This window comes from Neofelis nebulosa, chromosome 4, assembly GCF_028018385.1.
Source record: "Neofelis nebulosa isolate mNeoNeb1 chromosome 4, mNeoNeb1.pri, whole genome shotgun sequence".
Classification (NCBI taxonomy): domain Eukaryota; kingdom Metazoa; phylum Chordata; class Mammalia; order Carnivora; family Felidae; genus Neofelis; species Neofelis nebulosa.
In genome coordinates, this window is record NC_080785.1 from 72377751 (window position 1) to 72449839 (window position 72089).

At 39.0% G+C, this 72089-nt stretch overlaps 1 protein-coding gene and 2 long non-coding RNA genes across 4 annotated transcripts; 2 read left to right on the forward strand and 1 right to left on the reverse strand.

Annotated features, from left to right (window-relative positions):
- Positions 1-6744: 6744 nt before the first annotated feature.
- Positions 6745-10738, forward strand: LOC131509391 (uncharacterized). Its single transcript, XR_009260466.1, has 2 exons — positions 6745-8426; positions 9299-10738. It is a non-coding gene; the product is annotated as an uncharacterized LOC131509391 (long non-coding RNA).
- Positions 10739-11522: 784 nt separating this feature from the next.
- On the forward strand, positions 11523-22818 carry BET1 (Bet1 golgi vesicular membrane trafficking protein). 2 transcript variants are annotated; one of them, XM_058725075.1, is made up of 5 exons: positions 11523-11711; positions 15575-15699; positions 18288-18344; positions 20153-20186; positions 22156-22818. In XM_058725075.1, the coding sequence occupies exons 1-5, from the start codon at positions 11693-11695 to the stop codon at positions 22212-22214; spliced, it is 294 nt and encodes a 97-aa protein (XP_058581058.1). In that variant the 5' UTR covers positions 11523-11692; the 3' UTR covers positions 22215-22818. The 2 variants fall into 2 exon arrangements, with proteins under 2 accessions (XP_058581058.1, XP_058581057.1); XM_058725074.1 differs by lacking the exon at positions 22156-22818 and having other exon boundaries at positions 11527-11711; positions 20153-21318.
- On the reverse strand, positions 20806-36532 carry LOC131509390 (uncharacterized). The gene is made up of 5 exons (XR_009260465.1): positions 36364-36532; positions 26291-26421; positions 25914-26012; positions 23144-23178; positions 20806-21401 (listed from the first exon to the last, which is right to left on the reverse strand). It is a non-coding gene; the product is annotated as an uncharacterized LOC131509390 (long non-coding RNA).
- Between the last annotated feature and the right edge of the window lie 35557 nt (positions 36533-72089).

Consider the following 72089-nt stretch of genomic DNA (forward strand, 5'->3'; position numbering starts at 1 on the left):
GGGAAAAAACAAGTCAGCGAGTGGAGTAATTAAATAACATGTCTGTCAAAGTGTCTGATAGTGTTGTTACACAAATAAAACTACATCGTGGACTTTGTTTTTCCTTTTGTATTTTGGATGTATCAATATGATAATTCAATACAGTTCTTGAGGAATACATGCTATTAATATAAAATGAAACTCAACTTGACTAAATTAGTCTTGAATATAAGTAATGCACAACACCAATATTTTAAAATGTACAACACCAATGTTTTCTAGGCAATGGAAATTAAACCTATCATCTTTAATCTAAAATGATGTTTTAGAAATGTCAAAGATGTCTCTGAAATTGGAATATTAAAAGGGCAGCCTGTGCAAAGTGCCCATTTTGAAATTTAGCTCTGCTGTAGGCCCAAATATTCAGGAAAAAAAAAATTGAAGTTACTGATTAACTGACATTCAGGAAGGAATCATTTCCCAGAATGAGGTCTTAGTAACACAATAGAGTTGCTGGAAGAATGAAACTTCTTGGAGTGAAACGTAAGATAGAGCCTCATCCCTGTGATCACACCTCATCACTCAAGTTTGTTGGGATTGTGCCCAAATTGAGGAAATTTTTTCTACTGTCTGTACACATATGCATGTCACAAGTATTTCACTCATCTGTGGCTCATTAACCACTTACTGGAGATAGAAACCACTTGGTGGGTGGTTGGGCAGAACTACACAACTTACAACCTCTTCCCTTCCTCTTTCCCTTTGTTTCAGGCATTACATGAATTTCACTGCATAGTTATTTCACCTTGATCAATCTCTCACTATGGATATATATTCTATATTCACTCTCTCCCTTTTTCGCTACCACTTATGGCCCCCAATGCCTTGGAAGATTTCTCTCTGAAGACTAGGGTCAGGCATGCAACTTTTGCTGTGGCACAGGACCCATTGCTAGAAAAGCATCACACTTGGCTTAAAGCCCTGTAGGTACTGTCTTGAAATTTTTAATTTTGTCTTCGAACTTGTGTTTTGAAAATGAAGTCTAATGGAACAGTGGGGCATGTATATGAGCAAGAGATGGGTGCAATATACATATTAATTGTTTCTTACCACCCCATTCACATGTAACATTTGCCATGCCCCATGAATGTAGAATTCCAGTGGACCCATAACACATGGGAGTTCAAAAAAACTCAGTGAATATAAGTATGTCAAGTCTGTGACTAAGTGTGGGTACTGAGAGCCACAAAAAGCCACATGTTCTTCTTCAACTAGAACTTCTTCTGTAGAAAGAAAAAAACATCCAAGGAACTCTGTCATATTTTTCCTTATTCATCTTGCTTCTTGTATTAGCCAGTTGTATTGAAAATGATGACATAAATGGAAAGGAAAAGGTAGAGCAACCCACAATTGCTTTTCTTTTCAATCCCTCCTAACTCATCAGTAAGCTGAAGGTAAAGGGTTGGTAGAATACCAAGACACAGTGCATATCAAGACATGGAATAAAACAGTTGAATTAATTTTGTACAGGACTTCGACAAAATACATATTCATGTATTAGCTATGAAATATGAATTATGTAATTTTGGTGATTTCATATATGAGTTAAATGCTCTTATGTTTGAACCTAAAACTGTATCATTGCACAATATAAAGATGAAGGGTAAAAATCATGCCAATAACTTAAAATTTCATTTTTTAATTAGAATGGCATTAAACAACAAAACATGGTGACAACTTGGTGAGTTGTAGAGAAAAAGCTTTATTTTTTAGTACCTTAACTGCACTTTTTTCCTGCTCTTTGAATGAGGGGTATTGCATTTTCATTTGTCACTGGGTCCCACAGATATGCAGCTGGTTCTACTGAAGACTTTTCAGTTGGGAGTCGTGTGCCTCAGTTTTACTAATTGTGGCTGAGAGCATTACAGCAATACTAGCAATATTCCTGAATTATAGAAAGGGAAGATCAAATTTCTTGCTCTTTGAAAACTCCTTGAAAATTTCCTTTGCATTCTCAAGTGGTTTTGAGTAAAACTAATGTCCTCTCAAACAGAATAACCAAGATAATTTTTAAAATTATTTTTTTCTTTAATTATATTGCTTATTTTATCATGAGGATTACAAAATTATTTTTTCTACTGTTTTCGCTGAAAAAGATGTAGCATTTCAGCTGTACTATGGGCTACATGAACTTTGATTGGCCAGCATAGGAACCACAATAACCATATGTTTTCTAGGGCTGGGTTGGGAAACTTACCACCATTTCAGTCTCTGAGAGAAAAGTGTTTTCAGTGCCAAATAAGTAACTTACAAGCCAACTTTCATTCCATAGCCTGTTTGTAAATCAAGCACTATCTCCTTTTGTTTTACATTTTCTTGTGGTTCAAATATGATGCTTGATATATACTGATGCTTAATGATTGGGAAATGTGTTAATGTTTATTTAAGACCTTGGTATGTTATTTTTCTTTGGGCTAGGCCTGGTCAAGAAGAGACAGGACATATGGACAGGAAGCAGACAAACAGGAAAACCGGAGTTTCAAATTTTTACCAAGATTCAGACATTTCCCACTCATTTTCTTCTGTAATGACTACTAGGAATACTTATTTTAAGTCATTTTTAGTCACTCATTTCTTTAGTCATTCAAACCCTCAGAGATTGAATGTTTTCTATGAAATTATCCTATAAGAATATAGAAAAATTTCAAAATGCTATTTATCTCCAAGAATTGTATTTGTCTTTAATCAATAAGAAGAGTGGGAATTCTAACTTGAAGAGAAAAATAAAATAATAAAAATTAAATGATATTCCCTGTAGTCTGTATGTCAGTTGTGGTCACATTTAATAATTATTCTTCTGGGTATTAAACCCATCACTTCCAGTTCATCTTTTGAATGCATAATCTTCTCAACCAGTAACCATCCTAATTTGAGACTGGCAACAGTAGTGATAACCAAGTGCCTATATTTGGATTTTTAGGTCACAAGCTCAACATAAACCAGTTTTGCCTTCCTTGAGTTATATTCTTGCTATATTTCATTCTCCCCCCGCCCTTTAAAAGCTATATTTTATTCTCAGATCTCCCTACCATGTAAGGGAAGTCATTTATAAGAGGACAAGTACATAGGTAATTTAAATAGTCTGTTTAGGTAAACTTAACATTAGATTTTTAAAAATTACATTTATATGAGAAAGCCTTCTTTAAGATGATTTTTCTGACATGTTTTGTTTATAGAACGTGTGTACTTTTTTACAAAAGAAGGGACTATCACAGCTTGTAACTTAAAAAGGGAAGCCTGACCATCGTTTCTCTTACTGAACCTTGGTGGTTATTTGAAATATTTGTCCCTGATGCGACCTTCATTTAATTCCATAGATTTTAAAGAATGGTGGTTTATTTTATTTTTATGAAGACTGTATTTCTGTCATGACACTCTTGGAATGAGTTTATTTCTCAACTTAATTACTTCCATTAAAAATTGTTTTTGTGTGTATTTTACAAAAGTAACCTTAAGACAGAGACTTATCTACTACAGTCAATGTTCGTATTGAGAAACTATGACCAGATTTTGCATTCTCAGAAATCTCTAGTATGGAGATTATTCCACTGTCATACAGCAGCAAACAACAAAACCACAAACACCTGGTGGTTTTTTTTTCCCCAATATATGAAATTTATTCTCAAATTGGTTTCCATACAACACCCAGTGCTCATCCCAACCACCTGGTGGTTTTTTAAGCATCTACTGTGTATCAGATTTTTAAAAAACTTATTTCATTTAATCTTCATGATAATCTTGTGAGATAAAATGAAATTCTAGGACTAACCTGTAGCCTTAAGAAATAACAGCTTTGTTTTAACACTATAGGTTAAGAGATAACAGCCTTATTCTATCGATCAAGGGATGTGATTAGTGTTTGATTGGATTGGGGCAAGGGCCTGTTTGAACGGTTTCCACCTGGGAACTATTGCCTTGTTCTGTTCCCAGGTGATAATAAGACAATGTGGTTGGCTATAAAAACTCTGTACCCCGGCTGTTCGGGATCGCACTCTGGTCAAGAGCATCGGTCCTGATCGATCGGTTTGCCTTGCCTCTCATTGCAGTAAACTTTGTTGTGACTGTCACTGGTGCCCATAGCATCCTGTTTCAGGAATCATGTGGATGCAACATTTGGTGCGTTGGCCGGGAAAGTTAAAGGTCTGAAACAGGGCCCTTTCCTCAGATTGCTCCACCAACCCCTGGAAAGAGGCTCGGGATTGGGAGAGGTAAGGATTGGGGCACGCCATTTGAATGACTCAAGAAGGGTCTGCTGGACGCAGCTATAGACCGAGAGTCAGGGTTCCTACCGGGATGCCGGTGGATCCCATTTGGTTTGGTTTTTGTTAGAAAGGATCCTATTTTCATGTGGCCACCGCAGCCTACTGGCCTCGAGATCTCGAACTTGTGTTCTCTTCATGTCTTAATTATTTTTTCTGTTGATTGTCTTGTGTATCCTACTTGGTTTTGCCTAATTGTTTTCTTTTTGTTGGTTGTGCATCCTTCTTGGTTTTGCCTAACCCATTTCCAGGACTATGGGAAAGCTGCCTCAATTCTCGACTTCCATATCAAGAAGCCAGTCCTTCGAACTCTCTGCGAGGTGGAATGGACCAGCTTTCAGGTTGAATGGCCTCTGCAGGGGTCCTTTGACCTTACTCTGGTACATAAGGTTCATGCTATTGTCTATTCTAGGCACAAAAATCAAATCCCATACATTGAGGCATGGAGAACCCTCATTGAAAACCCTCCAGATTGGCTAAAACCTTCCCTTCCCCCTCACCTCCCTAAAGCACAGGTTTTGCCGCTTAAAGTCCATCCACTTGATAAGAATATTGACAGGACTAAGCAGCGGTCCCCTTTACCATCTGCACCGGAGGAAGAAGAAGAAACTTGTAAATGGCCCTATACTTCCCGCCTGGAGAATACGGCTCAGGATGCTTCAGACCAGGGGACAAGCCTGAGTTGGGACACTCCCCTGAGCCCGTCTCACACCCAGTCAGGAACCTCCTTCCATCCCCCTCCCGCTGCCTTACCCCTTTGGCCAGGGCCACCCCTGCGGGGTGATGTCTGACCCTTTATGATTTATGTACCCTTTTCCACTAGCCACTTTTATAATTGGAAGCCTCAAAACCCCCCGTTCTCAGAAAAACCCAAGCATTAATTTCTCTCCTGAAACTATATTTGTGACCCATCAGCCAACCTGGGATGACTGCCAGCAGCTCTTACAGTTTCTCCTCACTGCTGAGGAACGGGATAAGATCCGTCACAAGGCCCAGAAATTGGTGATGGGGCCAAAGGGCATCCCACCGAGGATCCTGCCTTACTCAAGGAAGTCTTTCTTTTCCTCGTATCCTGAAGATTGGGATCCAAACACTCCTCACGGTAGGTGATCACTGACCCTATTTCGCCAGACTCTACTGGGAGGTCTCTGAGCAGCCGCCTTCCGGCCCACAAACATGTCTAAAGTAACTGAAGTAGTTCAGGGGACCGAGGAGACCCCCTCAGCCTTCTTAGAAAGGCTCATGGAAGTGTACTGTACCTTTACACCTATTGATACTGAGGCACCTGAAAATAGAAGGGCATTAAACCTGGCTTTTATCTCACTTGCAGCCCCAGACATTTGGAAGACATTGCAAAGATTAGATGGGTTCGAAGGGAAAAATTTATCTGAGTTAGTTGAAATAGCCCAAAAAATGTTAACAATAGGGATTCTCAGGAAGAGAGACAGACAAAAAAATTGACTAGGGTCGTAGCGAGGGAAGGGGAACCCAAATGCCCAAAGAATTCTGGTCTGGGAAAAAGAGAAAAGACAGACAAAGGGTTAGACCGCCACTAGGAAAAAACCAATGTGCGTATTGTAAGCAAAAGGGACACTGGACAAAAGATTGCCCCAACTTAGCCGAGCGTAAAACTCGGCCACCCCAGGAGTTGATAATGAAAGCTGATTCCGACCCATGGGGCTGTGGCTTGGTGGCCCCTTCTGAGCCGTTGGTTACTGTTAATATAGGGGGCCAGCCTAAGACTTTCTTGGTCGACACTGGGGCAACATTTTCAGTTCTAAAACAAGATCCTGGCCCCACCAGGCGAGGAACAACCCTGGTGCAAGGAGTGACTGGGTCCCAAACTTGTAAATGGACCACTGAACAAGTAGATTTAGGCCGTAAAACTGTTACACATTCTTTCCTAATCATGCCTGAATGTCCCTACCCTGGATTACTGGGTAGAGACCTATTACATAAACTAACTGCTTCTTTGAGATTCACTGAAGGGGGTATGCGTGTTAAAGTCGGCCAGGATGGCCCAACAATAGTAATGGTGACTGTGCCACTTGGGGAAGAGGGCCTACTTAGCCCGGTGCCCAATGAAAATGTTCACACAGTCGATACCCTCAAAAGTCTCCAGGCGGACTTTCCCCAGGTATGGGCCGAGACCAATCCACCTGGACTAGTGATTCATCAAGCCCCAGTAATTGTGGAACTTAAGGTGTCTGCGCTTCCGGTAAGACTGAAACAATATCCTATGTCCTGGGAGGCTAGGCAGGGAATTGTTGTTCACATCAAGCGTTTGCATGACTCGGGCATTCTGACCCCATGCAAGTCACCATGGAATACTCCACTTCTCCTTGTCCGAAAGTCTAACTCATCCGATTTCCAGCCAATTCAAGAACTGAGAGCAGTAAACGCCAGAGTAATGGATATCCTTCTCAGGTGTATTAATACAGTTCTGGACTTAAAAGATGCCTTCTTTGCCATCCCGCTGGCCCCACAGAGCCAGGCACTGTTTGCATTTGAATGGGCCGATCCTGAAGAGGGAAAAGCTGTACAGCTCACCTGGACACGACTCCCCCATGGATTCAAAAACTCCCTTACTCTTTTTAATGAAGCCCTGCACCAGGATTTAGAACCATTTCGAATCTCCAAACCACAGGGAACTCTGTTGCAGTATGTTGATGATATCTTGCTGGTGGCCCCCTCTTGTTCAGAATGCCCGAGTGCCACCAAGGAACTCTTGAGTCTTCTGCAAAAACTGGGATACCGAGTATCAGCCAAAAAAGCGCAGATCTGTCACACTGCGGTCACTTATTTAGGTTACAACATTAAAAAAGGTAAGCGCTATCTCGGTGAACAAAGAATTCGTGCTATACTCGATATTCCTCAGCCTAAAACTCGCAAACAAGTTCACGAGTTCCTGGGGGCAGCAGGCTACTGCAGACTATGGATACGTGGCTTTGCTGAACTGGCAGCCCCTTTGTATGCCACTCTCAAGGGGTCTCTGGAGTCCTTCACATGGGGGGGAGACTCAAACTAAAGCCTTCCAAGCTTTATGAGAGGCTCTCATGACCCCACCGGCCTTGGCCCTGCCAGGTCCCACTAAGCCATTCCATTTGTTTGTAGCTGAGAAAGGGGGTGTAGCCAAGGGAGTTCTGACTCAGCACCTGGGACCTTGGCGCTGACCAGTGGCCTGTTTATCCAAAAGGCTAGACCCAGTTGCTTCCGGGTGGCCCACATGCGTTCGACAGATCGCTGCCACCACGCTACTAGTCAAAGACCCAGATAAACTAACCCTGGGACAGATGTTGCCTGTTATGGTGCCCCATGAAGGAGGCCTTACTGCGGGCTCCACCAGAACGGTGGCTATCAAATGCTCGGATTACCCAGTATCAGGCATTGCTGCTCGACCAGCCCCAATACGTTTTTGTGCCCCCAAAGCCTTAAACCCAGCTACTTTGCTGCCCAAAGGACTAGGTCCCCCTCTACATTCTTGCCCAGAGACCTTAGCGACAGTTTCGTCCCTCTGCTCCGATCTCACGGACGTGCCCCTACAGGATCCTGATATCAACATGTTTTCAGACAGCAGTTTTGTGTTTCAAGGGCAAAGGCATGCCGGTGCTGCAGTTACGACAGACCGCGAGGTTCTATGGCAATAGACCCTTCCCCCAGGAACATCAGCCCGGTGCACAGAGCTCATTGCACTAACTAAAGCCCTTGAAACTTGGTAAAAACAAGCCAGTTAATATTTATACAGACAGCCGCTATGCCTTTGCAACTGTGCATGTGCACGGGTCCATCTGTCAAGAGCGTGGCCTCCTCACAGCAGAGGGCAAGGACATCAAAAACAAAGCTGAAATTCTAGACCTTCTAACAGCCATCTAACCTGCAAGTCTCGAGATCATTCACTGCCCTGGACATCAAAAAGGCAACTCCCTAGAGGCATTCGGAAACCGCCTGGCTGACACGGGCAGTCTGGGAAAGCTGCCCTAACTGAAAGTAAAAGTGCTTTGGCACTACCGATCTTGATAGACCCCCTGCTTCCACCGGAGCCCAATTACACGCCTAAAGATGTGGAGTGGATTTCAAAAAAAGGAGGAAGTATGATACCGGGACAAAAGTGGTTTCAGGATCCTGAAGGTAAGATACTCTTACCCGAGTCACTTGGGTGACGCATGGTGCATCTCCTCCACCAAGGGACTCATCTGGGAAAAAAAAAGATGGCGGAATTGGTGCAGAAAAAGTTCAGGGCGCAAGTGCTGGGAAAAGAGATTGAGGAGACAGTTGAAAGATGTGTAAGTTGCGCCCAAGTAAATCGCGGTGCAAATAAGTTTTCAGAAGCTAAAAGAGATAGAGGAACTGAGCCAGGCCAGTTTTGGGAAGTAGATTTTATTGAAATTAAACCAGGGAAATACAGATACAAATATCTGCTTGATTTTTTTTTTTTTTTTTTTTTTTTTTTTTTTGGACATCTTCTCCAGGTGGGTTGAGGCATTCCCCACTAAATCAGAAATGGCTCAGGTGACAGTTAAAAAATTATTAAATGAACTAATCCCTAGAGTCGGGCTGCCTTTGAGCATAGGATAGGACAATGGTCCGCCTTCACGGCACAGGTATTGCAGCGTCTAGCCAGAGCATTGGGAATAGATTGGAAATTACATTGCTCATATAGACCCCAGAGCTCGGGTCAAGTAGAAAGGATGAATCTCGGACTCTAAAGGAGACCTTAACCAAATTGTCCCTTGAGACTGGTGAAAATTGGGTTGATGTTCTGCCTTTTGCCCTTTTGCGAGCATGTTGTACTCCATTTATCAAGGGATTGTCCCCTTATGAAATTTTATTTGGCAGACCTCCACCTATCTTGCCGAAGCTAGGGGATGACATAAAGGAACAGCTAGAACAGGACCACTTGTTGGCTTCACTCATGGCCCTACATCTTGTACAAAAGGAAATAACTAATGCCTTGAAAGAGGCCTTTGCCTATCCTGTTCTTCCCCACCCCTTTCAACCAGGAGACTTAGTTTGGGTCAAGAGGCACGAGCCTAAACCCCTGGAGCCACGCTGGAAAGGACCACACACTGTGATCCTGACTACACCAATGGCCATGAAGATAGATGGTGTCCGAACCTGGATTCATCACTCTCAGGTTAAGAAAAACTGCGCGGAGGTGGGAACACCCAGGACTAATACGGGACCAGAGAACGAACAGTGATGGAAGGTTAAAAAGAATAATAATAGTCTGGGTTTGTATAATAAGCTTGGGAGACTGTGCGGAACTGCACCCCTTGTCTTTTTGGCCATACCAGTGGGAACTCAGACACTGTCACAGGGAAGGTGGTAACATCTAACGCCTCTCGTACTATGCCTTGTTTCTTGTTCGACCTGTGTGACCTGGTAGGAGAAGAATGGGGTTGCAAACCTGGGCAAGAGCTCTCGGAAACATTGGGGAGAACAATTGTGGTTGTGGAAATAGGGCACTAGAGCGAAATTTGGCTAAGATGCAGACAGAAAAAATGAATGTGAAGGAGAGGGTCAATACCACTGTGCCAAATGGGGTTGTGGGATGCTAGCCCCCTGGTTAACAGGACGGGACATTGACCCCCTAATTACTCTCCTTAGAACCCCGAACCCCCAATGTGAGGCCCAAGGAAAATGTAACCCAACACCAGCTCATCTATTTTTTCCTCATTCTGAGATACTGGGCACACTGGGGCCTCCGAATGTATGATGTCATTGTGCCCTTGGGGTTCACGACCAATTTTAACCCTAGAGGACCTCCAAGGGCAGGGTTGGTGCATACTGTGTCATGCCAACAATTCCAGATGAATTCGAGACACTCTCAGTTTGGTAAGGAACAATCTTAGAGCCAGGGAACGTGCCAGGGAGGCCAGCAATAATTGGTATCACTCTTGGTCCCCCTGACTCACATCGCTGCTCACCACCATAGCCGGGCCACTACTGTTGTTACTTCTCGGGTTAACTATCGGCCCGTGCATTATCAGTTGGTTAGTACAGTATGTCAAGAGGCGAGTTGGTGAAATAAAAATTATGATTAGGTCCAACTATGTCCCCTTAGTTCCTAATGATGAATCAAGGGATTGATTCATGGACAAGAAAAGGGGGAAATGTAAGGGTTAAATTGTAGTGTAGGGCTAACCTGTAGCCTTAAGAAAGAAGAGTTTTGTTTTAACACTATAGGTTAAGAGGTAACAGCCTTATCCTATCAATCAAGGGATGTGATTAGTGTTTGATTGGATTGGGGCAAGGGCCTGTTTGAACTGTTTCCACCTGGGCACTATTCCTTTGTTCTGTTCCCAGGTGATAAGACGATGTGGTCAGCTATAAAAACCCTGTACCCCGGCTGTTCGGGACCACACTCTGGTCAAGAGTGTATGTCGGGACCGATCAGTTTGCCTTGCCTCTCATTGCAATAAACTTTGTTGTGACTGTCACTGGTTCCCATAGCATTGTTTCAGGAGTCGTGTGGATGCAACATTAACCCAGATTCCAGTACCCCCCTAACCTTGCCAACAGGCTCTTAAGCCCTTACTATTTCACACATGGTAATGTGCAATGTATCTCAATATCCTTTGTGTATGTTAGAAAGATCTAAGTGGGAGAGAGTTTAGGGGCCCTTTGGTCCTCAACAACTAATAGCCAATGTTCTTTCTAGAAATGCAACCAATCCAGTAACAGGCAACTAACTTATTAGTGCCTCCGGAAACCAGGTTCCTTTTATTAACCACTTTATTCCAAGCAAGAGTCCTATTCCAAGTGACCTGATTTTTCTAACTACTGTCTGACCCAGCACAAATTTGTTATCCTCTTCCTTTCCTTTGGTGGGTCTCAGATTACTTATGTATGAGATCATTATCTTGAATCAAGTTTTCCTGGACTTTCCCTGAACTGACTCTAGAGGTCAGAGGAAGTAAGAGGAGGAATCAGGAAAGATGAATCAACCATCCTCTCAAGGTCTGAGAAGGGCAGATCAACGGGGTTCAACTCGGTAGGCAACAAGCTGAGAGTAACGTCCAGGAAGCGCGAGCCCAGCAGCAAAAACCCAGATCTTGAGAACCTGAGTCGGAGCCGCCCCAGCGCTCGCTCCTCTTCCGGAAGCCACGCCCACTCTAGGAGCCCGGTTCACGCCAGGCTCCAGTTTCACTACCTGTGTTGACGGTGAACTACATTTCCCAGAATGCCATTCAAGCCGCCTCGCAGGGCAGTGATAAGTGCCTGGGTGACGCCATCAACCGGCGCGCTGTTTAGCGTCCACTGATGTCGTGGCGCTTTGGAGAAAGAACTTGGTGTTTCTTCAGGCCCTGGTTCTGAAGACGCCGTCCGGGGGGCCCGTGGCTCCTTTCTACCCACCCCTCCTTCTGCTTTTTTTCCTTCCCTACTCTGGCAGGATGAGGCGTGCAGGCCTGGGTAAGAAGAGGGCTGAGGTTCGAAGTTCGGGTCCCTAGAACTGGTCGTACTGGGCGCGGGGATGTGGAAGGAAACCGGACCGGTCTTATGTCACTGGAATCTGGGCCAGAAAACAGGATGTATTGGAAGGGTCTTTGGAGGCGGTGCCGAGTGGAAACACACCATTTGTCCCAGATTCAAAAGCTTTTCTTTAGTTTGGTTCAGTCCTAAGTTTCAATGGTAGGTTTATAGAGTAGTGGAGGAATGGGGGTGGGGTATGTCCAGGTGCCAACTCAATAGTCAAGGTTGTTTTTTTTTAATTGTTAATGACTGTCAGAGAGTGATTATGAAAACTGCTGGGTTTCCCGAATTCCGGCTTCGGTTTCTCATACTGTACTCGTCCTGGATGTTAGTTTTTTCAGAAGCGAAATTTGAAGAATGAATGTTGCACGCGAAGCACACTAACAATCATATTAAACTGGTAACAGTGAGTTACAAAGGTAAACGTACATGTCGTTACTGTTAAAGACTGTAGTGTGTAAGATTGGGGGCAAAGGCCATTTTATCCAGAACATTTCTTATCTGAGTCTTGCTCCACTGTGAAAACTTAGGAAACAGGTTCACCAAGCACAAGGACTTTTAAGGGGGCCATTATAAGGCACAGCTAATAAAACAGCATTTTCTGGTTTTTGAAGCTCTCTAATAAGAGATACTTTTTTTTTTTTAAAAACCTGCTAAATTGGGGTACAGTATACCTGAGAAAATATATGGAATATTTGGAAAAAGGGAATGTTGCTTTTTTTCAGTTGTTACAATTAGACGAAAAAAAAGTTTTTCGAAAGTGCCAGGTATTTAAAATTAGTGAAATTTTCCAGTAACTTTAGACGTATACATTGATTAAAAAATTGTATGAGGAAGAGCTTTTGAAAAATACAGCTTTTATGAATACTTGGATCATAGAAAGTTGGCCAAGTAACTTGTAGGGGAAAAATAACTAATTTTGAACAGTTCAGTTTTATATGCTTAATTTTTTTCTTTTTATCATTATTAATGACACTTATTGTGTACTTGAGTAAGCTCTAAGTGTACAGTTAATTGTGGCCCTGTTTGTGCTCCCAGAGCTTCCAGTCTGTAGGATGGTGAGTAGGAACATGTACAAAGATAAATTATGGTATAAGGTGATAACTATGCATCCAAATACTGAATAAGTTCTACAGCTAGTGTCTCAGAGGTTTCAGAGATAGAGCACTGCATACTTTGTGGAGATATCAGAACTTGGCCCTAGAGCTTGAATAATGGAGGGTGAGACAGGCAAGTTCCAGTTGGAAACCAGACTCCCCCTCTCCTATTCCTACCCCCCCCCCCCCCCCGCAAAGTTGTAGGACTAGAATTATGAATAGTTTAAGGGTTATCATTAAGCCAGTTTGATTGAATTAGGAGACATGGAACCAGAACCACATTGAGAAGATCTTTTGAGTGCCGGCCAAGGAGTTTGGATCTCAGCAATAGGTCCTTTGGGCCCTTTGAATTTTTTTTTTTTTTTTTTTTTTTTTTTCAGCAGTGTGCCATCATTTAAATTGCAGGAAACAAAGTGTTGAGAAGTTGTGGTTCTTAGCCCTGACTGTACATTATAATCACCTGGACAGCTTTTAAGGCATTGATACCTGGACTGCAGCCCAGACTAATTACATTAGAATCTCTAGGATGGATATGGATAGAGCTTTTGTTTTGTTTTGTTTTTGAAGCTCCCTTGTAGTTGAGTGGAAAGACAAGACGTTTACTTAAGTGTCTATTGTTATCATTTACACTGGTGTGCTGTGATTGTAATTTTTTTAAATTCTGTGTGTTGTTTTGTTTTGTATCAGTGTGTATTGGCCTGGAATTTTAAACTTGGGATAAATATTGAAGCTGATAGATATTCATGTGGAACACTTCACATGAATCTCTAAATGATTTGGCTCAGTTATTGATAGAAACTACCAAAAGAAGTAGCATATATCTAAATGGACAAAGGCTAAGGATGATCTTTGGCATTCACTAGCTTTCCTACAACTTTTCATACTATATTTGGAGAGTTTTATGGATAGTGTGTCAGCAGTTGAGGGAAAATTTGGGAAATGCAAATCTTTCTACCCTGGAACACACTTAAACAAGTGTTAAACATTTTGTTGTGGTTTCGGTGGTGGTGGAAATTGTGTGTCTGCTGCATATAAAGTACTCATTAGGTACAGGGGATATAGAAGTATGATACACTGTCTCTGCCCTCAAAGAAGTTTATGATTCCATTCTTGAGAAAGGCAGGCTCATTCAAAGTTGCATAACAGTGAATTCAGATTCTATTTAATTCATTTACAAGTATTTATTGAGTGTGCCTTTGTGTGTGTGCATCTGTGTGTGTGTGTGTACACATTTGTGGGGGATATATAGCCATAAGTGAAACAAATTTAGTTTTTGCCCTTGTAGAACTATCTAGAGTGTGATATTACTGTTATGTACAGCAAGAGCTGTAGGAATTCAGAGGGAGTTTTACCTTTTAGAGAAAGTGAGGTTCCTGCTGTGTCTTGAAAGAGCTTCCATTTTACACTTCAGCCATCCTTCAACTACGAGCACTGACTGCTACTTCCTACCCTTCCATCTTTTACTGTCCCTGTTGCCCCATCTACTCTTTGAGTTTGTAGAGACCTAGTCTCTGTATCATCCCTTCCTCATTTCTCCATTGTAACTACTTCAATTCCTGTCCAGTATAGACCCCATATTCCATATCTTAAACCTCTCTTTTGTCAAGCAGTCTCAGCCTTTTGGAGCTCTGTTCTTCAGCCCCAGTGCTGTAAATCTCTTGATGAAATTCTTGATCAATCCAACGATGCAGGTTCTCACGGGCTAACTCAGGCTGATGAGTCCTTCTTCAGAAAAATCACACATTCAGGAGGATTGAAACCACCACAGTGTGTTGCCTCGGCCAGGATTATTTTCTCACCCTAGGATCCGTGTAGTCCTAGTCACTTTCCCTCATTATTCCCCTTACTGCTTTTTCCAAATGATACCGTTCCTTAAAGACAGCCCTATCTCTTCCTTTACTGAGAAAACTGATTGTATCAACTGTCTTTTGAAAACGTGGTTAAATAAGACCCTCAACTATGCTTTCCTCTTTCAATCCTTTAGCATATTTATATATAGATTCACTCTTCAGGCTCACTCCACCCGTTTGATTGCCTGGTGAATATCAAGCACTTTATTAGATAGTAGCTGGGACTGTGTATTCTGAAGTGCAATTCCACAGACGATAAGCTCCAAAAAGTAGTACCTAGAAAGAACAATGGATCTGACACATGGAAGTTTCTGAAATATTTGTTGAATGAATTCCCCTCTTAATTCTCAGGTAATGTTCTCCATAAGTTATTTTCCATAAGTTCTCTCTTCTATTTAAAAGAAAGAAATGCAAATAAAGGACCCTCCCTCTGCCATGAGCTCTTTCCTGCTACATTTATCCTCTTGCTCCCTTTCCCTTCGTAGCCAAGCTTCTTCAATGGATAGTTGAGACTTACTTTTAGATCCTTTTTAAAAGTTGTAGTTTTATGGAGAGGGAATGTATCCTGAATATCCTTGTAGATCAGTGCCTACTTTAGTGTCTTGTGGGCAATTAATAAGCAATCAATAAATAAGTATAAAACAAATTGAGTATTCTTTGCTTAAAAGAGGGCATTAGAAAAGAATTGTTCTGATCTCCATTTGGTTATTAATTTTTAAAATTCCTTTGAAGTGTGAATGTTATAGACATATGTGGTCTGCAACGCCCTCCAGGGGTCTTTTTTGGTTCTTTTCTATCAAGGCTTCAAAGGTGGCTTGTTTTTGCTACAACTATACTGTGACTCTGATCCTTGCAGGTGAAGGAGTACCTCCAGGCAACTATGGGAACTATGGGTATGCTAACAGTGGGTACAGTGCCTGTGAAGAAGAAAATGAGAGACTCACTGAAAGTCTGAGAAGCAAAGTAACTGCTATAAAATCTGTAAGTACATAACAGATGATATACTTTCCAATTTGTGTATTTATGTATACATATGTACTTATAAACTATTTGTTGGTATCATATGGAGGAATTCAGTTACCCAAGTTGTGTATAGTTCAGTGAGGTCAAAGTACACTCAAAATTTAAACATGATTTGAATAGAAGATTAAAAGTGTGGCCAAATCAAAACATAATGGTACATTTATTTTTTTTAACTTTAGCTGTGTGTGTGTGTGTGTGTGTGTGTGTGTGTGTGTAAATCTACAGTACTATATGTTGTCTGTAGTAATGTCTCAGAACGGTACATCTTCCACCCCCAAGCAGTTCTTCTCCTGACTTTCATTCTTCTAGTATACTAAGCTACACATCTCAGTGTTTCTATCTTTGTACATCACGTTAGTCACTGAGTTTTGTGCTTCCTTCTTTCTGTTTCTACTTTTCTATTTCTGATACTATCCCCTGGTTTTCGTAGGCAAAGTATGGAGAGAGCCTCGTAACCTATTTGTTCCTCATTTTTTGCATGTTCCGCCATCTTTTTGGAGTGTTTGTAAAATTGCATCCTTTGCTCCCAGAAGTCTTCAGTGACTTCCCATGATGTAAGAATAAAATCCATACTCTGTAGCTTGGTTAAATGGGTCCTTTAGAGATTATCCACAGCTTATCAGACCTTATCTCCTACACTTCTGGAATGTGTATATGTTTTCTGCCAGACACATTAGAGAATCTCTCGTCCTGTGCATGGTGTCACTTGCACTCCCACATCTTTGATCATACTCTCCCTTTACTGGGGAGGTGTCCTTTCCCTCCTTACATTGGCCAAAGCCTTTAATAGTAAAGGCTCCACTTCACTGCACTCCTTCCTTCCTGCAAGCTTTACCTAATTAGCACATCAAAAGTAACTCTTTTCCTTGTGAACATAAGACAGTTTGCACCATTTCTACAGCACGTATTGCATAGGAATCTGCATTGGGATTATTTGTATGTAAAAGAAGTTTACCAGAATGTAGGGTTTTCTGTTTTTATTTTTATCTTTAACACAGCACCTAAGCATAATTCGTTATCAGTGGTATTGAGTTTAACATGTGTTAAGTAAAAGAATTACAAAAATATGATTTTAACAGTGTATGTAATTGATTCTGTATTACAGTAAACATGCTATAAACTCATAGAGCCTTCAGTAGAAACTCATGTTGCTAAAACTTAATTGGTATTTCATTAGTCTTTGGAAAATACAATTGTGTTCAGCCTGGATACTAATAACATTCTGAAAAGAGTGTTGTTTTCAAAGTCATATTAGATCAAAAAGAGTTGATCTACGAACTAAGTAATACTGTATAATGTTAACAGTTTAGAAAATCAACATTGATAGAGAATTAAGAATTATTTATTTATTTTTAACTCTGACATTGATAATTTAGCTCCTTATTGGAAGAAAGCTTTACCTCCCCACCCCCCCACCCCCCGGGAAATTTCTTTCCTTGTCATGAATGAAAGTTGTAGAAAGTAGCTAGGTGATTTGGGCTATTGGGCTTTATAGTTGCTTTATTATCTCTGGGTTGTTAAATTTGGGGAAAAAGCTCATGTTCTGATCTATAGAATTCTAGTGTGATTTTGTGTATCACCCCATATACTTTCCACACGAGAAGTTGAGAACAATATTTGCAATGGTTTGCCAAGATTTTCATTTGTTGCTTGTAATTTATCCAAATATCTTGGAAGTGAAGCCTTTAATGAATTTGTCATATAAAGTATTGAATAGGCTTTGGTCTGAATAACAGCAATAATCACTTAAATTGTATTTTTTTAAGGCTCGGCTGAGCCTTAACAATAACTTGTCAATCTTTTTCCAGTTTATTGTCATACTTTAAAGAAAAACTTTTAGAATCTAAATAGGGCACCCCATGACTTAGTTAAGCCTCCTATTCTTGATTTTGGCTCAATTATGATGTCATGGTTCATGAGACCAAGCCCTGCGTTGAGACCGAGCCCTGCATTGGGCTTTATGCTGACAGCGCAGAACCTGCTTAGGATTCTCTTTCTCTCTCTTTCTCTGTCTCTGTCTCTCTGTCTCTCTCTGTCCCTCCCCTGCTCATTCTCTTTCTCTCAAATAAACATTTTTTAAAAAGAATCTGAATAAATAACTAGTTTAGGCATATATTCAAAGTAATGTCCCATGTAGATTTGAATTGATAATATAAGTACTTATATATATCTCTTAAAATGTAAAGAAGAAAATATACATATAAATGCTGTTGTATGAATAATATAAAGAGAGGAAGAAAAAAGCATGCAAGGATAAGAGATCCAGAGAGAAGTGTGTACCAAAATTAAAAGATGGAATTGAATATTAAGATGAAATCAAAATGTAGAGCAGGGAGACAATATCCATAGTTGGGAAACAGTAGAAATTCTAAATTTATTCTCCTTTAATGTCAGTGGAAAAATTATCAGAAAAAACTATATGTAGTTTATAGTTTTAGAAGACAGTTTTGAGAAAATGTGTATGCTTAGAATGGCATTTTACTCTATAACACTTAAATGCCATTATGTGAGTAATAATGCATGTGTCTTTTTTTTTTTTTTAATAGCTTTCCATTGAAATAGGCCATGAGGTTAAACATCAAAATAAATTATTAGCTGAAATGGTAAGTGGTTGTGACTTTAAATTTAAGAAAGTTGATCTAATATTCTCAAATTTAGTCTGTTAATCAGGAATAATATCATTTTAACTCTTATCCATTTTGAACTTAATCTAGAGATCATAAGTTCTGGATTCCGGTCTATTTGTATCTCATTGCTTTGAAATAACTAATAGGTTTGGGGCGCCTGGGTGGCGCAGTCGGTTAAGCGTCCGACTTCAGCCAGGTCACGATCTCGCGGTCTGTGAGTTCGAGCCCCGCGTCAGGCTCTGGGCTGATGGCTCGGAGCCTGGAGCCTGTTTCCGATTCTGTGTCTCCCTCTCTCTCTGCCCCTCCCCCGTTCATGCTCTGTCTCTCTCTGTCCCAAAAGTAAATTAAAAAAAAAAAAAAAAAAAAAAAAGTTGGAAAAAAAAAAGAAAAAAAGAAATAACTAATAGGTTTATTCATTCTTGCATTTTTCATCTTACCTAACACACTGTGAGTAGGAGGAGGAGGTGGAAGCCATTGTATTTTTAATCTTATGTTTAAAACACTGTTAAAGACTCAGGAAAAATGACTGTTTTGAGTGTTCTTGGAGATCTCAATGAATACTGACTACCAAGTAATCAAAAAGCACTTCATATCCATCCAATTGATTGTCTTTCATGTAATGTGAGCCTATTTCTATTTGATCTCCTAAGGATCACTTCTGAACAAATCAATAAGATTTGAACATAGTAACATCCCAGAGCCTTTTATCTCTCCAGTCTAAGGGAGCTCAGCAACATATACCTTTCTTTGTAGAACCTCTTACCATTCTTTAATATTTATTTCGAATGTCAAATTTCTCTAGACCTTCCCTAGTTTCTCCACTTGCTTTTAAAATTGTGTTATTCAGAAAAATGTCATTGAAAGCAATGTTCTTATGGAGGTTGTGCATTCAAATCACTGGGGAACTTTCTGTAAGTGTTTATGCTAGTTCTCAATCTAAATAGAATTTTAGGGGGAGGGACCTACATATATGTATTTTGGAAAAAGAAAAGTGTCCCAGGTGATTGTGATACATAACCCTGGTGAAGAGCTATAGATCTGAAGTGCTTGAACTACATAGAGCCCAAGCTGTGCAAATGCTGTCATTATGCTGGGGCCTTTACATCTTAGGATACTGAGATTTCTGTGAAAGTGCAGTATTTCTAATCTACACCTAGTCCTCTCATTTTTAGGACTTTTCCAGTTTCCAACTATGTTTTAATATGGTAGTTTTCCCCATCCATATTTGGAGTCTTAACCACATTTTACTACCTTTACATGATATTCTCTTAACTTTTAATAAACTCTGCTGTACTTCAAAGTCAGCTATCTGAATTAAAGAATCTTAAAAGTAAAGTACCTTTAACTGCTAACCATATTAAACTTTAGATGAATTATCATACTGAATTACTGAAAGCAACCAACCATTTGCCCTTTGAGAGCAATGCCCCAACAAAAACTGAGAATCAAACACCTGTATGATAGTAGACAAACTACTTACCTTTATTATTAGTGTCTTAATTCACACAATTGGAAAAAGACCTAAATAGTTTGGGATTTTGAATTACTCTGATGCTGAAAGAAATGTTTATTCGATGAAAGAGCTTTTTATTCATTGAGAGAATTACTCTATTTTGCACAGAGTAATCAGGCTTGATTACCCAAGTTATAAACAGGCTCTTGAATTGATTAAACACTAAAAATTTCATTAAAAATGTATTCTAAGAACAGTATATTCAATTACTTAAATGTGCATATGTACAATATTAGAATCTAACTATTTTGTTTTCCTTTTCTCCTCATAGGATTCACAGTTTGATTCTACAACTGGATTTCTAGGTAAAACTATGGGAAAACTGAAGATTTTATCTAGAGGGAGCCAAACAAAGCTGTTGTGCTATATGATGCTGTTTTCATTGTTTGTCTTTTTTGTCATTTATTGGATTATTAAACTGAGGTGATGCAAGTAAGTGTGAGTTTGGGATTTGTTCCAACTTAACTGTTTGGAGTACCATTTTGGTAAAAAATCAGCATCAAAACATTCCTAATTTTCAAATATTATGACTTTTTCCATTGACGATTACTGAATTGTGCTTGTTTTATAAATCACATTAGGTAATACAGTACTCTTTGAATACTGTTTCTTAATGATTAATTTTTTGCCCCTATTTTCAGGGGTACTGAGATGGGCTGAAGTCAGTCTGGCCCTAAGAATTTTCTTTCCTGTTGTTTGCCATCAGATTAAATAGCCGTATAATACTCTGTTATTAGCATAAATGTAGGTTTATGTTCACGTGAAGAAACTTAGTGGGAGAATAACAGAATGCCTGGAGAGCCTGATGTTGAGCTCTTGAGGTAGTGAACAAGTTTGCGATTGAATGCTATATGTCTTTTCCCAAGTTGTCATCAACCCTGATAATGTATTCCCCTTTCTTCCTTCATTTGGTTAAAATTATAGGCTGATTTCCTCTTACCTAAGTTTTCCTCAAAATTTTTGATGATATGACTTCTCGTTCTCCTCTGCCCAAGGACCTCATCTTTTACTAAAGCTTGTTATTTTGGCATATTTCTTGTAGGGCCCAAAACAAATGTATACTAGTCTAGTTGTTTTTTGTTAACTTTATACATACCATTGACTTGGCTTATAATAATTTTATGATTTTAGCTGCTTAGGTAGGCCATTTGGTTATAATTTGTGATAGAATAATGTGAAGCTAAAGTAATTGCTAAGCTCCGAGTGGAAATAAAATTAACTGCCTCTGCTTTATTATGTGTTCAAAATAGATATTGAAAGTACTCAGGCATTGAACTTGGGGTTAAGAGTATTGTTGCTTTAATCCAGTATGTTTGTTTGTGGAAAGGAAGACAAAGATGGATAGAAAGAAATATTAAAATGTTCTTAAATACTCTGTATTGCTACTGTTTGGGATTTGCCCATTGATGGGCTCTAAAAATAAAATTTTTAGTGAAATATATTGTCTTTGTTGCCTCTTTGTTCGAGTGTTTTTGTTTTTTTTGTTGTTGTTGTTTTTACATAGAATCTGAGACATGGTCCTGAAAACAGATTCCAAACAAAATCAGGAAAAGTTAATATATTTGTGTTATTTCAGAATTTGCTTCAAACAAATGACATAAATCATGACTTCAGTTTGAAAAATCTCTTTCTTTGTATTTTCAGTTGTAAGTCTATTATCTTTGATTTTGCTGAGTGCAATCCTTTTTGCTCATCCTTAATTACCTATCAATTCAGGTCCTGTCTTTGGCTGTGTTTATCATCAGGCCTCTACTGGACAGGTGGAAACACCAGAACTGAGAGGGGTTAAGTGACTTTTCATATAAGAGGCCAGAATGGGCGCCTGGGTGGCGCAGTCGGTTAAGCGTCCGACTTCAGCCAGGTCACGATCTCGCGGTCCGTGAGTTCGAGCCCCGCGTCAGGCTCTGGGCTGATGGCTCAGAGCCTGGAGCCAGTTTCCGATTCTGTGTCTCCCTCTCTCTCTGGCCCTCCCCCGTTCATGCTATGTCTCTCTCTGTCCCAAAAATAAAAATAAAAAACGTTGAAAAAAAAAAAAAAAAGAGGCCAGAAGATTTATGATGTGATATAAGGGACTCTGGTTTGAGTTGATATAAGGGACTCTGGTTTGAGTTAGATGACCTGAGTTCAGATCACCATTCCTTAACTTGCTCAGTCCCTTTTGGGACTGTTTCTTCATTCTTCATTCACCTATTTCCTAGGATTGTTGTGAGAGGTAGATAATTTATTGAAAATACATGACACATAATAAATATTAGTTCTCCCTATTGTTAACAGACACATCAGATATTTTACAAGACAACATGCTGGTGTCAGGCTTTGAGATGATGCTGTGACTTCCAAGTGGACATCCCTATCAGAGATTGATTCAGTTTTGAAGAATTATTTAACTGTGTACTCTGTGCCAACTGTGTGACATCAGAGCTCAGGGAAGACTCAAAAATCATTGTCAATAATTAAAATTGCAAAAGGAAGAACAGAAGTCCAAAGAAAAATGACTAGAAGATGGAAACAAGAGAACCAACAATGGGAATAAATGAAATATCAAAGCCTTGGGAAAACCAGTGATGGCAAGTGGGGGATGGATTTCAAGATTAAGGTTTGGCTGTTATATGACAGTCTTTGTAAAGTATTAAAACACTATTTAAATGTTAGATATTATCAAGGAGGTGGGGATTTCAGGAAATGGGGTTTGGGGGCGATGTAAAAGTGATTCTCATCACTGCACTGTCCATTTCTTATTTTACAATTCTTTCTAAAAACTGCCTAAAACAGGTTGGCTGAGATTCCTGGCAGGCAGCAGACTTTTCTGGAAGGGCCTGTCCCTGCCCCATCAGAGATTCTTCTGACAACACCATTTCTTCCTTTTGTTTGGAAACCCCTAGCAAAAAGTACTCCCAGAAATAAAATTGGGGGAACACCTCAAATATGGAAAAGTTTTAGCCCTTCATAATCCTTCACAAGCCCATTGCTAACTCTATAGTACTTTATTGCTATAGGTGTCTGGGAAGTTGATTATAACAATTCAGGCAAAATATTCACACTATAGTTTTTATTCAGACAGTGTAAGACTTGCAGATATTTGGGTGGTGGGTGACACACTATATATTCTATATTTTAAAGGGTGGAGAAAATTGAGGAAGCAATTTATAAAAATCCCAAATGTCCACATTTTTCTGCCAAGTATCTAGTCACTTCATTTCACTATGAGTTGGTCCTTGGAAGTATGCTAACACATTTGCACAGAAAAGAAAGTATTACTTACCTGTACCATCCCTTTTGGATACAAGGTGTAGGTCTCTACAATGAGGAGAGGGAGAATTACACATATTATTGATAGAATTCAAATTGGCATGCAAATTAATTCTTGGATACTACTGGAACAGAGAATAGTCGTTAAATCTAAAGCAAATATGCACCATCTTAAACATCAGAATTCTGGAGCAGAAAACCCAGCACCTGCATCCATAGAAAGCTTGTTCTATAAAATAAACTAGTTGTCCTATTTTTTCAATGCTCTTAAATTTCAAATTATATGTATTGAATTTGCTTCCTTGTAGAGAAAGTGGGAAAAGCGCTTGATAATTTGGGTTCATTCAGTTAGTAAATAACTTCATCAGGCTATACTGATGAATAACCTTTGACTAAATATTTACTGGGAAGCAGAATAGCACCATAGCTAAGACTGAGAGCTATGAGGTCACACTGGCTGAACATAAATCCTGGTTCCCACTCATAAGTTTGGGCGGATGACCTCTCCACCTCAGGTACTCTCTTTGTAAAACAGGAATAAAAATTGTATATAGGTAGTGGTAACACAGCATTACTGTGCTAATTAAGTGATATTACTTGTAAAGAAATTAGAATGGGTTCCTGGGACTCAGTGGTAGATGTTGCCTTTGTGGTTGGACGCTTAGAAATCTAATCGGTCACACTCACCCACATGTTGCTGAAAAAATTTCTCCCCGCTGCCTGGCCTCCCCGCCCCACCATCCTGCTACAGAAGGAAACCGCTGTCTTTCCTCTTCTAGTGAGGGGTCACCACTTTCTGGAAGTTAGTTCAATTAGGTTTCTTTGCAGCCTCAGCAATCTGATGGAATTAAAAAAAAAATTTAACGTTCATTCATTTTTTGATAGAGACAGAGCGTGAGTGGGGGAGGGAAAGAGAGAGAGGGAGACGCATTATCTGAAGAAGCCTCCGGGCTCTGAACTATCAGCACAGAGCCGGACACGGGGCTCGAACCCACGGACCGTGAGATCATGACCTGAGGCAAAGTTGGACGCTTAGCCGACTGAGCCACCCAGACACCCCTAATGGAATTAAAAAAAAAAAAAAAAAATCTATGAAATTTTAGTATATCTATCTTATTTACATTATTAGAATGAGGGCAACAGAGTTCAGCTTTGGAAGCAGAAGTCTGAAGAGAGAAACTTAGAAAGTTGTCTACCTGTAGAGGTTTGATGAAACAGTTGATAAACATTCTATTTCCTTTTACTTTCTCTACAGTTATATTTTTTAATTCCATTTTGAAACTTACTTAACTGTATGAGGTACAGGGCACAAATGATTTTCTTTTTTTTTAATTTATTTTTAAATGTTTATTTATTTTTGAGAGAGACAGAGTGTGAGCAGGGGAGGGGCAGAGAGAGGGAGACACAGAATCCGAAGCCTCAGCAGAGAGCCTGATGTGGGGCTCGAACTCACAAACCTCAAGATCATGACCTGGGCCAAAGTCACTTAACAGACTGAGACCTACAAATGATTTTCTTTTTAACTTACAAAGTGCCAACTAGTTATTCTCACAGTAAATATTGGATAACATTTTCTTGCTCTTACATAGAGGGTCTTTTGCTGGGGTATTTATTTTGTTCTATCCAGTTTTCTATTCTTGCACCAGTAACACACTATTTTAATTATTGGACTTTCGTAGTGTTTTCATAGTTAATAGATACCTATTCATTCTTTCTGATGAACTTCATTATACTTTGATGATATTTTAATAAGGCAGAGTGGATTTTTATGAGAACCACGTTAATCTTTTATAATATTCTCTGAAGAAAATCTCCAAAATGTTTCCCTAACTGGAAAGTTGGATTCTGACTCCAAGCAAATTTCTCATTTCATTTCATTACATATTAATATTTAATGGTATAGCCCCAGAAACCAGCTTTCTGGGGCTGGGAAGGGTAGGACGGTGATTTATAGTAATTTTTTATTTCTTTGGTGTAAATATTCCCACCACACTTGATTTCAATCTACCAATGTGACATCACTGAACACAGTTGTGAAAATATCTGCACAATTGGCTCTCATGAGCTGGTACAAGGTACTGTAGCATACCACTGGCTATACTGATGACAAATATTCTTTTAAAAGATGTATAAGTTACTTGTTTTTTAGATGAGGACATCTCACTTAAATTTTAATAGAAAACAAAATTAGGCAACATGAAGTTAAATTGATAAATTAACTTGAGAATAGTATTTTTCAAAGACAGTGGACTCTTAGAAGATCATTTGTGCATTTTGCATGTCAACCTTTTCTTAATTTGCATGCATAAATTCATGCTACATTTATGGACCTTCCATCCTTTGATAGTTCAAGTTCTGTATATGAATCATATACGAAAAGGGTAGGTGATTATAGTCATTCTCCATGCTTTTCCCTGCAATTGGATGTTCAAACAGAGTGCAAGGGTCACTCTGTATATTTTAAAAAGCTTTTTTCTCTTTAGAAAAGTATTGGCTTCTGGGGCGCCTGGGTGGCTCAGTTGGTTGAGCGACCAACTTCGGCTTAGATCATGATCTTGCAGTTTGTGAGTTTAAGCCCCGTGTCAGGCTCTGTGCTGACAGCTCAGAGACTGGAGCCTACTTCAGATTCTATGTCTCCCCCCCTCTCTACCCCTCCCCTGCTCACACTCTGTGTCTGTCTCTCAATAATAAATAAACGTTAAACAAAATTTTCTTTAAATAAAAAAAAAGTATTGGCTTCTAAAGTTTATCTTAGCTGAAGAGTTCAACTCACTGGGTCTCACCTTTTTAGAAGAATTTTTCACAAGCCTTTGAAGGACGACCATATAAACTGAAGAGACTTGCAAAGTGCCAGGACCAGGTCTTAAAATAATCTTTCCTTACTTTTCAAAATGAACAGAAAGATAGAAAAACACAATATGTTTTAATAAAAACATTATCCACAAACTACATGTGAGATTCTAAAATTCACATTAGCTTAATAATTTATAACTTTAATAGCTACAAATATAACCATATTATCCATTGTAAATGTAAGTATTCTACAAAGTTTTTATGAAGAAAAATAAACGTTTATTGTTTTCTTTTTAGTAATTAAGTCAACTTTGCTAACTTCAACAAGGGTCTAATATTATGTAATTCTATAAAAAATTGTTCCTACCATGCTTTTTCAAAGATCCACAATCATGGTGTGATTCACATTAAAGCAGACAGCTGAATCTGACTTTCTCAGTACTTAATAGCTTCTCTCATGACCACAGTGAATTTGGAAATAAGCAAAAAAACCCATACCTGAAAAAAAAAAAAAAAAGGTCCACATGAAACAGATTTTAATAAACAGTGAAAAACTTTGTTAGGTCATCAATTTATATTTTAAAAGAATATTTATAATTATTCCTTTCTCCTCAACTTTCTTATTAATGAATAGTCCTAAAAACCAATAACTTATTAAGCTTTCTGCATTATTCAATAATGCATTGGGTTTAAACGTATATTCTTTACTTTCAAGGAAACTGGAGCATAAGTGTTATGTAAGATAAACTGTACGCAGAAAAGTTATTGGAATAAAATGCTTTAGTCTGCTTATAGACAGATTTAATGTTTAGCATTTTAAAGCCTCCTTTTAAAGTATTATAATTTCACATTTATGTATATTTATTTAATATATTAAACATTATTTAAACAAAATTAAAGGTAAGTTGGGTTTCTTTTGTTTGTGCATGCGTGCGTGCACGCGCACACACACACACACACACACACACACACACACACACACACACACGTTTTCCAGGGAGAATAAATACGTTCCAGTGATTTTTGTTAAAGATGTCCATACTACCAGATTAAAATTCCTTCAGTGATTAATGGATTATCTTCCAGGTTATTGCTCAAAAGACAAGAAAATTTCTTTTTTTTATCTTTAAGACAAGAAAATTTCTGGGGTTGCTTGGGTGACTTAGTCGGTTAAGCAGCCAACTTTGGTCATAATCTCACGGTTCGTGGGTTCGAACTCCGCCTCGGGTTCTGTGCTGACAGTTCAGAGTCTGTAGCCTGCTTCAGATTCTGTGTCTCCCTCTCTCTCTGCCCCTCCCCTGCTCTCTCTCTCTCTCTCTAATAATTAAACATTAAAAATAATTTTAAAGACAAGAAAATTTCTGAATGGTGTGTGCTAGTCGGCTCCCTTGGATTCTCTTTACTTTTTCTGGATTTACTTCTCACGATTAAATAATTTAATTTTAAGCTATTTCTCAAATAGTTTCTAGAATTCATAGAGAGAGCTATTTAAGTGGGATCAATGCGGATAGAGAACATTCTTATTGATTACACACTGTTTCATCTTCAAAACTTCCACAAAATTACTTTTGAAGGCTCAGCAGAAACAGCATGAGGGCACTGGCATATTTAAACTCTGGCAGAAAACTAGAAAAGCACAAAAATTTTCTTTGCACTCCCAATCAGGGTCACACAGAGCAAGTGGCAACACCAGACTCCTTACTGTGAACTTCTTTGCAGGTAAGATAAGACAACTTGCTTAACACAAAATTGTTTAATGCAAAGTTTAATCTATCTTCTTTCGTACATGTAGTATATCTGCATCTGCCTGTTGGGCTAATGGTTAGCCAACTGCCTTTGAGGGAGTCGCTTAAGTTCTTTGTACTTTCACACATCCAAGATTAACCACTAGGAAATTCTCATGTAATAAGGTTTAATATAAGCTGAATATTTGTAAACAAGTGAGAAGGAAAGAAGAATATATATTTTCTCTCTCTACATAAAATTTATATATATTTATTTATATTATATACATATTTATGCATGACTGTCAATTTTTGTTCTAGTACTTACTTAGAGCTATTGTAAATACATTGCTCTGGTACCACCTAGTATTTAAAACTCATTTCTTCCTTACCAGTGAGAAACTTTTTAACAACTGTTACCTCTTCAAAAACTATCTGTGGCATCTGGTGACTATATATCCCATATACTCAGTTTTACTACATTTTTTAGAGATATGAATTTCTCATAATAAAAGAACATGAAAATTATTCATGGAAAAGGACATTTTTAACTATCAAAACTAAGGTATTTTTGTTGTATTAAGAAATATTTGGTATCTACCAATATAAGAGATCTTATATTAAACACCTGTGCCTTCCCTAGAGCCCATGGCACAAGAGTAAATTCCAAGAAGCATTTGATGAATAAATTAACCAGAGAACATATCTTTTTTATCATCTCTCACTAAAATTCCAGTGCCGATAACCATAGAAAATCCTTAATAAAAATGTGTGACTTGGGACACCTGGGTGGTTCGGTCAGTTGAGCAACCACCTCTTGGCTCTGGCTCATGTCATGATCTCACGGTTTGCGGGATCCAGCTCTGTGATGGGCTGTACGCTGATAGCACGGAGCCTGCTTGGGATTCCGTCTCCCCCCTCTCTCTGCCCCTCCTCTTCTCACACTCTTTCTCTCAAATAAATAAATAAACAAAAAAATTTTGTGGCTTGATTAATACTATGCCAAGTTCAGTTACTAGCTGAGCTTCATTGAATATTGGAGGCACAACAGTATACCCATTAAGTTAATTAGGGGCCAAAAAATGTTGCTAATTTCACATTTTTCTCATGGCTTTCCCTTTTATAAAGTTGAAGGAGCATGAGTTAAAATCAGATGCTCCCCTACAGGGTCAAGAACAGATGCCACTTCATCAGGCACAAGTGGCACAAGAGTGGAGGAAAGCTATTTCATATTCCTCCTCTCCTATAACTACTCATACTTTAAAACATAAGAGGTTTATGAGCATATTGGACCCAAGTTGATCAGGTTAGCAGGGCCTTCCATTCCCAAAAAAACCTAGAGTAATAAAAAATGTTTATTTTGAGAGAGAGAGAGAGAGAGAGAGAGAGAGAGAACAAGCATGCATGGAGGCATGCATGAGTAGGGAAGGGGCAGAGACGGAGAGAGAGAGAGAGAGAGAGAGAGAGAGAGAGAGAGAGAGAGAGAGAGAGAGAGAGAGAGAGAGAGAATCCCAAGCAGCCCTCACGCTGTCAGCTCAGAGCCCAGTGTGGGTCTCAATCCCATGAACCATGAGACCATGACCTGAAATCAAGAGTTGGAGACTTAACTGACTAAGCCACTCAGGCACCCCATAACCTAGACTTTTTTAAAGTTTTCTTTTTTTCCTTCTGTTTCTATTCCTAAGTAATTGGAACTGACTCCTGTCCTTAGTGAAAAAGTCTGCATTTCGTACAAAGTCCTAACAAGATGTGTAACCCATTTAGTCAGCAATGTAAGTGGCAGCTTCTCACTAGGAGTTGTCATTGGCACACAGACCAAGGACTTATTCAGGACAAGGAGTGGGGCAGTACATCACCACTGCAGGCAGATAGGCCCATCCAGTCAGCCTAACATTCCTGGTGGTCCACATTTTGCTGCCATGGATGATACACTGTATAGTCATCACATTTTTTTTAAGTAGGCTTCATGTCCAATGCAGAGCCCAACATGGGGCTCCAACTCATGACCTTGAGATCAATGCCTAAGCTGAGATCAAGAGCTGGACACTTAACCTACTGAGCCACTTAGGCATTCCTAGTCATCACCTTTCTTTACATGTCACCTTGATACCTACTGAAAAGGGGAATCAGAGGAAATACAAGTTTTATTTTATATCTTTCAGATCAGACAGTCCATTCTCATTCATGAAAGGCAAGTGATAAATATTAGCAACTTAGAAACTCAGCTCTTTAGGTCTACCATGGATTTTCAGACCTATAATTTTCTGGCAGGTTCACAGTACTATATAATTTTGAACTGGAAATGAGACACTATCTAATTCCAACACATCATTTCATAAATGCAAGCTTCTGGTCAGCATATTTTCACAGGTAAAACTGAAAGAAAACTGAGGATCGATTGAGACAAGAGTGTACATGTAGATAGAATAACAAAGACAAACAGATTTGTCTTGCTGGTCTGGCTACCTTATTTCTCATTATCAAATTTCTGATCATTAGCTTAGCCAACGAAATAGCAGAATTGGTAAGAAGATTGGTGTTAGGGGAACAGAAGAAAGATAAAATCATTAAATTCACACATCACAGGAGTACCACTGTGGTTCATCACAAACAGCACGATCACCAGCTCTAAAACGTTCTAGGTCCTGGATATATAAGGAGAAAAGAAAAAAAAAGGGAAATCTGCAGATGGCCGAACGTGATTGAACAGACTATTTAGAATGCAGCACAGAAAGACAACAAGTAGAAACTGAAAGTGAAATAAAGATACGCAAAATGAGAACTCCAGCTTGTATCGAATATTCCCAAGGGAAAAAATGGAAGAAAAGGAAATGGGGAAAAGTTTTAAGAGATAATGAATGAAATTCTCTGATATGCCACCCTATGATGCAAGCAGACTCATAAAGGAAAGAGAAGAACAAGAAATCCCACAGCTATGTGTACCACATTAAAAATGCAAAACATGGGGCACCTGGGTGGCTCAATGGGCTGAGCTGCTGCAGACTTTAGCTCAGGTCATGAGGTTGCGGTTCATGAGTTCGAGCCCTGCATCAGGCTCTGTGCTGACAGCTGGGAGCCTGGAGCCTGCTTCGGATTCGGTGTCTTCCTCTCTCTCTGCCCCTCCCCCTCTCGCACTCTGTCTCCAGCTCAAAAATAAATAAAAATATTTTAAAAAAATTAAAATGCAAAACACTAAAGATGAGGAAAAGCCATCCTAAATGTATTTCTTCAATAAGAGGAATAATGAACATAGAAGCAAGGAGATGAACATAAGAGTGACACTTGAAAGGTAACAAGAGTACCCGATTTATTTGGTCATATTCTTTCAAATGTGAACTGTCCCTTGCCTTATTTTCAGGGCTTTGAGACCAATAAAAATGGGGGAACAATGGCTTATGAAATGAAACCACTCTAATCGACAGAACTCCATAATAGAGCCTAAAGTAGCAGCACTCCAGACTTAAAGGTTAGGACTAATGGGAATGAGGGGAGTGGTCAGAGAGGAACTTAAATTTATTCCCCAAACTCATATAATTATGTCACACCTGCTACTGCATGAGGAGATGGTATGGCCTCAAATGTGCTGTTCCTTTTCAAAGCCTTGTGCCCACTGGTATAAGAAAAAGTATCCTTACAGACAGTGATAAACACAGCCGGAGAGTCAAATCTGGGAAAACACATAGGATGATGGTAGTTTAAGAAGACTTATTCCACTCACTTGTAACATCAGATCGTATACCAGCTTCACTAAGACCAAGCGAAGTGGTGAAACCCTCTGGCAACAGAGGGAAAAAGCCACTGCTGTGTAAGCTCTTGGCTCCCATGCCTGAGGTTAAGAGGTCAAAGGAGCACTGGATTAAAACTGGCCATACTTATTGGCAAAGTAAATGATCAGTCCTATCAGAATCGGAGCTGTTTGTTGTCAGCCCTGGCCAATTCCCAGTGTCCGGGTGCTCAATAAATATTTACCGAGTGAATGAATTGAAGTAATCTGAAACACAAAGGAAGGTATAACTTTAATAGGCAACTTAAATCCCTCTGAAATACATCATACTCTCTGAAGGTAAATTTAAAAAATAAACAGAATCTAGCTACTGGTTTTCTGTGCAATCATATTTAAAAGAGGAGAGGGTTATAAAAATTTTAGATAATGGTAAATTGAGTTTACTAATTTATGACCTGACACGTAAGGGAAAATTCTATTTTCAGGCCACACAAACATATTTTTAAATGAAAATATTTATAAAACACTTTTCAGTTGGTTGTATATCCTCGCCATTACACAGAAAAATAACAGAGCAAGGCTTGTGTGGTGGATGTTGGTTGTTTTTACGTATCCAGCTCCCGGGCACCCCTGCCTATTATGGGGCAATCTCTGTATGAGTGTTGCTTCCCACCCCAGAAGCCAAAGGGGCTGGGGACTCTCTTCCTGCTCTCCAGGTAGTCTGGGTGTAGGCTCATTGGGTATTTCCAACCAGGGCTTCCAAAGATGCAGGGACCTGAAAAACCACTAATGACAGAAGCCAGCAGCATCAGCTATTCAGCAGAGCTAGACGCAGAGTCCAGTGGCAGCAGCCTCGAGTGTCCCACGTTGAACAGTTTGGCAGAGACACCGAAACAAGAGCCTTGTTGTCCACTAGCGGCAGTACCAGTGACAACCATCAGGAGTGCTCATCAGTCAAGACTAGCTATGCTTCCTGCTCTTTGGCCAACCTTCGTTTCCCCATGTCAGTTTTCTGTTCTTGATCCCCCCATCTTCCGGAATGATTATGTGGACAACTTGAAAACAGCTTCATTTTCTCTTCAAGTTAGCCAAAACCATTTTCTTGACATAAAACTCTGACTGATACACCTTGCCATTCGTGATACAACTTCATGTGAGATAGTACTGTGTAATATTACTAAGAGAAAACACACAAAATGAGTCCATCGTCCCTTACTTTACACATCTGCACCTGAACTTGGAGAAGAAAAAGTTCTATGAATTGTGGGCTGAATTAATTAATTTAAGAAGTATTTCTAATCTGTCTTGGCATTACATAAATGCTATCTATGCAGACGGCAATGCGGACCATAATAGCCACAGATGACTTTTTATATTTGGCTCAAAATCTGACTATGCTCCATCACACACTTTGTCTTTCAGACAATGCATCCTTATTACAAAGGCATGCTTCATTTTTAACTAGGTAACTTACCTCTCGGGAATGTGATATTGATGATGTTTTTGTCTATACACTGATGTAACTTTCCTATGACTCATAGGTAGCAGCTGATCAGGGACACGTTGATGCTAATTCATCATCTAAACATCCTTCTGGGTCATACATAAACATAAAACAGACTAACTTGTATACACTAAAGTAATTTCAAGGGCTTCATCACATCATCATAGCTTTAGAGGAAGAAAACTAGATGCTATTCCAAATAGTCTCTCTTTTCTGGAGGAGACGAAAAAAGAAAAAGGAATTATATACATAGATGTATGTATTCTACTGCAGAAAATCTAATTCTATCTATATCCACAATTGCACTTAAATTTCCCTTCACTCATTAATTCGGGGATTTTTTCTGTCAAGAGAAATTTAAACTTTAATAATGAAAAAAGAATAAAAAACATTCCCAATCTTAAATGGGAGGAAGATGCAGTAAAATAAATGTAAAAATATTGGTCATGATTCCTAATGGCAACACAATGGGATTCTTATGATAAAGAAGATTTTTTGTACCACAAACTATTAAGTCCAATAGTTTATTTTTGAGGGGAGGGAACATGGGAAAGTGCTATCCCTCAATAGTCTTCTACTAACCGGGATAATGTAAAATGATGACTTCTACTGTTTTTCAAAGGAAGACAGAAAGAGAGAGAGAAAGAGAGGGAGAGAGGGGGAGAGGGAGGGAGGGAGGGAGGGAGGGAGGGAAGGAGGGAGAGAGAGAGAGAGAGAGAGAGAGAGAGAGAGAGAGAGAGAGAAAGGAAGGGAGGGAGGGAGGGAGGGAGGGAGGAAGAAAGAAAGAAAGAAAAGTTTTACTACTTGTGGATTCTCAGTCCATCTTTACAAATTTGTGATTCTGGGTACTAAAAAAGAAGGGGATATGTCATTTTCTTAATTAAGGAAGAATTCATTGTTCACTGGCCCTAATACTCTATCTAAAGAACAAATGGGCTCTTTCCTTTGACTTCTCCCTACGTGCCATTCAGCAGTTACTAAACTTCTACACAATTTCTATTCATGCAACTGCCTTATCTAGTTATTTGGAACTATTTTAAGTTACTTATGTGTAACTATTTTACAATCACAATTTTTATTTTATTTTTATTATGTTTATTTATTTTTGAGAGTGAGAGTGACAGAGAGCAAGCAGGAGGAGGGGCAGAGAGAGAGGGAGACACAGAATCCGAAGCAGGCTCCAGGCTCTGAGCTGTCAGCACAGAGCCCAACTTGGGCTAGAAATCACGGACTGCAAAATCATAACCTGGGGCAAAGTCAGAAGCTTAACCGACTGAACCATCCAGGAACCCCTATAATCACAATTAAAATAAATAATAATTTGCAACCAAAAATAACTAGTACATATCTGTTTAGGAGAGAAGGGGACTATGGCTTGTATCAAAATGTTTTGAATGTGTAGGTGAATGTTTTCAAATTCAATAGTATCCGGTGAAGTTCATTATCTGATAAATGGCTTCTTAAAGTTGAGAGCTATAAAATATATGAGACTGATGTAACTTTTTAACACATATGATAAATATTAACAACTACTTAATAAGTAGAATATCAACATTAAAAATTCATAAGTCTGGGGTGCCTGGGTGGCTCAGTCAGTTAAGCATCTGACTTCGGCTCTGGTCATGATCTTGTGGTTTGTGAGTTGGAGAGCCCCACATAGGGCTCTCTGCTATTAGCCCAGAGCCTGCTTTGGATCCTGTCTCCTCTTTCTGCCCCTCCCCTGTGCATTCTCTCTCTCTCTCTCTCTCTCTCTCTCTCTCTCTCTCAAAAAAAACACAAAAAACAAAACAAAACAAAAAAAACTTTGTAAGTCCATTATAGCCACATAAACTGCATAAAAATATATGACATTAAGAAAAATTAAAGCCATGATAAATTTCTATTCCACAAGAATTAGTTAATTTAAAATTATTATTTCTAATACCTACTTCCTTCTATTATCACAAGAAATAGCAAAATAATACTTTTTAAAAAAAATGTTGTGAAAGAGATTTTAGTGACAATGTGGTCCATTTAAAAATGGAACTTTAAATGTGTACATTTTTATAAAAATGATAAAACTAAGAGATCATCATAAGAATTGAACTGCTTAAGATCACAGTAGTAGGTTGGGGCAAAGTGGAAAGTAGGCCAGGTTCCCTTTAAATCAAGTGTGTTTGCTCACATCACTACCTAGACTCCAACTCAGCCATGTTTGCTTGTCAATCACTTTTGTCATGAGAACGTTACTGAAAAGAAATAGCGTTAACAGCAAGTTTGTTTGTTTGTTTTAAAGTATCTAAAGGGACATGTAGCATTCTGTTCATGTTTCACTGGCAAAGCTCATCTCATGACCACCCAAACCACGGAAGGCAGAAGAGAAATCTTCCTATGTGCCTAGAAGTAAAGGGAAATATTTGGTGAGCAGCATTATATATATATATATTTGGTGAGCAGCATTATATATATATATATATATCTCAGCTATTCCTTTGAGCTTTGCAAGGAAAATATTCACTTCATTACACATTCACTGAATAATGAATATTCATATATCTGTGAAAATGCTACCAGAAGACAGAAGGCTAATGAAATTTGATATCTGATTATACCTATCTGCTTCATGAAACATATTACTAAGCAGATTTTTAAGTGGGTAACATGCAAAAACCTAGAATTTAAAACCAGATTTTAAAACCCCATATTGATTGGAATGTGTAATTTCTTCAAAATACACTTGTTTATTCATTAGGTAATGCTGCTTTTCCCCTCATTCAGGTTTACCCAATTTAGTAATGAAGTCAGTGCAGAAAAACTATGCTATAGGTATTTTTTTCTGTTTGATTGAAAAACCATTGTGGTTTGAAGGAAGTAACTAGAGAAAGGATAAAATACCCTAGCTGTAGAGGGGCCCTAAACGTCTGAATGGGAATATCAAGATTGCCACTAAAAACACTAAATGTTCTTAGGGGGAAAAATGCTAGAAGCCAATTTAATTACACCTTTATTGTTTAGAATATACGTGCTATGTTAGCCCATTTAAGCATTCATTATTTTTCAGGGGCTGTGCAGCTTATATAAAGTTAATATACAAGAACAATTGCCTTCACAAAGACCAACGATATGACACATTTAAGAATGTAATTTACTCAAAGGTCTTAAAAAGCCAACCCGCTGAAGTTTTGATGAGGCAAGAAAAGTTTGAGTCAGAAATACTTAGGTTTACATTTTAGCTTTTCTATTTTTAGCTGTGTGGCTAGTCATGTTTTCTTTGTGGCCCCATTTCCTTTCCTCTGAACTGGGGACACTTTTATCTATATCACAGAACTGTTGCAGGAATCATTCCTTCACTCCTTCTGTGAAATATTTAATAAGCCTCTCCATATGCCATGTGCTTTGCTAGGCATTAAGGTTACAATGAAGCACAAAGCAGGTAAGAGAGAAGCTAAATCCACAGATAAACAAAACAAACATATTTTGATAAAGAAATAAATAAGAATGAGAGTTACCGAGGAGGCCACTTTAGATGGGATGGTTAGAGAGGCTTCTCTGAGACCCTGTGATTGGGAGGATGTGGATGAGCTTGGAGGAAAGACCAGCTGAGCAGAGGAAATATCAAGTGCAATGGTGTAGAGGCCGACTCAATAAAAAGCACGTACAGAAAATACAGCACTTAAGCTTCACCAGCCACACCCGCCCCAGCCTACTCACACTCTTATCACTACTCTGTCCTTCTGCTTTGCAGACTAACACTTCACTGGAACATGTGCTAACAGTTGTAATGAGTTTCAAAGGAAGCAAATATAATAAGTAAAATAGAAACCAATGAGAGCCTTTGGGGAACTTCACTGTTAGTGTGAATACAATCATTTAAGCCTAAGTGCCTGAGACATTTTCCAAGAGGAGGAAAAAAGTAATCTTGAACACAGTTACCTAAGAATATGTAATCTTGGAACAGGTCATCAATTCTACAACATTCGAATAAAAATGAGACTGGCACTTGCCTTTCTACAATTTAATTAGTAGGTTAATTGTCTGTATTGACTTTCCACCAAAATAAATATTCTAATGATATATTCCTTTTAGTCCAAGTAACATTCAAGTTCAGTTACTGGATCTCAGAGAGTAGTAGCCAAGGTTGCTAAATTACCCAGTATGAACCGAACAAATATATTGCTTATATCTTTCAGCCTAGAGGCGCCTGGGGAGCTCAGTGGGTTAAGTGTCTGACTTCAGCTCAGGTTATGATCTCGCAGTTCATGAGTTTGAGTCCAGCGTCTGTGCAGATAGCTCAGAGCCTGGAGCCTGCTTCGGATTCTGTGTCTCCCTCTCTCTCTGCCCCTTACCCACGTGTGCATGCTCTCTCTCTCTCTCTCTCTCTCCCTTTCTATCAAAAATAAATAAACATTTAAAAAATTTAAAAAAAAATAAAAGTTTTCACCTTAATGCCCCTTGAGGGGTTTGTATATTTACACGTCTTATTAACTTTACTGAAAAATTGCTCTGAGGGAAATAGACAATCACAGACCATCCAAATAAAATCATCTTTCAACAATGCAATAACACAGCTCCATCACTAAGTCCATGCAACATTTTGATCAAGTACTCCTGTCAAGGACCAGGCAATAGTCTCCTGATTCAACACACATAAAATTCAAATGTATGAAGACAAACATGTATTGAAGACCAGAAATATCCCAGACACTATCCTACTTTACACATTAAAGCAGATTCTAAGTCATTGTCAAGGAGAAATGCTTTATTGACTTTGATGCCAAAAACTTTGGGAACAGTGGACTTATCCCATGTTGTGACCCTTTAACAAAGATCTGCAGGAAACCAGACTGAAGTATCCAAGTGCCCACTTTTATTAACCACAAACGATTGAAATGAGATAAAACGGGAACAAAAAAAGCATTGCAATGCTAAGCTAATTCCTATTGCTTTAAATACAATAAAAATGAAAATTCTTCTTTTAGAGTTACCCAGAAAACCATAGTTCAGAGATCTTGCCTACACTCAGCTTGACTAGTAAAGAAATAAAGCTGATAGCATCAAAACATTCTTATGTTTGAATTCTCATTCTACCACTTAATGTGAATATTATATATCTTTATATATATATATGTGTGTGTATATATATATACATATATATACATATATATACATATACATATATATATATATGTACATGTACCATGAGTAGATTCCTTTCAAATGTATCCTGCTTAGTAAAGCTCTCAAAATAAGCCTGTCATACCTTCTTTCCTCCAGTTTTGAAAGTGAAGGCTTAACATCCTTTCTTCACAATGTGAAAGATGATCTGGATGGGAGGGGGTAGGAAAGAGCAAGGACAAAAGAGTGATTTGGGTTTTCTATGAAATAATATAAGCCTTCCATTAATCCACTAATTCTCTGCTCAGTTTTTCTGCAGCTCTTCTAAAACTGTATTTTACTTAAACTTTAAACACATTTTTTGAATAGCTTAGAAAATACGATGTAGATTTTTTCACACGGACCCTTCAGGTTCCAAGTACTGATACTAGCAGAAGCCTGTTTCTGCTCATTTCAGCTATTCCTTGGCATTTGTCCAGAAGGAACAGGCTTCCTTTCAGTTCCATCTAGCACAACCACAGAATTATATAATCACATGTCAAAACAATGACTCGCAGGCACTGTGAAATCCTACAGTGACTTCCAAATCATCCAAGAAAGATGTAAGTTGTTTTTTTTTAACAAGTATATTTTGTAGACTCATAATACTTTGAAAATTGAAAATCAATATATGGCGCTATGGTTGAGCATAATATTAAAAGATAGTATCAGGACATTCTTCAACTATTCAAAAGACAATGGCATTTTCCACCCTTGTTCCTTCTATCTGGGATCATTTCAGCTTTCCAGTATGGTAAGAGCCTGCTCATAATCAGAACAAAAAGACGACTGAATGACAATTTAAGTATCTATACAAAGACAGCATTAATTGGCATGTAATCTCTCCTATCGAAAGCTGGGTCACCTTTGCTATTAAAGCTTGCAGATACTTTCTAACACGTGACACAAAAATGCTTGCATTCCTGGGGCGCCTGGGTGGCTCAGTCCATTAAGTGTCCGACTTTGGCCCAGGTCATTATCTCGTAGTTCATGAGTTGGAGCCCCACGTCCAGCTCTGTGCTGACTGCTCAGAATTCTGTGTCTCCCTCTCTCTTTGCCTCTCCTCAATTCATGCTCCATCTCTCTCTCAAAAAAATAAACATTGAAAAATTTTTTAAAAAATGTTTGCATTCCCTTTTTCAAATAAAAATGTTAATTTTTTCACAAAGCCACACATAATTTCCTGACCAAAAATAAAAATGATAACCTGCCTTTTCTGAATATACATGCCCCTGTATAGAGATTTTAGAAAACAGAAAAGTGTGAAGGAAAAAATAAAAATCACCTATATTTTCACCTTCCAAAGACAACTGCTCTTAATATTCTGGGACATTTTGTTTTAGTTTTTTCAAGTTTTTGGTTTGAAAGAGTTTTAGACTTACAGAAAAGTAGCAGAAATAGCACAGAGGGCTACCTTAAATGCTTCACATAGCTTCGCTTCCTGTTAATACCTTGCTCTTAATATGGTTAATAACCATAGTACAATGATCTAAACTAAGAGATCGACATTGGTACAATACTATTCCAATTTTCCTAGTCATGTCCTTTTTCTGTTCCAGGATCCTCTTTAGGATTTCATGTTGCATTTAGTTGTCCTATTTCTATAATCTCCTTTGACTTGTGTCATGTGCAGAAATTGACACTTCTGAAGAGTACTCATCAGTTATTCTGTAGAATGTCTATCAGTTTGGTTTTGTTTGATGTTTTCTTGTGATCAGATTGAGGTTATGTATTTTTGGCAAGAATACAACCGATACGATGTGTCTCTCAGTACATCATATTAGGGAGTATGTGATGTCGACGTATCCCATCATGGATTACGGTAACTTTGATCACTTTGTAAAAGTTGTGCCTGCCAGGTTTCTCCACTCTAAAGATATTATTTTCCACTTCGTAGTTAATACATATTTTGGAAGAGGTACTTTCAAATGCAAATGTTGCCTTTCTCCTCAAACTTTCACCCACTAATTTTAGTAACCATCAGTGGATCCTGCCTGCAATAATTTGCTGGTATTCTAATGGTGATTCTCTGTTTCCTTCATTACTTTCTCATTTATTAATTGGTCTACTTTTCTAAGGAAGAGGTCTCTCTCTCTTTCTCTCTCTCTCTCTCCACACACACACACACACACACACACACACACACACACCCATTTGGGGTTCTTCCCACATCCTGATTGACTTAAAAAAACATTTTACATACTGTATAATCCATTCTTCTGTTTTGTTTTTTATTTTTTTTATTTTTTTTAACGTTTATTTATTTTTGAGACAGAGAGAGACAGAGCATGAACGGGGGAGGTCAGAGAGAGGGAGACACAGAATCTGAAACAGGCTCCAGGCTCTGAGTTGTCAGCACAGAGCCCGACGCGGGGCTCGAACTCACAGACCGTGAAATCATGACCTGAGCCGAAGTTGGCCACTTAACCGACTGAGCCACCCAGGCGCCCCTTCTGTTTTGTTTTCAAGTAGCTTTAATGCATCTTAGAACAAAGATCAAGAATATTTATGGAATACAAATTGTCATTCTTTGTGGTGCAGAACTCTGTGACTTTTGACAAATGCTTAGAGTCTTGTATCTACCACCATAGTCACGATACAGAATACACAGGTACCCTCAACCCTCAGCCTCCAGAAACAATTGAGAAGTTTGTGGCAATCAGCAGAGCAGTCTTGCTGAAAACAAACAAGTAAGCAAACAAATAGCATCTCCCTGTTCACTGCTCTTGCATTTCAGTCTCCCCATCACAGGGCTCAAATGCCAGGTACTGAGGTGTGCCTGGGAAGTCTGAAGACTGCCTTCATCTCTCTGTGTCCTTACTCTTACTGCTGAATTCCTCACAGTCATGTCACCAACTGTTTACAATGGGTGGCTTTATACGCATAGGAAATCACTCTCTTGCTGTGCCCACTTCCCTCACAGGCCAGGTCCAGTAATCAAGACCGAAAATCTATTTTTCTAAAATGGCTTACCCTGAGCTAGTTCTGGTATGATGGGAATGAGGTGTTCCTTTGTAGTTCAGAGAGCTACAGGGTGCTGAAGCCCCCAGAACCTCACTAGAGACAATGGGAAGTTTGAGCTTTAGTCATCAGGAAGTGTTGCAGGGACCATCAGTGGACAGGATCCAAGAAGAACTTGCTCAAGCCTGCTGACCAGCACGGCAGGCCTTCTGAAATGGCAGGCTTTGGGACAGCAGTGAGACTGTGGAGTCTCTAAGAACCCTGGATGCTCTTGTTCCTAGTATGGACAGTCTTTCCGCTCGCATGTGAAGAAGTTTGGAAATCTGTGGCAGCTGTGACTACAAGCAGCCCAGAACTTTTGGGATATCTGTGAACTATACTTCAGGTATCTCCACAACCAAATGGTTCATTGATCCTTGAGAGCTAAATAAAAAGAATCTCCAATTTTCCTGCTCTCCTTTGGATTCCTGGTACTCTTTAATTTCAGAGCCAACTTTTCTGTTTTGAAGTTGAAAAGGCTGAAGAACTTAGCCAGTTTACAGCTTCAAGAAATAAATGAAATGGAGAAGGTAGTAAGGCTGTCTAGAGGCTGTACAATAATACAGAGCCTTCCCACTGAAATGTACAGTTGCCTTTAAAAAATTGTTAAGGGCAGATGGGAGAAGAAAAAAAGATAAGGATGATTCTGTCTGCCCACTTTTTTTTTCTAAGGCAAGGGCTGAAGATTTTTCAAGTAAAATAGGAATATTCAATTTTACCTCCATGTAGGGATTCTTATTTTAGTCTAGTACGAAATGGTTTTCTACCCATCTGAAAACTCTTCTCAGCCAGACATCAGATTGGAGCTGGAGGTGCAAGCAGGGGTGGGACAGAAAAAGCACACAGGCTGAATCAATCAGCCAGGGTTTGAATCAGCCTTTCCTCAATCACCAGCTAAGTGACTTTAAGGAAGTCACTTAATCCCTCTGTCTCTCTATTTTCCTATCTGAAAAGCAACACATACCTCACAGGTTGTTACTACTATCAAACAAAAATTTTGTGCCAAAATGCCTGGCACATAATAGGTTTTCTAGAAATGTTAACTGAACCAGAAAACAACTGGTTATATGTGGTTCAACATACTTTACCTGTAAGGCAACTCCAGTGACAGCATTTCACATGCATAATGGTTTTGTTCCCTGGCTTCCTGGCACTGTGGTGGACATTATAACTCAGGAGAAACAAACCTTGTCGCGGATGGCAGCTTGCACTCTATAGCTGACACTTACCAGTCAATCACATATGAATAGAAAATATGCTAATGTCTATGTCAGAATTATGACCAAAGACTTGATGTAGAGTGTCATTCTCTGGGTAGGAAAGAATACAACAGGAGCCTGATGCCTCAGATGCATGTTCTATTTTAAGAAAACAAAGCCTCCTTCAGGAACTTTCTCAAGATTACTTTTTTTTTTTTTTAATCCCAATTGGACTTTTCTTTTTAATTGCAACTGCTGAAAAGAGCTGCAAAATATAAAAAAGCATTTTTCTGCCCCTTTAAAAGTAAGCTGACTTGTGGGGCACCTGAGTGACTCGGTTGGTTAAGCATCTGACTCTTGGTTTCTGCTCAGGTCACGATCTCAGGGTTGGTGAGATCAAGCCCCGCATCAGGCTCTGTGCTGACAGGGCAGAACCTGCTTGAGATTCTCTCTCTCCCCTCTCTCTGCCTCTCCCAGGCTCTCTCTCTCTTTCTCTCTCTCAAAATATATAAATAAACATTTACAAAAATGTTAGCTGACTTCCTGGAAAGTTACTGTTTAATTAAAACTTTCTCAGTTAAATCTCATTAGCAACAAGCCCACATCATTAATAAAATTTCCTATTTGTTGCCTTAACTGAACTAAGGTAACTATTTAATTTATTATCTAGACTGAAACGCTTTTGGGAATAAAAGTGGAACTATTCTGGGTCCATAAAGCATATTTAGAGATGGTTTTGGGAAAACCTGGACAGAGGGTTACTCTAATTTTCCAGAAAGGTTAACTAGCCTGATCACCAATATCTAAGAGGACTGATGCACACACGTGTGCTGTGGATGGAAGTGATGCTGCTTGGATTCAGCAGAAACATTCTATGATTCTTTCTCTCCTTGAATTGGAAGATTGGCACATAATTTTCATTTTAGCATTAACTGTTATTCTAAGAAAAATGCTCTATATCTAAATTGTCCCCAGATTTCAAAGCAGGAGATTTCTTATATTGATGGCCTGGACTTTGATTTACTGTTAATGCATTAGAGACAGTATGCCAATTTTGTGATTATTAGATTTGAACTTATCATATGGCACCCTCCTCCCATGTGAAGGGACACATTATTTTCAACAGATCTGAGAATAATACATGGTTATAAGACAAATGTGGGCTTTTAAATAATGTGTGAAGGGAAACAGGAGTGCCTATGTATATATTATATTCTTAGATATCTGTTTAAATATTACACTATACACAGTATATACTTGAGTCTATTAGATTTATTAGTTAGGTACAGTGGGAGTTGTCTTGATATTATGCAATATTCTTTCTGCCAAATAATCTGCTTAATAACATAATAACACAAACATCCTCAGTAATTGTTATGATATGTAACTCACTGTTATTTAAAATGTTTTGCTAATGGCATCTCCCCTTTTCCAGGAATCCGACAAGGCCTATTTATTCTATTCTATCTATGTCCTGCCTTTTTCAAGCTTTTTATGTTCACTTTGAAAATTCTCCACTTAGCGCTATCTTCTAGTTAGTATAAAACTGGAGATACCAAAATATTTAAAGAAAAAAAAAAGGAATGATTGCAGTTTAAAACCCTCATTAATACATTTTTTTTGTCAATAGCCAGATACTATATAATATTTAACATGTTTATCCCCAGTTACATTTGTAAATTCCTTTTACTCTTCTTTTTTATAGGATTCATTCATTTCCCAATGCAAGTAGTGTTGTGAGCTCTGCTTTATGTGCTGAGCACTATCATCCTTGGGAAGACGACAAAGTGACTAAGACATGTGCACTCCCTCAAGGGGCTCACTAACCAATTTTTGTTATTTTAGAATAAGGTGACAGGGTAAGGATTATGACTGTGTATTTGTAGTACATGGGCTTAGGGTTCAGAAAAAAATGTGCAAAATATGTAAATTCTAAACTTCTCTCCAAGTCTAGCTATTTAAAAGGTCAAAAAAAGTGTTTTCTTCGCAAGTGCTGATAGAGATGAGGGACATCTGCCAAGCAAAGAGCTTCAACTTGATCATGTGTTCGTTAGCTTCTCCACACGCTGCCATTCAGACAAGAGCAGACCCTTCCTGAACATTCTGGGGGTTGTCAGGCTGAATGAGTGCATTTCCCAAAGGGGAAGTCCCATTTTCCACTGATATTTAATTATGTCCTTTCTTTTTTTCTCTGTTAAACAAAGGTCTTGATAAATGGTCTTTGCAAAAGCTACCTATTTACCCCCTTCGTGAATGCTAGATTATACAAAATTGCATTTCAGAGCAAAACGTCTTTAATGCAAATGCTCTTGTATAACACCAATTTTGTATAAGAGATTGATTATGAATTTAGTTATTTTATTAACAAAGAACCAGTGACTGAGCATGGTTAGTAATTTATACTTTCCTCTATGAACACAAAAAAACTGTCAAAATTCATCAAATTAATAAATATTTGGGTAATGATGACTTATCCAAGGTTGATTTAAAATAAAATATATTAAATTTCCTACAGGTCGATGTTGAACGTCAAAGCTAAATTCAGAGAAGTTGACTAGACATTTAAAATCATCACAAACCAAGTACGAATAGAACCAACTGTCATTTCCAAAATTACAAAGAGTCAAGATCAGAGAGAAGCAATATGAAAAATAAGCATGTAAAGAAGTAAAATAACCACAAAAATAAAATATAGGAAGATATATTGTGTGAGATTCCAGTAACTGATATAAACTGAAGGAAGCAGAAAAATACCTCCATGAAGTTAGCATATCCTCAGGTGATTGTCTTGAATGTCATGGGTTGGGTTTTTTCTGCTTCCCAAAGACAGGTCATAAACACATCTTGATCTAAGGAGCAAAGTAGCCTAGCATCTACGTCTCCTTCCTGGTCACTCCTATCCATCCACATTATAACAGACAAATTCATGAGCTTACTTGTTACATTGACAGTTGGAAAGTCACTACCGAGTTACGGTAATTTACAAGGGAGGGTGCATTTAATGGCAGAGCGAGGACTTCAGGGAAGACAGAGCCTTCCTACAGCCATTCAATGTTGGAGTCCCTTGTTACCAAATAATCACACACTTCTCCTGTCTGAGTTCTGAACAAATTGAGAAGTGGGATCGAGAGTCAGATAGTGATCAAACTATCTACTGAAATTTCATTAAAGCTGGATTAGAGCATTCCCTTGGACCCAAGAACAAAAATATGCCTCTAATTCTTTCTCCTCTGCACTCCTAGCTATTCACCCTGTCAGGGGCAATGAAATTGGACAGAAGGGCAGGCTTTCCTCTCGCCAGGAAAGAGGGACATGTGAGGTTCCTAAGTAGCTGAGGAGAGGAATAGAGGGACAAAATGACAGAAAGATAAGTGCCCCATGAGCTGGGTATTTTGCACCTTAACTTTCCTAACATGAACCACTCATTAGATAAATCACCTTCTTAGAAAAAAGGAGCTATTTCTATCTTATCCTTCACAGAAAGCTGAAGTCACTGGTGAATGGATAAGGAAGAATGTGAGAAGAAAAGATGGCAAACTTTATAGAGGTTGAGAAAAAAAATGCCGATCCTCTAAGCCAAATGCAATAAGAAACAAAAACCTCTTCAATTACATTTGTCTGGGTTGTACTTACTTTCTCTCTCTTTCTCTATATATATACATACTCTGACTACACACACACTCTCTCCCTCTCTCTCTCAACCACTTATTCTGATACAAAATCATATCTGGCTTCTCATTATTACTTAAATGTTTCACATGTATGTCTTCTTTCCCCAACTACAGATTATAAATTCCAAAAGGAAGATAGAGTCATGCAGCAAAAGCACACGGGCCTTAGGTTCCCCAAGAATTGGGTGCAAATTCCAGTTCTGCAATTTGTTTGGTACATGATCTTGGATCAGTTGCTTAACTCTTCAGAGGCAAAATCTTGTCTATTAAATGCACCTAACTCCTAGGACTGCTATGGAGCATACAAACAATAATGCATATAAAACATTGACTGAATGTGCTTTAGTCATGCTGACACTTGTATTTTTCTCCCACAGAAGGCATTTGTTATCTCTTTTGAATTCTGCACATTGTCCAAAGTGGCAAATGATTTAATGGCTATTAAGCTCCCATTGCCCTGCCTTGGGAGCCACTACTGAGCAGATACTGCTTTCGTATGTATGGCTTTAGCATACTTGTAGATTTTTAGTGCTTGAATATTTTAGTCTGGTAAATTAGAAATAATCTGCTTTTCCATTTAGATGTATTTTGTAAAACTATGCCAGCACATTTGCAGTGAATTGTTTCTAAGAACAATTGAAGGCTTGTTACAAAGGGTACAACGTTTCAGTATATAAGATGAATATATTCAAGATGAATACAACGTAGAACATGGTGACTATAGTTAACAATATTGTACTGTATACTTGAAATTTGCTAAGAGGGTAGATCTTAAGTGCTCTCATCACACACACACACACACACACACACACACACACACACACACACACACGGTAACTATGGATACATTAGCTTCTTTGTGGTAAGCATTTCACAACATAAATGTTTATCAAAACATAAAGCAGTACACATTCAGTATATGCAATTTTCATCAGTTGTAACTCAATAAAGCTAAAAAATTATATTTAATTATGTTCACCAATATTTATAGATTTGGTGAACCACCAAGAGAGTTATGCTACATTTAATTTGAAGTGGAGGTGGTGGGAGTTGTATGGAGGAAATAGATTATAACTAAACTGAAATGTATACAAATTGAATGTGTTCAATATTAGGTCAAGAAAACAGGAAGATCAAATGAAATGTCATTTTACTGTCTCATGTAAAGCAAATAACCTTCTATTTATATGCTCTGGTCAGTATGTGTCAAATAAGTTTCTCCCAGGAGTAAATTTGTTTATCCTTCATGGGCCAAGAAATGTTCAATGGGAATGCTCGTTAGCAGTTTTCTTTTCTTCTTCTTTTTTTTAATGTTTACTTATTTTTGAGAGAGAGAGAGAGAGAGAAATGAGCAGGGGAGGGCTGGGGAGAGAGGGAGACACAGAATCTGAAACAGTCTCCAGGCTCTGAGCTTTCAGCACAGAGTCCCCACCATGGGCTCAAACTTTTGAACTGTGAGATCATGATCTGAGCTGAATTCTGACGCTTAACTGAGTGAGCCACCCAGGCACCCCAGTAGTTTGGTTTTTCAAATATTCATGGAATGCTGTGGTAATTTTAGGGAGGTTTCACAAGTAGGACTAGATTCTATTCTTTCTGGTGGTTTATGTGATAAATTCTGTGGAATGAAATATACTAAGCTAAACAATACAGCTCTTAACCATCTATGAATAATAGCATTTTTGGTACTCCAATGCAAAAGAACTCATTAGAGATTGTTAAAGATCTGTAAACAAAACAGAAATTTTGAGTTATGAAAAGACTTTCTAATGCAAAATTCAATTCCGTTTTTAAAAAAAGATGTAAAGTCTAGTTTCAGTTTCTCCTAAATATGATTTAGAAATATAATTTCCAAATAAGAAAAGCTTCCCATGTCATCGCTCCTGCTCCTACCACCATTACCAATACTTTTGCACATGTTTTAAATGTAAGCGAAACCCCATGAAGCTGAAAGCTAATAGTAGATGGAATGGAAAGAGTGACATGAAGGTTCAACTTGCACACCCATGACTGCCCCCTAAATAGCCCTCCTTTTCACTTCTGCATCAGTTGCAAGGTGCAGCACACTTCTGGAGGACCCACTCTGCCTTCCATCACTTCACATCCAGACAGCATACATGAAATCAGGTACCAGTCCACATTTACAACCTATGTAATTTTTCAGAGAAATTTTCTTTACACTTAAGGAAACTTAGAGCATTTTTCTAGGGTGAGTCCTGACTTGATTTGTGAAAGACAGGATTTGTTTTGTTTCAAAATAGAGAAATTGTATGCGTTGAACTACCTAAGGGATGTTAAGATATATTTATTCTTAATTTGGTGGCGCAGATTCATGCCCCCTCCCCCCTTCATTTAGAGGGGCGCAAACCTGGCAGCCATGTCGATATTGAAGAACTGAGTGTCTTAGCTGTTGATGACCAGGACTAAAGTCAACGAGTAACCCCAGTTAAATCAATTGGATTATTTCTCAGTGTGCTACAATGAGGGCAGTCTCTCCTTCCCCCCTCTTCCTCCTCCCTCATCTCTTCCCTACCTTCCTCCCCCCTCCCTTCCCTCCCTTCCTCCCCCCTCCTCCCCTACACACACACACACACACACACACACACACACACACACACACACACTTTTTCTCTAGCTGGAACCATGATCCACAGAATAATTTCCACCCCTCAGATGGAAAAGCAGCAGGGAGGGCGAAAAACAACAAAAAACAGCAGAATGGGGGAAAATGTGAGAGAGACAGTCTGGAGGACATCTTAGCGCTCAGTTTTAGTCCTTATCTGTCTTTGGCATTCTTAGGACATTTCTGTTTAATGATTTTCTTTTTAGCTCAAGCTATTTCAAGTTTCTTTCTCTCACTTGTAATTAAAACAGTCCCAATTAGTACAATCTCCCACTCATACCCACTGGCACAAGATAACATGGACTGGTTGCCAGTATTTTGCTCATACTCAAAGACTGGTATACATAACTGTGGTGTCCCCAGAGAACTCCAGATGATATCTCTGTGAGTAAATGAACAAAACGGAGGCTCTGTCATTTGCCTACTGCTTCAACTTTCTTAGGAGTCTCTGTGGCAGTACTAGGTCCTTTGGGCCTGCTCTGTTCTGCAGTCAGCTCAGGCTTGGCTCATTTATCAAAACTGTCTGGTTTTCTGTTCCCTGCCTGGCCAAAGTTATTCTTGCTACATTGGCTAGAGGAAGGTGGAAAGGACCTAATGGGCAGAAAATTAGGAAAAGTTGAAAAGTGTGGAGGAGATGTAAGGAAAACAAATGATAAAAGAGAAGGAAAGCCAAAACAGCCAGAGACAGGGGGTTTGGTCAGAAATAAGGGAAAATAGGTGGACATGATAAGAAAGGGGAGTGAAATCAACAAAAGGAGAGAATAACGCAAAAGACTGCATTAGTAAATGGTAATGGAATTTTTGTTGTTCTATCTTCTTCCAGTCCCACTTTTTCCTGATTTTCAGTGAAAAGATGTTATTCCTTAATGGTTCTTTAATCTCAGCAGGTGTTCAAACCTCCTGTACCTTCTGTACCTCCTGTAAATACGGCCACCCTAGACTTTCTCTCTAGGTTATGATTCTCAGCCCGGGTTGATCATTGGGAAATATTTAAAAATACTGATGCCTGGGCTCCACATCAGACCACATATATCAGAATCTCTGATAGTATAACTCAGCATTGATATTTTATAATTTATTATTTATTTAATATTTATTTAAAATTTAATATTTATTTATTTTTGAGAGGGGGGCGGCAAAGAAAGAGGGAGACAGAATCCGAAGCAGATTCCAGGTTCTGAGCTGTCAGCACACAGCCTGATGCGGGGCTCAAACTCACAGACTGTGAGATCATGACCTGAGCTGAAGTTGGCCGCTTAATGGACTGAGCCACCCAGGTACCCCCAGCATTGATATTTTAAAGAGCTGCCCAGCAGAGTTGAAGTCCGCTCACTTTCTACTTCCTCTGATCAGAGCTTATGATAAAAGCTCTTTTATTATGCTTCAAATTTCTTCATAGCTGTAGTATGTCACTTCCCTTCTTCTCTAAGATCTTACAGGTAAATTATCACATATCCTTTCCCAGATAACTCCTCTATTTGTACTCCTGATTCCATCATCTGCTCTTTGCTACACTAATTTGCTATTGTTACTTCTCTTTCTCATTTCAACTTCTATCTTTTCTGAACCTAAAAACTGCCTCAAACAACTTTTTGTTAAGGAATCTTCCCTTTCCCCTACTTCCTCTTCTGGTATGAGCTCATTATCTTCACCATCTTTCCAGATTCTTTTTTTTTAAATTTTTTAATGTTTATTTATTTTTGAGACAGAGAGAGAGCATGAACGGGGAGGGTCAGAGAGAGAGGGAGACACAGAATCTGAAACAGGCTCCAGGCTGAGCTGTCAGCACAGAGCAAGACACGGGGCTCAAACTCATGGACCATGAGATCATGACCTGAGCCGAAGTCGGACACTTAACCAACTGAGCCACCCAGGTGCCCCACCATCTTTCCAGATTCTTAAATAGTGTTTTTATGTTTCGTGTTTCAGTTAGGTTTCATGTAACAACTCCAGTGGCACCATTCAAAGGCCACTGGTGACTCCCTGGTGCCCAGATCCTGTGCCTTTTTTCAGTCCTCATTCAGCCCCATCTCCAAGCCCCATTTGAGAGTGCTTGTTCCTCAAGTCCTCCCTATGCTCTGACCTATCTCTCCTGCTTTTGGTTAAGATGTTCCATCTGCCTCCCTATATCAGTCCCCAAAATCTCACTCACCTTTAAATTTTTTAAGTTTATTTATAAATTTTGAGAGAGGGAGAGAGGGAGAGAGCAAGCAGGGGAGGGGCAGAGAGAGAGGGAGAGAGAATCTCAAGCAAGCTCTGCACCATCAGTGTGGAGCCTGATGCAGGGCTTCAACTCATGAAACATGATCTGAGCTGAAACCAAGAGTTGGATGCATTACTGACTGAGCCACCCAGGCACAGTTTTTTTTTCCTAATTTTTCTTAAAGTTTATTATTTTTTTTTAATTTTTTTAACGTTTATTTATTTTTGAGACAGAGAGAGACAGAGCATGAACGGGGGAGGGCCAGAAAGAGAGGGAGACACAGAATCCGAAACAGGCTCCAGGATCTGAGCAGTCAGCCCAGAGCCCGACGCGGGGCTCGAACCCACAGACCGCGAGATCATGACCTGAGCCGAAGTCGGACGCCCAACTAACTGAGCCACCCAGGCGCCCCTTAAAGTTTATTATTTTAAGAGACAGAGAGCGAGACAGAGAGAGCAAGTGGGGGAGGGGCAGAGAGAGAGAGGGAGAGAGTTGCCTTAAACCTTTAAACCTCATTTCAAACTTTCCTCCATCCATAAAGATTTTATGTCATTGAATTCTTACATCATAGAATTATGCTCTACCACTGTTAACAGGAATCCTTCCCATTATAATTAATCATTTTTGGTGTTTTTTTAATCTTTTAATTTTTTAAATTAAAAAAATTGTTAATGTTTATTTACTTTTGAGAGAGAGAGAGGAGAGAACGTGTGCATGAGCCAGGGAGGGGCAGAGAGAGACAGAGACACAGAATCCGAAGAGGCTCCAGGCTCTGAGCTGTCAGCATAGAGCCCTAGATGGGGCTTGAAATCACAGATCAGGAGATCATGACCTGAACCGAAATCAAGAGTCGGATGCTTAACCGAATGAGCCACCCAGGAGCCCCTCATTTTAGGTTTTTAAATGCTACCCTTAACAAAACATATCTATTTTTTGGCAATAAAACTTTAAAATTTTTTCTCAAAGAAGTACCAACAAGTCTAAGGGGGGTGGGGGGTACTATTTGGATGTGCGGAGTAAAGAAGACCTAAGGGCCAAGGTTGGTTTCCAGGTGTCTGACTTGAGCAAATGACCTCTGATAAAGAACATGTTAAAGGAGTGAAGGACAAAAACTATTACATTATAGAGCAGAGCATGCTGTATGCAAGATGTCTGTGGGCTGCTGGTACAGACTCATAAGTAGGACAAAGACACACATTTTTTGTTGGAGCTGGGGCTATGGAAGTAAATCTATTTCTCTATTAAAAGCATTTAGAGTAAGAAGGGGTCAAAGACAGAAGCCTGCAGACACAAATATTTGAGAATCAAACAAAGGAAGAGATTCCAGCTTCCTGTTTAAGTAATACTCATAGAATGGATATAATCAAATACTTTGAAATATTTGATACCAAGTAGGTACATTACAACTTTCAGCATATTTATCTTGTACACAAAACAAGGTACTGCACCATAAAAGGAAAGTAAATCAGTCTAGCAGGAACTGTGTCTCCATGAACTCATTCTAGTTTTTAATCACTCCCCCCCCACCATACACCCTTCCACCCCCACCAAATCTTTGCTTGTGGTTCTGCCTGTGACACTTCAAGTTTTCTGTGTCTTGCAACAGATGCTAGTATTTCCAGAGTATGTGGTCTTGTCTTTTAGAACAGCTCTTGTCCGTAGAAACACCTAGTGATGGCAAGTGCCTGGACCCTAAAGTACCCACTGAAAATGTGGTCACAAGTTTGCTAGATGATTTTTACAAGCTAACAACTACAGCAACTGTTACAGAAAAACATGTAAGAAGAGACCAAGTGAAGCATCAAATAACGCATCTGATCAAGTATGATTGCATCTTCTTAGTTTTAAAGACTTCTTTGATATTTTGTTACCATCATCAGCCTCATCCCTAACATTTTGGAACATCATGTGTGCTAAGTGCCTTTACTCCTTCTAACAACTCAGTTATGATCATCTTAAAAAGCAGAAACTGAGGGTTAGGACAAATTGCCCAAGGTCACATTTTTTTAAAAGAATTGTGGGATATTTTTTTTTTAGTTTATTTATTTATTCTGTGAAAGAGAGAGAGACAGAGAGACAGAGAGAGAGAGAGACAGAGAGAGAGAGAGACAGAGAGAGAGAGAGACAGAGAGAGACTGAGACCATGACGGGGAGGAGGGGCAGAGAGAGAGGGAGAGAGAAAAGAATCCCAACCAGGCTGTATGCTGTCAGCATGGAGCCTGATGCGGGGCTCGAATCCACAAACCATGAGATCATGACCTGAGCCAAAACCAAAAGGAGTTGATGCTTAACCAACTGAACCACCCAGGCGCCCCAGATCACATAGATCACATAATTATTAAATGTTGATGATCACCATCACGTGTAAATGTAACCCAAGAGCTCCATCATCACAACTACTGTAACATCCCCTCTTGTGCTACCACCAGAACTTGAGACTTACTAAAAGCTGTCTTAACCAACCTCCACCTAACAAGTGGACGAATTGATACTCTCCATTTCCTTAACAGCACAAGCTGATACCCTACGCATGCTGCACAACATGACCAGGATGTCCCTGCACTTCTGCTCCAGCAGGTGAACCCGTGCACTCACCCAGACGCAGTTTGTGTTTATTTTCATACCTGCTTATGCCATTTTTACATTTCATTTTAATTCTGTGACTTAATTTAACATTACATAAATCAGTGGTATAGAAGGGTTAAAGAAAGGAGGTTGCTGTTTAATGAAAACAAAGCCAAAAAAATTTACAAATAATTTTGAAGAAGATGAATTGTTTAAAAAAGGATGAATATGAATTGTTTAATACTTCTATTAAATTAGGTATGGGTAAGATATTATAAAATTTCTAAAATTTCATTCAACATTCAAATTGCTTTGCAAGTCTGTAAACACAAACACTTGCTTCATTTTTCATAAAAGCCAGAATGGGGCACTAAGCATTACATATGGTTGTGGTTTATGAGGAAAAAAAAGTAGGCACTCCATTCAGTAGAAACACATTCAAAGCAAGTATCTTGGCACTACATCAAATGAACATACCTTTGTAAGTTTTAAATTTACATATAATATTCAGAGACTATATGTACCTTTGTGTGTGTGTGTGTGTGTGTGTGTGTGTGTGTGTGTGTGACTCACAGTTTAATCAACTGTTTTGATTACCTGAACAACTGCTGGTCCTTTTACATCAGAAAGCAGGACTTTTTTTAATTTATTATTTTTATTTTTATTTTTAACTTTTATTCATTTTTGAGAGAAACACAGCATGAATGGGGAAGGGCAAAGAGAGAGGGAGACATAGAATTCAAAGCAGGCTCCAGGCTCTGAGCAGTCAGCACAGAGCCCAATGTGGGGCTTGAACTCACCAACTGTGAGATCAAGACCTGAGCCAAAGTCAGACACTTAACTGACTGAGCCACCCAGGAGCTCCAGAGAGCAGGATGTCTACCAAATATCTAATACCACACTTTTCACATTGTATTGTTTGCTAACACGTTTGTCTTCTTATTAGCTTGTGAATTCCTTGATTATAGCATTAGCAGTCTCCCAATTATTATATATATCTTTGAAATGTATCTTTTTTTATATTTTGAGAGAGGGACAGAGAGAGAGAGAAAGAGAATATGAACAGGGGAGAGGCAGAGAAAGGGAGAGAGAGAATTCCAAGCAGGCTCCAGACTGACAGCATGGAGCCTAATGCAGGGCTTAAACTCACACACCATGAATTCATGACCTGAGCAGAAACCAAGAGTCGGTCACTTAACCGACTGAGCCACCCAGGTGCCCCTGAAATATATCTTTGTACTAAATATTTTAATAAAAATAATACTATTGAAAACTTGCAGTAGCACAAAGATAAAACCAAACTTTTGTAATCTTGATCCAAGGAAACTTAGGCATTCAGTTAGCACATTCTATACCTACATTCCAAGAACTGTTACAAACATTACCTAAAACACATTTGCCCTTGCCCTTTTTAAATCATATTTTTCATATATCTTGGAATGGTAAGTAATTAGTTTAATCCAACTCCCCCCTCCATTTAAAATTCTTCTTAGGTGATACAGGGATGGGATCTAGTATTTATTATACACCTATGATGTGGTAAAAATGGGTTAGGTACTTTACATGACATTTAATTGTTACAGCAACCCTGCGTGGCAGAAATTATTACACTCATTTTACGGATGAGAAAACTAAAACTCCAAGGAGAGAAGTATTGTTCAGTGTTACATAGAAAATGAGGATTCAAATACAAGTTTGCCTAATTCCAGATTCTATGGTCGTTCTGATGCACTGTGGTATTTGTCACCAAGGAATAATTATATAATGTGGGTAAATAGCAATAAGAACTTGAAGGGAATAGATTTTTGTACAACCTGCTTATTAGTTTGTTTGTTTATCATGTAAAGGATCTCGTGCTGTTTTTTAAATAAGCCTCTAAAGGGTAAAGATTTAAGAAGGAATGATTTACTTGCTCTGAGACTAGAAGTATCTCCATCCACAAATGGTATGATTGTGTAATCCATGTCTAAGAAAAGAACTAGATTAGGTAGATAGACAGGGAGAGGAAGGGAAGGAAGGAAGGAGAGAAAGGAGGAAGGAAGGAATTCACAGGCCATTTATAATGGATCTATAATATACATACAAACATATACACATACATACATCTGTAAATATATACATTTCAACTTATGTTGCTATTTTTCTAGATCAAATAGTTTGAACAAGAATATATACATTATATTTAAATGTTAGCACATGTACGTCTCTGTAAATTCTTCACCTGCAACTCTTTTTAAGTATTTGCTACAACATTACATAAAATACATAGAAATTCGTGCAAATATATATCTGTGATTTCCCACTATTACAGCATGCCAGAAACTCTGTCTCTTCCTCTGTGTCCCACTGGGTGCACACAATTTTGTTTTCAACAAAAGTGCCATGTCCTAACCATGCAATGGTGACAGTCCATAAAATAACTTGTGTTGCTAAGCAGCCCATCTTCTAGCATCTCAGCAGTTCTCTTTATCTTTTATGTAACTCTGTCAAACCATTGTGAAAACAACCAATAGCAAGTTCCTGGTTACATATTTGTATGTGTGTAAGAGGGAGAGAACATTCAGGCTTAGAATAAACTCTGCCTCTCTCCATGTTTTTCAAGCCAACTACACATTTAAACCTTCATCCTTGTTTCTTTAATAAGGAGAAGGAGGACTTCTTCCTTTCCACTGTAAAAGTTCTTATCATAGAAGTTCCCCTTTGAGAGTAGGTCTAAATATTAGGGATATCTGGCTTTTTGCCCTGCTCCAATATGCATATTCTATTAGTAACTGAATAACAAAAACATATTTTGGAAGGGTAAAGTTACAAACCCTTCGGGAGGAAAATGACTTGTATAATGAAAATGCTACCAGGCACTTAACTAAAGCAGCTCTGGCAGGGACAATTATAATATAATTTATCACCAGAAAGCACACTTAGATGCAGAATACATAATCATCTTATCAGTAAGCTGAGAGCAATGGCAAAACTCATTTGAATTAAGAACCAAAAATGTAAGTCTCAAGGAAATTATAAGGTGTCAAGCAATCAGTAAAATTGAGATGAACGCTAACAGTCTTTTAAGAGGTATATTTAATTTCCGGGGGAATGGAAGTTTGTAACTATACAAAGGGTTAAAAATGTACTGTAAATTTAGGAGTAAGAATGGCTTGTGGGGGATGTAGATGTACTTGAAATGGATTAAAATATTCTACTTTTCTTTTAGAGAACTATATACTTAGGTATTATAACTATAAAAATGTTTTTCTAGTGTGTCAACCATGCTCAAATAAAAGAATTTTAAAAAATAAAATTATTTCCATTACTGAGAGCCTAAAAGTACATCACTCAGAAACTAAACTGCATTGAATGCATAGCATTTACGTGTTCTCTGCTATAGTTCCAATTTTGTGTTGTTTTTAGGGGACTCTGTGTTGTGTATAAACCACCATTATGCTCTTTTAGACTCAATCTATCCACAGTCACCTGCACTAAAGATGTCGTATCTGGCACACTTAAATAGCACTTTGTCCTTTTCAACCATTTCCACCTGTGCTTTTGCAAGAAAACTGCCCCAGGTAGGTGAGAAAAGAACAGTATTATTTGTCCCATCCATTCTCTGGGGAGAACTTAATAATAAATGCCCTGGCCCCGGGTTTTCCCACCTCGGCTTGGATGCAGCCTTGTGAACTAGGGGTCCCTGTGGGCACAACATGACCAAGTCTGCTCCTTTTCCTTTTTCTCTGCAATGCTGTCAAGCCAGGATGCAACTTCCAAAAGGAACTATTCTAAGAAATAACAGAAAAGTAAACAAAGAAAATGCAAAACCATACAATTAAAATACATTGGAAAGCGGCAGAGTCCAGTCTAGGATATCTAAAGACTACAAAGAAGCAGTTGCAGCAAAGGCATGAGATGTAAGCTTAACCCGTCTTGATTTCGAGTTAGTTTTGCCTTATACTGGATGTGTGTGATTGGCTATGATGTGTAATCTGTGCACCCTCAATTTTTGTTTCAATTTACTTGTTTTAATGTGTAAAATGTGATTAGTAACTCTGACTTTATAGGGCTGTTATAGAATTAACACTATGGATGCTAACTTTTCTGTCAACTCGTAACTGTGATCAAAAGTAAGGCATTTTTTATCCTCTTGAAGCAGTTTTGATTAGGAAAACCATGCTATACACAATTACAGTTGGTGCTGCCCTTCAGGGATGTACAGCTTCTTTATTGTTAGTTTAGAACTCCTAAGTAGATTCAATCATTCTACTCTCTGTGACCTCTCCAGTGAGTGTTGCTTTGTGTCTGAGAACCTGACCATGACCCACATGTAATAAATTTAAAAAAACAAAAAAAAATTTGCCTGGTCCAGCAGCCTTATACCTTCTACAAGCACACTCCACCCCAAAATCTTGCCTCTACCCTCTCTGTCCAATTTTGAATTTCTCTCCTAGGTGAGACTTTAGTGTTTACTTCATTTGGATAGCACTGTTATCAGACTCCTACGTAATCCACCGAAGCCACTCCCTCCCTGGTTTAAGTTTTTCAGTTCTATACACAACTGAAAATGTCTTCCTTGCCCTTCTCCCATTCTTCCTGTAAGGGGATGTTCTTGTTAAATGAGTATCATTTCCCAGTATTACAATATCATATACATTTAAAAAGAATCCTATGCATAGGATTTTTTGCATTGCCTTAGATCCTTCCTGTGAAAAAAGCTAGGCACATCAGTCCCCACACAAATCACTGCCATGACCAACTCAAAGCATCATTTAGGGCATGAGGAATTTCTGAGTGAGACATCCTCACCCTCACCCCAGGCTTTGCCTAAGACTGAGGCAGAGCAGGAGAACTGAGGAACATCTTGCTTTAACGTTTTTTGTTTTTTTTTTTTTTTTAATTTATTTTTGGGACAGAGAGAGACAGAGCATGAACGGGGAGGGGCAGAGAGAGAGGGAGACACAGAATCAGAAACAGGCTCCAGGCTCCGAGCCATCAGCCCAGAGCCTGACGCGGGGCTCGAACTCACAGACCGCGAGATCGTGACCTGGCTGAAGTCGGACGCTTAACCGACTGCGCCACCCAGGCGCCCCTACATCTTGCTTTAAATACAAGGCAGTGATGGTCTACCTCACGGGGATAGATGGCAAACCTCTATTGGCCTTGCAGATAGAGACCCTCAATAAGGTTCAATAAATTAAGGCCTTTTTTGTGTGTCTGGGGGTGGAAGAGAACCTGCGATGATTCTCCAGCACTCCCTATCTTACACTAAATATGTCCTTTACACACAATGACCAGGATTCAATTAAAAAAGATAAACAGACATGAAAAAAACAAGAAAATACATCAGCAGGATAAACAGTCAATAAACAAAAACCCAGGCACGGCACAGATGTAAAACTGATCAGACTGGGACTTTCAAATAACTATTACTTTGGACCACCCCCAGCAGTATCCCATCAATAGCTCCCTAGCTACTCCAACACTGCTTCTCAAAGAACACCTGGGAGACCACCAGCGGCAAGCATCTCCTGGGAGCTGATCTGGAAATGCATATTTGGGGCTCACCCTGTACCTACAGAATCTTGGAAGGGGGCTCAGAAATCTGTGTTTTCACAAGCCTGCCAGGTGGCTGTTGTGTGTTCTAAAACTTATGAAGCACTCTACTAAAGACATTGAATTCACCACCATAAATAAACACAAGACTGAAAAGAGCTGTGCCACACAAACATTTTCAGAAAATAAAGGAAGGTGGAATGATTTTGACTCATTTTGGGAGGCCAGCATAACCTTGATATCACCGGGATAGAAAACTCTAGACCAATAACCCTCATGAACTCATATATTTAAATTTTAACAAAATATTCGATAAATTAATCTAACAATACATTTAAAAAAAGATAACACATCATGACCAATGAGATTTATTCCAGGAATGCCAAGTTGGATTGACAATAGAAAATCAACCATGCAGCTCATACTAACAAAATAAAAGAGAAATAGTATACGATCCATTTAATAGATGCAGAGAAAGCATTTGACAAAACTCAACACCCATTAATGTTAAGAATTTCCCATCAAGGTGGGAGTAGAAGAAAAAGTCCTAAATCTGATCAAAGGAGTCTACAAAAACCAACAGCTAATTTCTACTTAAATGTGGAACATTATGCATAAAGTTTTCAGAACAGTGCCTGGTACAAAGTAAGCACTAAAAAGGATTTGAAAAAAAAAAAACTGCACAAATTTTTAATTTGTCTTTACAGATATGCTACAAGTAACCACATGTGAAAATTTATGATATAATATTAACTTTTATCCTGGCGGAAAGTACATGTTCAACAGATGTTCTTTTATATTTTCCCATGGATCTCTACATTTTTAAAGAAATTTTATTTGCACTTAGTTTTGAAATTTAATGATGTTATGAATACTTCAGTACAGGAAATGAGAGATTTGGAGTCATAAAATTAATTTTAAGTACTTTTAATTTTAAATAGTCTTTCTCTCTAAAAAATGGATAATGCCTTCGTATTTTCAGACTAAAAAATCTTTGCAGCAAAAATACGAGTTTTTGATGGTGTGCATGTATGTGTTTCTGAGAGAGAGTAAGGGTGTATGTAGTTGATCTGTCTACACATCGGGATCCCTTTTTATCTTTTTTAATGTTATGCGTCCATCTGAATGAGACCTGGGCTTTCCTTACAGCACCACATATCACCAAAGCACATACATTCTGATGTGGCTCAGTGCTCCCAACTGGACCTCTGTGTTCCCATAATATTTCCCATTACAGACCCTAAAAATCAAAACTCCATTTAGAGAAGTACAATATTTCTCTACCTCTCTTCAGGTTTTGGAAGGATAAGAGGTGTTCTTCCTTAAAAATCTGCCTTAAGAGATATGAACTACTCTTAAGTCCTTAATTCAAGCTCTCTGGACTCCTGTTCTCTCGTCAGAAAGAAAAGCACCCACCTTTATCTATAATAATTCATATTCTCAGTACAGCCCTGTGATATGATACTAATATTATCCTCATTTTATAGATAAGGACATTGAGTCAAAGTGAGATCTTGCAATTTAAAGTGCTATAACTAGTTAAATGGAAGAGTTAAGTTTTGAACCCAGGTAGACCAGCTCTGGACTCCCAGCTCTTTTGTTTTTTCTTTTTGTTTTTTAAATTTTTTAATGTTTATTTACTTTTTTGAGAGAGAGAGAGAGCATGCGCACATAAGCGGGGGAGGGGCAGAGAGCGAGGGAGACCCAGAATCTGAAGCTGGCTCCAGGCTCTGAGCTGTCAGCACAGAGCCTGATGCGGGCTGGAACCCCTAAACCATGAGATCATGACCTGAACCAATGTCAGACGCTGAACGGAGTCACCCAGGCGCCCCTGGATTCCCAGCTCTTAAACAATGTATATACTGCAACTCATATTAGTCATTTGCTTAATGCCGTCATTAAACTGTAGGATTCATAAAGCCAGCCAACTAATTACCTTGCTCACAGGGCTTAGCACATAGATTTCTAAGAATTAGATGTTGAATGAATGAACACTTTCAGGTAGCTATTCTTATCCCTGATTTATAAATGAGGAAACAGAGATTAAAGAAAGCAAAATTATCTACTCAGAATTAAGCAAATAGTACATCCAGAATTGAACCTGGATCACTGGCTCTGAATATTTTTCTCATTCCTCTTAAAGGACACCATACTAACTCTTCTTTAGATATCTGGCATCTCCAGAAAATTAATAGACAGCAAAAAAACACTAGAGAGAATTTGGCCTTGTGAGAGATAATATATGAAATCACTTTGGTCATGAGGCCTTTATAAAAGGAAGTACTCAACATCACCTACTGGTGATGACAATGGCCTTGAGGTACCTGATGATGATGGTGATGAGGAGGAGGAGGAGGAGGAGGATTCCTATGATGAAGAATTAGTCTTCATCAAGAATCCAACGTTCTACTCCTGGGACATAATATTGTTTTTCAGGCATAAAATATGCACACTTTGATGTGTTCTGTAAAATAGATGTGCTATTTAATGGTCAGACATTATCTGGGCAAGTAAAAAATTCAAGCAATTTGGTAATAAAACATCAGATATTGATTCAGTACTGTCATTAAGATAACACTGCACAATCTAGGTCACAGTTGTTTATTAAAAAAAATTTTTTTTAAGCTTTTTACTTTTCTAACTGCATATTTGACACTATATAAAATGTGTTTCAGCAGGAAAATGGTAGGGTTCCCTGGGTGGCCCAGTCAGCTGAGCATCAGACTTTGGTTCAGGTCATGATCTCACAGTTCATGAGTTCGAGCCCTGCATCAGGCTCTGTGCTGACAGTGTTGAGCCTGGAGCCTGCTTCAGATTCTGTGTCTCCTTTTCTCTGCCCCTTCCCTGCTCACGCTGTCTCTCTCTCTGTGTCTTAAAAATAAATAAATATTAAAAAACAAAACAAAACAAAACAAAACACAGAAAAATGGCAAAATAAATGTAAGTTAAGGTAGACTGGACTGAAAGATATCAATACAATCACAATAAAAAATATAAAAGAGATAAATCAGATTTGCCTGTATTCTCTACAGATTCAGAGGGAAAAATGGAAAAATTCACATTTTAGCAGATAAGTAATTGTTAGTGTTAATCACAGCAGCCTTCTTACCAATAGCAACAAAGTCAGAAAGCCATTGTCTTAACAGTGATGCTCAGCGTAGTTCTAGCCTGCTACATACAATTGTTTTCTTAAAGAAGGAAACTAAAAAGTAACTGGAAGAGCAGCAGTTTGCTACCATTCAGGGTCAGCTGCAGGCATAGCCACAGGGTCTGTCCCCGTAAATAATGGTCTGTTGCTGTCCAGACAAGCTGGTGAGTCATTCTCAGACTTGCCCTCTGGATACAATCGTAATTACTGGAAAATTTCACAATTTTCTGCCTCATGATGTGAATAATAAGAAAGCACAAATGTATGTTTAATGACCAAATAAAACATTTGTTTTGTTGGCTTGAGTGACCCGATCCAATGCTTCAATCTTTTGACTGATGAAAGACTAACACCTTCCACTAACTCTTAAAGTAGCAAGAAAAGGAAATGGTATCAGTAAGATATGTGTTGACAACAACCTGCAAATAAAAAACAAACTAAAGTGTATTGTCCTTACTTGTATGCCCTCTTTCCTTCCTCACTTCCCTCATTCATTCATTCAGCAAATATCTTTGGAGCACCTATCATGAGCAACGCCAGGTGTGGCCATGTGTGCTATGCCGCCAGCACACTTCAGAAAGAAGGACATCACATGGAAATACAGCAGCGTATGGAAGATAACACCCAAACAACCACGGTAAGTGAGGCTGGATCTTCATCCAGAACTTCTAGCTGAGGTGATGAGATAAGGTTTCTGAGACCTCTCTGAGACCCTAGCCAATCCAATGAGAACTCCTTTTTAAAAAATACACTAGCCTTCTGTTTTTCTTTGCCTTCCTCTTAACCAGAATGTGTGTATTCCATCATCCAACATTTCAGTAACACTCTTGGTCTCACTCTAAACGTCTGTATTTTCTTCCATTTTGATCTCATCAGCTTTGCAAAATACCAGTCCTAGATAAACCCACCTGCTGATGGCCTCTTTCTTGTATTCTTTGTTGGCATTCCAATAACTTCTTTTTTCATATTACTCTGCCGTCACTTTACTCACGGGTGACTCTTTTAAATTTTTTCTATTCTCCTGAAACTTTCATCTCTGCCACTTCCCACTTCTTCCTTGGTGTCAGCATGTGACATCACCTACTATCTCAGAGGGAAAACAGATGCGATCAGTCAGTCATTTCTTCCCAACACATTCCTTCCCTCTTCATCCATTTGCACTCTCTCTCTTTTTTGCAGGAGAGGACTTGGTCCTGTTCCCTGTAAAATCAAAATCTCCCAGCTGTGATTTGTAGCCTATCATCTCGCACCTGCTTAGAAACTTCAGTCAATCAAATATATTTTTCGCTCTCTGCGAGATTTTCTAGTTTTATCTTTAAACCTGAATATTTTCAATCGCTTTTAAGTTCTCTCAAGCCTCTCCTAAAGAAAAAATAAAAATGTTTACCTGATCCTTCATTCCCCTTCAACTACAACAAACTTCTCAAAAACACTGTGCATATTTTACTGTTTCTAATTCTTTATTTCCTGTATGCTCTTTCTCTTCTACCCAGGAGGTAATATTTGGCTGTTCTCCAGGCCAGGCTCAGGCTCCCTTCTGCTTTTACTTATTTCTCTAAGCAATTCCATGGCTTTAATTAGTGTCCATGTCTCTATGGGACATAAATCTTGTGTACCTCCTAAGATGTCCCTCAACTGCTTCCTTATTCTTTTTTCTCAGCACCCCACCTAGACCTGGGCATAGCTCTCCTGCAGGGTTGTTTAATTTGGGTGTTACAGGTGGAGTAGACTTTTACAAGGCAGAGCATAGCAGTAGAGAAAATTATCCCAGATATTGAAAATGGCAAAACAAGGGCAAAATTCATAAGAATAAAAGATCAAGGTGAATTTTGGAATCAGGAAGTAACCTGCTTGAATGAGCACAAGCTTTACAAATAAGTTGAGCCTGGTCATGGAGGCAGAGAGGCACCCAGGCCCCACCCAAAAAAATAATAGCAATCCCATGAAGGGTTTCAACAAGGGATAAATGGTATCAAAACAGTGCTTTAAGGTGACAAACCTTAGGCCCTCATGCGAGGTGGCTCTATGGAAAGAGACAATAGAAACTAGAACACAAAGTTGGAATATAACTATTTGAGACTTTCTGTTTTTGGGGCGATAAAGACCTGATTCAAGATGGCAATGAGAACTGGAAGAAAGAATGGGCCAGAAAACACCGTGAAAGATGGCAACTAAATTTGATGTGCAGGATATGCAGCAGATGAAAATCCAGGCTAAAAAGTCTTGTGAAGGTTGAAAGTCATTGGAAGAAGAGACTCACTCTTTAATGTTCAGAAGGGGATTTGAATATGTGAAACTAGCATCTAGGAAAGAAGCCTGGGGTGTTCATATGTATTTAAAAGTCACACTCAAAGAGGTGATAGCTGACTTTTCTAAGTTGAGTTTTCCAAAGGTAGAGGTAGAAAAAGGGAAGAGAAGAAGGTGGAGGAGAAGACCTTAGAAGGCATATAAAATGTTAAGGAAGGAAATGAGAAAGAATAAGCAAAGAAGAAATTTAATTTGTGCAGGGCCAGAGAAGCGAAGGAAAGGAAGCATGTCAAGAATGTTCTGAGACACCGAGGGGGAGAGAAAAGCACTTGGCAAGTTCTGAGTGTTTTTAATCCTTGCAAAGGATTAAGAAGAGTTTGATGAAAACAGCTCAGTCTTTGAAGAAACGTTGCGGTTAAAAGGAAAAAAAAAAGTTCCGTTAGTTTAAGGAGGAAGTAGAATTGCTGAAAAGTTGATATTCTTGCCTATTTTAGGCTAAGGAAAATCTGACAGCACATTTATACAGTGTGGAAAGACAATTATTGGAGAGAGGAGACATAATATAGTAAAGAAACAATGAAGTGAAAAACAGTTTGGAGGGTGGAAGAAACAAAAGGAATGTAAGAAACAGGGAAAGATAAGTTCCAGAAAAAAGGAAGGACGCCTTGTCCTTCCAACCATTGCTGCAAATAGATCAGTTGTGAGGACCTGAGAATGATGTGCTCAGAAGTCTATTCAAAATGGATGAGATAAAGTTTTAAGGCACTGTTGGAAAAGGAAGATAAGGGAGGAATCGGATCGTCCGCAGTTATTCATCTCCTAAAATGGCTATGTACCAAATAGAAGAGAGGGGCTGCCAAGATAGTTGTCCAGCATTCCTTTTGAAAAGTGATTAATGATAAGTTTTGCCCAAATAATTGTTGTATCTGTTATATTTAGAAAAGTCTAAACCTGAGAAAGCAAATAGGCTTAATCTGTCATGTCAACTCCAATTGATCAGCAGGCCGGCAATGCCATTGAAAAGGACTATGAGGCCTGTTCTAGCTCAGTGGGAGGGTACCCTGTGATTGGTCAGCCATGTCTACTTTGGGCCAAGCATAGAGGGTTGATGTATTTGCTAACTCTGGAACCATAACTATAAGCTATTTAGCCCAATTTTCTGATATACAGATCAGAAGCAAGACAGCATTTAGATATTCAGCACAGGCTTATATCAAAGTGGAAATGTCAGGGGCACCTGGGTGGTTCAGTTGGTTAAGTGTCAAACTTCAGCTCAGGTCATGATCTCACAGTTTGTGGGGTTGAGCCCTGCATCAGGCTCTGTGCTGACAGCTCAGAGCCTGGAGCCTCCTTCAGATTCTGTCTGTCTGTCTGTCTGTCTGTCTCTCTCTCTCTGTCTCTGACCCTTCCCTGCTCATGCTCTGTGTCTCAAAAATAAATAAATATTAAAAAAAAAACATTTCAATAGTGGAAATATCAGGCAAAGCCATCCTACTTTAAGATTTCTTAGCTGAGGGGCGCCTGGGTGGCTCAGTCGGTTGAGCGCCGACTTCAGCTCAGGTCACGATCTCGCGGTCCATGAGTTCGAGCCCCGCATCGGGCCCCTGTGCTGACAGCTCAGAGCCCGGAGCCTGTTTCGGATTCTGTGTCTCCCTCTCTCTGACCCTCCCCCATTCATGCTCTGTCTCTCTCTGTCTCAAAAATAAATAAACGTTAAAAAAAAAAAAAATTAAAAAAAAAAAAAAAGATTTCTTAGCTGAAAGATTTGGACTTTGGAACCCAAGTTTTGAAACGTGCAGAGTCCAAGCAGAAATGTCAGACCCCACTCATTTCTCTAAGCTGTTTTCAGATTTCACGTTTGCTCCTTCCCTCCAAGTTCATGTGGGACTGGTGCAGAAACACATTTGGACTTTACATTTAGAAAAGTATGACCAAAGTTTGCAGCACTATCCAGGATTGGTTGTCTGCTTTTTTCCCCCAGTAAAAACAAACAGTGTTCTAGATTGAAATAGTTTCCAAAATGTACTCTTTTTAGTAGGATGAAGAGAAAGAGAGAAAGAGAGAAAGAGAGAAAGAGAGAGAGAGAGAGACAGAGAGAGAGAGAGAGAGAGAGACAGAATGGCAGGGAGGGTGGAGAGCAATAGCATTTCTATACATAGAGAAGTCTCTACAGATGAGGTGGGGTAGGTGGGGTCGCCATGGTAAAACACATTCTATAGTGTCAGTCCCTATCAAAGATGCAAATGTCCATCAGTGGACCTCGGAAGAAGGGTGTGGTTGGGGGCTTGTAGTCCTCTTCATTTGCTTCAATGCCTTAATTTAAACTGGATATAGAAATTAGCTCTAGAAAAGAAAAATCAGAAGGACCATCATTTCAAGTAAAGATGTTTTACTAAGATACAAATATTGATGTATTTCTTGAGTATAATTAACTTTTTGATTAATGTTGTTGAAACTAATTTCTATATTTAATAGTTGCATCCTTGTTTCTATACTTGTGTTATAAAATTCCTCTGCTATTATGTAGTGCATTGTTCATGTGAAGCTGTTTTTAAAGGAAACACAGCTCTGTCTTGATAAATATCAGGAAACTACCAGATGTTTCCTACTGTCTAAGCCAAGGCAGTCAACAGTATGATCATGCTTTCACTGACATAATTGTGAGCTATATACCACCCACAGCGCCTCTCTAATAAGAGTCCACTGCTTTAGCACCCAGCAAAATGTACAATTTAAAAAGTTAGAAAAATAAATAAAACAAAACAAAAATGAGGAACATCATTCTAGTATTATTATATTACCTTTCATACAAAAGAAAATGCAGGAGTCATATTTGAATTCTTAATCCAAAAAAGGAATATGAGGAATATCCTTCTAATATCATTATTTTACCTTTCTTATAAAAGAAGATGCACGGGTCATATTTGAATTCTTAATCCAAAAAAGGAATAGACTTGCTTTCTAATATCATGTAACACTTCCATAAATAGAATTTATTTTTTCTTCTCTACTGAAAGTGGAAAATTACTAAAGAGATTAGACAGAGAAAAAGTTAACATGTTAAGAATAATATATTAAGAAAGGCTAGTGGCCAAGCAAGTTTCTTATCTGAATAACCCAGAGCTAGTTGTAGTGCCCTTGCTGAGCCTGCATTCTAATGCTGAGGCCACCTGCACAGGGGTGAGGTGGGGAGGGAAGACAGGTTTTCAGACTGAGTAAATGGCATCTGCAACAATTGGGATACAGAAAAGCTTAAGGCTTGCTTAGCTATCAGCCAGCAGTCCCCTGGATAGGTATATACAGAAGAACAATGGAAGGACATAATCAATTAAAAATGTTTGCTGTGGAACCTTGAAGCCAGGCTGAGTAGTTTGTACCTACATCATTAAGCAGGCAAAATAAGGTTATGGGAGGTTTCTGAAAGAAGAAGCATATTATAGGATTTCTGGGGACACTCTTCATGGAGAGGGATAAAGAAAAAAGTGTGAAGGGCAGAGGTCATGGCATATTTGTGTATAAGAGGCTGGAAAGAGTGGTTATCATACAGGATGGAGAAGCTCCAAGAGGCAGAAGCAGGCAGAGGAGCATGGTGGATGAAGTTTTGAAGTCAAAGGAAGAAAGGGCTTTGAGTAGAAAGCAGTTTCCCATGATACAGAAGGTCATGAGTGAAGGAAAACTTAAATGCACTAGATTTGACAGAGAGTCATGTGAAGAAAGTGGGCAGTGAGAATGGAGGTGGGATTGCAAGATTTCAAAGAATGAGAAGTTAGTAAGGGGTGGAGTGAGGGAAATAATATAGGCAATGCTCTCAACAGTGGAAATTGAATGACAGCATGGAGGGTATTGCTCACACAGGAAGCAGGAACGAGGGAAAGTTTCTCTTTTTGTTTTAGTATTACAATTGTTGTTTTTATCATTGATTTGGGGCAAGTTACATTTTTAGGCAGAAAAGAGGAAACCAATCAAGGGTGAGAATTAGAAAATGTAAAGGAGACAGCATAACTTGTGGTCTTATACCCCAGGAGATCCAGGGATTTAAGAGCTCAAAAAGATAGTTTTAGTTTAAAAAAAAAAAAAGGAAAATGCTTGCTTCCCTATCAGAAAAGAGAGGGACCAATAAAGAAAGATGACCATTCTCCTGTAGGAAGGAGAAAAAGTAGGAAGAGTGTACATGTGATACATTTTCTACTGAGTAAGAGGGTAGGGCACCTGCCAGCAAGATGGCGGGCTGAAGCAAGGCTGGACTCTTGAAGAAAAGAGAGAAAGTTGGTAACTGATGCGGTGGAGAATTCAAATAGCAAGTAAAAGAATCCCAGTGCAGCAAAGGGCCTAGCCAAGGTTAGTCAGGTTTTCTCTATACCTAGTCAATACCCTGGAAGCTGAAGAAACTCAAGACTATGATGGTGGAGAGACTTCATTAGAAATGAACTGGAATTTGGAAGTGAAACAAAGCAGTGAATAGAGGATGTGGAGGAGATATGTTGGAGGACGGAATAGCAAGGCTTGGAGAAAGGACAGCAGGAAGACAGTACCAGAGACAGCAAACATTCAACTTGAGGTTGTTTCCTTTCATATCTTGTAACTTCCTCTTCACTTTAAGTAGTGAATAGTATTTGCTACATACAAAAATGCCTTGTAAGAAGAGTCGTGGGGAAATAAAGAGAATACTCAGAGAACAGCATGGCAGCAGGAAATAAAATGCGAGTGGGCAGGGGCGGGGGGTAGGTGGGGTAGAATTCAGAACCAGAGGTGTCCTTGAGAAAGTAAGTCTCAGGAATTCACATCCGTGGGCCTTGGCTTCCCACAAGACTTGCCACAGGAGAGCTGAGTGAGTTTTATCAAGCTTTTAAAGGATGGTGTGAAATTACCTGACATTGGAGTGATCCAAGTATGGTGTTAAAATGGCTGACTCCCCAGGCCAGGCTGGATGGAGGCAAAGAGACTCAGAATGTGGAGAAAATTGGGGAAATTTGGGGGGCTCTTAGAGGGGGATGTGGACAAGCACCCAGATTTATATAAAGGAAAGGGAGGAATGAAGGCCTAGAAAACTCACAAGGTTGGGATTGAAGGTGAAAGAATTTTCAGTGACACCAGTGCTCGCAGAGGTAAAGGGGAACAGAAGATAATAGAAACGAAGTGGTGGCTGCAATACTGAAGCACAAGGACAATGCTGGTATTTTGATATTTAAGCTGGTGATTTATCATAAAGCAGGATGTGGTTGTCATCATATTCTATATTCTGCCCGAGGTGCTGCTTCCCCTGAAAGAGGGTCAGGGTCCAGGCCTGAGGTGCCTTTGACCTTCTGGCTCAGATGATTGATGAAAAAAATCCTGGTTTAAATAAATCATCTAAGAGCACCAGGGGTCAGGCCCCTGACAATTTACCAGGCTTAGAATAAGAAGAGGAAGAGAGTGAAGTGCATCAGTAATCAGCCTGCAGTGATGGCCTGGGAATTACATGAGGTGGTGACCCCCCACCCTCCATTACTCTCTTCTACTCCCATAGCCCCCTGCCACATACTCCCCTGATCTCCCTGTTGTCCCTCCCCCCCACCCACAATTTTCAAGATCCTGTTATGGATCCCAGAAAGTGCAGAAGAAACTGGCTTTGGGAGAACTACAAATGATTAAAACATAAGATTCACAATGCATTGGTAACCTGGGAAATCAGAATTAAAATAAGAACATTATCTTTTAGATAGTTTCAAAGGGGAGAAGGGAGCTCAGAATATTTTCTGTGGTAGCGAAAAGCGTATATATCATAAGAGAATGTAGCACAAAGAAATATTTCACAAAATTAGCATAATTGTGTGATTAAGGACCTCACTCACCCAACATCAAAAACATTACCAGCATCCCAGAAACTCCCTTCCATCACCTTTCAGTCACACATACACCTAAGAGCAACCACAATCTTGGTTACTTATACCACAGGTTAGTTTTACCTTAGAAAAATTCACTGCCAAAAAGCAGAAAGGAGAAGACATGCAAATTTCTCACCATTAAAGAAACACAAATCAAAACAACTACACACAAAAGAAGTAAAAAGTTCACTGTCATTTTGTTCACATTTTTCATATTCTCTGGGCATAGCTCAAGACAGAAATTATGAATATCTCAAATTGGTGATATGCCAACAAAAATATTAGTATTTTAATACATTAAAGTGACGCAGTACAATGGAATAGTGGGATGTGCAAAACTAGTATTGTAATCACTTGGGTTAAGGAAATGAGAACCTCTAAGTTTGAAGTGTTAAAAGGGACCTCATCTTAGGAGCTGACAGATTAGGGAGAAGGATAGAGTCAAACTCTCTGATGTGATCAAGGAAGAAGCAAGCATGGTAGGTAAGTAACTGCATTCAAGAAGAGAGGATGGTGAAAGCAGGCAGTCTGAACTTCATACAGCAATAGATGAAGGCCATGAGGTGGTGGTTAGGGTGAGGATATGGCAATGGAGGCCCCCAAGTCATGAAGGGAAATGAATAGAAGAAGGAGCAGTCTCTTGGACTAATTGCGATAATAGGAAAAGCTAATGGAAGGAGACAATTGGGAACACGGGTCAGTCTGATGACTATGGAATGGGAGGTAGACGGGGCACAGAGGAGGGTACACAGGGCTTGTACTCCAAGTCTCCTGGAAGTTCTCAATATAATGAGACAGTACCTGTTCTCAACTAAAGGGTCCACACAACCTCTTTCATATGGGTTATGTAGGCAATCTCCTTCTTAAGGAAGGATCCTGTTTTAGTTTTTGTTTTTTTTTATTAACACTCTTGAGATTAAAATAGACTGACAAAATAAAATAAAATAAAATAAAATAAAATAAAATAAAATAAAATAAAATAAAATAAGACTGACTTACCATCAGTAAGGAGATATGTTGAGGATACATACACAATATATGAAATTAATTTCAGAAGGCTGACTCCTGAAACTCATTTCACATATATTCATGCATACTATAGGTGAAGAGCTTTTGGTTTAAGAAAAAGTATGTTTGAAGAAATAGCTCATCAACTGAGGATATTTATTTAAACAAAGGAAAGTCAAAGTCCTGATTTAGATGTATAACCTTTGGAAACCCCTTGACCTCTGGGGCTTAATTTTGTCATCTCTAGGATGAAAATAAATCATAGGGTCTTTAGGTGTTCTGAGACTACCAATTTCAGTGTTGGAGGGGAGTGTGGGGTGTTTCCCACACAACACCAAGCAATTCTTGGACATCATCTGGGAGTGTTGGAATTCAACTCAATTCTGACACTGTCTACCTAAGACATCATCAGATCCCACAGGTTAAGGGTTCAGTGCTATAAGACTGGCCCCCTCCCACTTCAGGAACTAGCTACAAGTCCAGATTGTTACCTATACTTCTGACTGGCTATAAATTAGAGGTTCCTATGTCCTCCTCCTTGGGTTTGACTAATCTGCTACAGAGGCTCACAGAACTCAGAGAAGCATTACTTAATAGATAACCGGCTTATTATAAAAGGATACAACTCAGGTACAGCCAGGTGGAGGAGATACATACAGCTTCCATGTTCTCTCCCATTCCCTAAATCTCCACTTAGACACCCAATCTAGAAGCTCTGCAAACCCTGTCCTTTTAATTTTTTTTTTTTTTTTTTTTTTTTTTTTTTTTTTTTTTACGAAGGTTTCATTATATAGGCACTATTGAATCATTGGCTTTTGGCAATTGATCCAACCTCTGGCCCCTCCCTTCTCCCCTCTCCTGAGGGCAGGGGGTAGGACTAGAAGTTCCAACCCTCTGATCACCTGGCTGGTTCTCCTGGCAACCAGTCCCATCCTTAGGTGTTTTCTAAAAGTCACCTCATTAACACAGCAATAGACACCTTTGTTGCTCTCATCACACAGGAAATTTGAAGGGT

Bases quoted from the DNA above. Each gene is read 5' to 3' on its own strand.
- BET1 (XM_058725074.1), top strand. The intron at 15,700-18,287 runs GTAAGTACATAA...TTTTTTTAATAG, and splicing joins AAGTAACTGCTATAAAATCT to CTTTCCATTGAAATAGGCCA. The intron at 18,345-20,152 runs GTAAGTGGTTGT...TTCTCCTCATAG, and splicing joins ATAAATTATTAGCTGAAATG to GATTCACAGTTTGATTCTAC.